This window comes from Cucurbita moschata, unplaced genomic scaffold, assembly GCF_002738365.1.
Source record: "Cucurbita moschata cultivar Rifu unplaced genomic scaffold, Cmos_1.0 Cmo_Scf00023, whole genome shotgun sequence".
Taxonomy (NCBI): domain Eukaryota; kingdom Viridiplantae; phylum Streptophyta; class Magnoliopsida; order Cucurbitales; family Cucurbitaceae; genus Cucurbita; species Cucurbita moschata.
The window spans coordinates 214,020-268,893 of NW_019268539.1; the positions used below are offsets into that span (position 1 = coordinate 214,020).

A 54,874-nucleotide genomic window follows, 5' to 3' on the forward strand; every position below is an offset into this window, starting at 1 on the left:
TGGGGGGGGGGGGGAGAGAGAGAGAATGAAGAGTTATGAAGGAAAACCTACGCTGTCTGTTGAACACCAGCTTGTCGTATCAACTGAGAATAAATATATTCATCAACCCTTTGCTTTGCCAGTGCTACCTAATAACCATCCACATAAAAATTCAAAATGAAGACCCTTAACCAGAAAACAAAAGAAAATAAAAGAAATATATATATATATATATATATAGAAAGAAAGCTTGTTTCCATTGTTTAACGCTCAACTGAAAAAGATGGTAAATTATACTGCTCTTATATCAGTTCGTATCTTTCATCAGTCACTTCAAGGTCAATGTATTCAAAACAAACAATAACAAACACAACATAAGGAAACATAAAGGAGAACAAAAACCGATACACTATCAGTGTTAACTGTTAGTCATTCAATTATTTATTTCTTTCTTATAACAACTATTTATTCCGTATGAACATTCATCTAAGAATACATCCATATACCCATTAGAAAAAGTATGTTTAGGTAATCACTATCAAATATACATCATTATCAAAACTAAATTTTTAGATCTTAAATTTTTAATGAATATGCTTTTGGTAACAGTGATTTTGCCATTACAACTTATCGGTAGAATCTTTTTATTTTTTATGATTATCAAATGTCTTCTTTTTACTTACAATTTATTGCGTGTAAAGAAGAAATATAGGCGTGCTTGACAATATCTTTTTCAGTTTCAAATATTTCAACAGCCCCAGCTTACTTTTCCAAAATCAGAGAAATAAAACCCAAACAGTTATGCCTGTAATATATGATTATCTAAACTCAAGTTTAATTGCATATTTACGAATTAGCGTCAGTTCATGAAACTTAAAATAAGAGATAAAGTCATGCCTGTTCAGCACTTCCACCAAATTGTATTTGCCTGTAATTTTGTTCACCTCTTCCACCACAAACCTGTAAAGAATAATGTAAGGATATAGATAGGAATTGAATTTCAGGATCTTTCATAGTGAAATAAAACTGCTTGGTTTCTGACCTTGATAGTAGCCCCAGATTCATTTCTGATTCTTGATATGTTGAAGCCACCAATCCCGATCAACCCACCCACCAACGTCTCCGATATCAACATCTCGAAGGTTACATAATTAACTGCAAGATTGGTTTTCCTAAAGATGATGTGGTTAGAAGAAAAAATATTAAAACTTCACAGACACAAAAGACAGAACCAGAAATGATTTATTTGATACAGAAAACCACTGAATAACCTGAGGTTGGATCAATATATGACTGTGGCGGGTGCATTGCATTGTAATTATATGTTGGGCTAACAGAAATGACTTGCCGAGGTGGATTTACCCTGAAATTAAATTCAGCCCCAAATCAATACAACATTAGAAAGAAAAAAAGGATGCCAAGATTTGATTGATTTCAAGAGTCATCTTCTGCAATTATATCTTTTACTCCACAAAATGCGTAGTTCATGTACAAGTTTCAGAACTGCGTGTGAATCAAATAAACTCTCAAAAATTGTTCAATATAGGACCTTAGCTGATTGCCTATCTCCTCAAGAGCCTTCAAAACTGCAGGAACATCCCCTGATATCTGAGTTCCAATCAAAACAAAATCAATCCTTAGTGCCATCTTAGATATCTCAAAAAAAGTGATTAGATGGGACGTGATGTGATAACAAGACACCACAAAAAGTAGCCTAGCAATGTGAGAATGAGCATGAAATTTTGCATAAAGTTCAATAGATGATTTGATAAACATTATGCACATTTAGGAACGATTGAACAACTTGAAATTAAAAAAGTATTGGCAAGTAAATTTTAGAAGTTAAATTTCTTAACAAGAACTGTATCTTGAAGAATATGATAGGCAGAAAATTTGAGCAACCTTCTCATTGCTAAGACCAATTTCCATTCCCTTACTACTTCACAGGGTCTTCATTAACAAAGCAAAATCTGAGAAAGCAGCAATGCAGTACCCCAATCTTAAAAGAAATAATGTAACTTAACCAAGCCCCTCTTGGAACTCCTGTTCTCACAAAGAAAGGGCGCTAAAACCTATAAATAGTAGTAGTCTGGTATAGATTTCAGAGTGAAATCACAATATTCCATAAGAAACAAGATCTTCTAGAATGAAGTGTTCAAGAAATATTATCCAGATGTACGAACGACAACAAAACTATTACTTCCATCTCATTATAAGACAACATAGATACAAATCAAACTGGGAAGGAGCAATAGAGACTGCAAAGAAGAATCAGAAATGGCTAAAAACAATGGTGCATACACTTCAGTAAGCTGACTTGCACTGAACTATAAATTTGAGCATTACAAAATTCACCAAGTGTGAATATTGTAGGAAAAAAACTGCAGACGAGAAGAGAACTTGCAAAATTTCTAAATCATGGCACAGAGTCCACTGGTTACAGAAGGTTCTGCACAGTTGACTTGTAATAATAAGTTTGAATTTTGAAGTAGGAAGTCGATTCTGTAAGCAATCCACAATTCACTCTCACTCTCTAGCCAGCAGCCGCCCCATCTCCCACTGGCAGCCATACCTCACCCTTTGTGAAAGGGCCAAATACTTTGTTTTATAAGAAACCGAGTTTTAATTGAGAAAAATGAAAGAATGAATAAGGTCATAAAAATAACAACCCATAAAAAAAAAAGTACAATAAATGATAAGACCTAGATGATAATTACAAAAAACCTTACTCATCATGGCCCAAAGCAAGGTATTAAACGAGGTATTGGACCTAACAACCTCCGATAACTCCCCCAAAGGTCTATCAGAACCTCTAAAAAGCCTTACAATCCTCTCAATCCAAAACCCCTAAAGAATGAAGCAGGCATGCCAAAGAAAAGTATCCTTCGGGGAGAAAACAAAACCTCTGCCATCCAAACCATACAATCCCTACTTCTCCAAACTAATGAGACTCCAAACGCATTCTGAAACTTGGAACATATCAATTGAGCATAATTGCAACCCAAAAGGATATGGTCAAGACTCTCTAATGCACCTTTGTGATGGGAGCACTACTATAATCCCAAAAATAAGGGAAAATGTCTTTGCACATGGTCTAAAGTGTTCGCTCTTCCATGCAAGACTTGTCAGGCAAAGAACTTAACCTTCTTGGAGAACTTAATCTTCCAGAGCAAAGAAAATGAAGGGATGATCGAAGGAGAGAGAATGAATAAGAAAAAAGAGAACTAGAAGAGAAGCCCGAGGAAGGAGAAGGGGGCAAAAGATGAGAAACACTCCTACCCTGAAGAACAAGGATATCCCTCATAAGTAGGAACAAAGGGTTAGCTTCCAACAACAAACTCAAAGGTGACGGCTGAAGAAGAAAAAATCCCTTCTGAAGGCAGCAAACCAAAATAGCTCTAAAATAAGAGTCTGAGCCCTCCCCAGTCAACATTTAAGAAATTGAGAAACAAAAAGGGAAAACTGAGGCAATATCTGTCCAAAGGTTGAGCGCATCCGCCTACTACCAGATACCCATTCAAAAGAACGAGGGTTGTACCTGCTCACAGTAAGTTTGTGCCACAAAGCCCTAGGCTCCCTAACGAAACATGGCAACCATTTGGCCAACAAGGTCATATTAATTAGTCGAAGGCTATCTATACCCAAACCCCCAAACAACAAATGTCTAGAGACCACCACAAAATTGACTTGATGAGATCCTCCCCCCTCCTCAACTTCCTGCTCATGAAATCTATAATAATCTTTTCCAAGCTTTTGTTAATTGGCACAGGGTATCTAAAGAGGGGGGGGGGGGGAAGAAGTCCGAAAGAGACTCCTTAAGTTATGAACATAAGGAAGTGAAAGGTATGATGAAGGCAAAGTACTCACCTCACAGCTCACAAAAGATGCTCATGCATTCAATTTTGACTGGTAGCAACAATTAATGCCAATATTGTTGCTCTTTTCTTTGTTAATATTTAGATTAGACCTTGCTTCAAAGCATGCTAGAAACAAGGGAAGAAACTTCCCAGAATAAAAGAAAAGAGTATCACCTACAAACTTGAGGTGCATAAGGTGAGGCCTCTTCCTTCCCACAAGGAAACCCTTTTCCACCCCAGTAGAGACCAACCTACATAGGACATTGACAACTAGTATAAAGAGAAAAGGGGAGAGAAGGTCTCACATTGCATAAGTCCCTAGAAGAAAAATTTCTCCCTCTGGGCATGTAGGTCATTCCTCACAACTCATCATCCTAGCCCTCGACTTATACTGAAACCCCTTTTTCAAAAAAACCTTGTCCAGAAACACCCAATCCACATGATCATAGACTTTCTCATAATCGATGGTAAAAGTAACACCTTTATGCTTCCTCTTATAATCTACAATGATTTTGTTAGCCACAAAGACTGATCTAAAATTAGTCTTCTTGCAATAAAGGCACCCAAATATTTTAAAATCGTGATAGGAAGGACCTTTCACAAGTGATCAACCAAGGTCCTCGCAATTATCTTATAAAGACATAAGATCATTACGAGGTTGATCGGTCTAAAACCCTTGATCTTGTCTTATTTTTTCTTTTCAAGAATGAAACCGACATAAGTTTCATTCATTGATTTGCCAATCACCCCACTCACAGTATTCTCATTGCTAACAGACAATTCAACAATGCTTCTAGTTTTACTAGTCCCAAGCCCCCAATCTTCATACAACAACTATAGATCTTTTATATTAAATTAAAATTAATAAATGATGGAAGGTACACATGCACGTTTCATATGTCGTTCGAAAAAAAAAAATTACATGCACATGGCCATGTTTATAAAAATTGATTATACTTGAATATATTCAAGCTGTTTTATGTATTATAAGATTAATGATTCCTTAAGAAGCATGATACAATATAAAAGAAAGGCAACACAATCCTATTCCTAACCTGACAACCTTGATTACACAGCACATATTATTAGCCAAAACCAAACATCACAAAACCACAAAAGTAGGAATATGTATTGTGTGATTAATATTCACTATCATCCAATACGAGTTAGCTCACTTTATGGATGAAAGTCAATCTTTTCCGTTGGTAAACATTTAACAAAAGTTAGAAAAGTAGAACCAAAAGATTGTTTTCACCTCATTAGTTGCAAAGTACACTACTCGCAGAAACAAAAAGTGATGAACATGATTGAAAGGCAGAAAGAATGATGCACGAGGTTTCAAATTCTGACAATGTGGAAAAACTCACTTGCACCACTCTGTCAGATTCATGAGCAGATGCACAAAGAGGTAATTGATTTGGGGCGAGAATCGTAATTGTTGCACCAGAAGAATTCCTCAATTTCTCAATATTTTGACCCGAGGCACCAATCAAAGACCCTGCTTGAGATCCTGCTATTAGGAGCCTAATAGTATTAGCAGCCACATGCCCTGTTCCAACTTTTAGTTCCTCAATACTGGTGCCATCCTCCTGTAAAAATATGACTTGAAAGTATAATCAAAAAAATAAATAATTTAAAAGATGTAGCAGATATAAAATTCTCAAAAATGATCTACAATAAATAAGAGGAGCTATCATTCTATCACACGAACATCGGTACTTCAAGAAGGAGACTAATGTAATTGATCAAGTATGGACAGGTCATTCAGGAAAAGAGCACAATCCACACTTGCAGGCTAAAATAGTGATGCGATGGCTGCCTATCTTAGTTATCGAATATCTACAATTCCTAACATCAGATGTTAGAGGGGTAGTTTGATTTGTCAAAGTGCACATTCAAGCTAGTTCAATTGCACATAGTTACTTACAAAAGGGGGAAAAAACACATTATGAACGTGTTGTCTTTTTATATTCATCTATATATTTAACTTCCTGATATGGAAAAAGAACAGAATTTCTAAGGCAGACAAATGTGTACTAGAGATGCCAGCCTTTGATTGAACATTTTTTTTTGTTAAATAAGAAACGGATATGTAACCTTTGATTGAAAACTTTAAATTGCCAATGCTGTCTATAACAATATTTTCTGAAGTACAAAACACCAGTAGCCTCCATCATTACTACCCCATTATACACGTCAATACAGCAAAGAAAAATTCATGAAGTTTCACTTCCAAAGATTGCAGATAAGGAAAATGTTTTCTTTTTATAGATATAAAATTGTAGCTTGTATTAAGGAAAACAAAAGTACAAAAGGAATAGCCTACAGAAATGAACTTCTGAACAGAAGAGCGAACAAAAACAAAACATGAAGCAAAAATTACAGGAGATTGCGTTAATTGTTGAGAACAAAAAATAAAGCATATTGCAGCACTCATTTAAACAAAAATTCCCAGAGAGAGGCATTTAAACTTGTCACAGACCAAACCTCCTCTAAGACTTTTATGTATCCCAACAAGATTCTTGTCTCTATTGAGGCCAATATTCCATAAAATAGAAAAATAAATAAACAAAATAAACAAAATAAAGCCATTGCCAAAGAACCTGACTCCCTAGGGAGAGTCATTGACAAGCACTTCCTCCAGCATATCCTCACCCATGCAACCTCTGTGGAGTAATCTAATGCTCTCAAACAGAAATGTCACTCAATAAATGAAATTTGATTATGAGGACGTGTGAACACAAAGCTGAAAGTCTCAATTTATAGAGAACTAATAACAGTGTATTTAAAAAACTAAAAACTTAAAGGGAAAAAAACATCTAAAACTAACCACACACACTCTGACTGTAGCTAAATCAATCCCAAATGTACCCCAGAAACTATTTCGATGTTTCATGGTAGACCGACCTCAGAATCAATTCTTTGTTACTTTCTTTCTTAGTTCCTTTTTTCTTTTTTTAGTTCAAATTTTCTGTCGTTTTCCTTCACAATATGCATGACTATAGTAGGAATCCAAAACCATGGATGAAGATTCTTGGACAATGTCCAGTATTTAACCTCCCTAAGGAAACCAGTCATACAAAAAACTTAATTTTCTTCGAAATTGGCCTTTCCACAACAAAAACAGAAGAATATTATTGAGACTCAACATCACACAAGAAAATACATAGATCATCACTACGGCACAGTTAACAATTGGCAACGTATGACCTTCAGTATCAGTGCTGCAATATGCTGAAGTGCTTTCTCCGCATCAGTAACCGAATTCTCACAGTCCTTGGAACTTATAATGATAACACGTTCTTCATACCGCTGAAATATCATCGAAAGCACAAATTGTCACCACCAATACAACGACCGTTTGACATGCAACACAACCAGCAAAAGAGTTAAGAGAAAAAAAAAAAATCGCCGCTGAAATTAAACATAGTGAAAAACAAGAAGTTTGTTCTTAGTACTTCCTCCATAGCCAAGCAAAGGAAAAGAGTGACAAAAAGGAAAAGCGAAACGAAAACCCTAACCCAAAGCGCTCAAAATCAAATACAAAAACAATACCGCGACAGCATCGGCAATCTTGATTGTAGCTTTGGTTTCCTCACGAACCTTCTGGATTCGGCAACCAACTTTACCGATAACCTTCCCGATCTGCTTCGAGGGCACAATGATTCTGAAAAGCACGTCATGAGCCTTCGCCTGTCTCTTGGGAGCCGATACATCTACGGCCTCCGAATTGGATACAATCAGGTCGTCCTCACGGCGGCGTTTCCCAGTGACGGTATGTCCGGAGTCGGAAACCAAGAGAGTCCCGGGTAAGGGCATAGAAACAGGCAGGGGAGCCATGGCGGGCATGGAAGGGTATAGAGGAATATCACCTGGTTGCATATTTGGAGGAATCTTCACGTCAGTGGGCTATGAAAGATAGCCGTATCAGGCTGGGAAGGCGTGAATGCAGAAGAGAAATGATGATAATAGCCGATGATACCATAGAGAACCAACAAAGGGCGTGGGAAGGCGAGTGCGCTAGTTCTCTAGCATATAGCCATGTATGCACTATGCCTTTCTTCTAGGTTAAAATTTCTTCATAAATTTCCCAACAAAATATGATAACATCTTATGTTATCTCCACTAAACCTAGTACAATTGGGTGCTTTCTCGAACCATAGATTTGAAACTATTATTCTACCTATCGAGTTTGCAGCAACCAGTAGATTGTTTTTATTCGATATTGTACCTACACGGGGAAAATACATTTTTTTTCTCCAAAGAACAGATACATATAATATCCCCTTTAGGATATCGAGCGCCCTCTCAACAACGTTGTTCATGGAAGAATGTCTCGTGTTAAATAGCTCTTAGGGAGTAACTGATTCATTTCTTTTGTGTCATTCGACGTTAAATAGTATTGTTGTCCTCATAGTACAACGCTAGAAACCCTTCAGTGTTCGGGTACCCATCATTGAATAAACCTTGACAAGATGTTATTTTTTCAATTTCCACGGTAACGTGCAATATGTACACAATGTGTAACAACAAATAGATTCATTGAAATGTCACACTTTCTTGTCTTATATTTTAGGCAATCAACGTACTTACTTGACCAACTAGGGTAAGTAACCATTTAGATTTCCCCTGAGCCCTACTGATATGAATCCAACAACTGATCACTTCCATGTACCTGAACTAGCAATTACAATAAGCAATACAAAGAAGATTCAAGTATCAAATCAAGAAAATAATGGAGTGGCTGACATTGGAAAGTGATTAGAAGACTTGCAATTGGTAGTTGAATTACCGATTAAGACAATTTATGAATGTCTTATTTCTTCGATATGTATTTAATTGCATTTATCAGTGATTTGTGGTTGGTGGCTGAACTTTATTATGTTAGGGTTACCTTTTGGACCTATTTAAAGACATGTAATATTCATATTTGGGATGAATGGTTGAATACAAACAAAACCTTTGTGTTTTCTTGATACCTTTTTGGTGTTATTCTTTTTCAAACCTTGCTTTAGGTTTGATGTTTAAACCAATTCATTGAACTAGTTTTGATCAAGCTACTTCTGGATTGAATTGTCTTGGTATCTAAGAGTGATCATCATAGATTACAAATTCGATCTAAGAGTCATTCATCTTCTAACAAGCTCTTGGTTGGAATCAATCCATTAAGTTAGCTATCATTTGGTATCAGAGCATTTGGTCGACATTCTTTGGCCGCCTAGAGGTGAAATATCTTTATTGTTATTATTTTTTTTTTGTATCAATTTTTTTCTCTCTTAGATTATCAAAAAAAAATAAAATAAGGAAAGAAAGAAGAATCAGTAGTAAAAAAAAAAAGAAAAAAGAAAAAAAAGATATATATATATATATATTCGGTTCTTATCATTTATTTTCAAGCTCTTGATCCTTGAGATACTAGTCTTAGCTTAGTATCTTACCTTGTTAGAATTGATCGTTGAATTAGTTATAAATCAAGCTTAAAGCAAGATTGCAAAAAAAAAAAAAAAAAAGTCCCTGAGTGAAATTTTTTGTGAGAAGTGTGGAGAGACCCCTTGATATCAAAATGTCACATAATAGAGAAGGAGTACCACCAGTACCAGATCTTAATACAACCATTCTTCAAGCAATTCAAGGTAGGATGGAAATGATGATGGAAGATAGACAAGAAAGAAGGGCGCAACAACAAAGACAATAACGAACATTACAACAAGATGAAGGTATTGTAGTACAAGAAAGACAAGTTGAAGGAAGATGGAGAGGAAGAAACAACCATGCAACTATTATGCAACCTAGAAGGATGGAAAGAGTACATGAAGATAGAGATGGAGGAGTTAAACTCAAAATCCCACCATTTTGTGGAACGGCAGATTCTGAGGCATACTTGCAATGGGAAAGAAAGATAGAGCATGTGTTTGATTGCAACACCTATAGTGAAAATAAGAAGATGAGACTTGCTATTGCCGAATTTACCAATCATGCTGGTGATTGGTACCAACATCTCAAATCCGAGAGAAGAAGAAAAAAGGAGGATCCAATAGAGACTTGGGAAGAACTTAAAGAAGCCATGAGAAAAAGGTTTGGGAAGAACTTAAAGAAGCCATGCGAAAAAGGTATGTTTAGAAAATTGAAAATTAAATTGCAAGGTTTGATCTGAGGCAAGGAACAAAAAGTGTGGCAGAATATTATCAAGAGATGGAGACTATGATGGAAAGAGCAAATGTTAGAGAGAAGAAGATACCATGTCTAGATTCCTTGGAGGTTTGAATCGAGAAATTGCTCATCTTGTTGACAGAAATCCACCACCATATCTGGAAGACATGTATCATTATGCTCTCAAAATTGAAGACCAATTGAAGGAAGAAAAAGAGCATTAAAAAATGTACACATCACGAACTAACACCTTTTCAAATTCTAAAACTTGGAACAAGGATAATTTTGTGAATAGAAATGAATCGTTGTCACCAAAAGAAAAGTTTGTGGCTGCTATAAGGGTGGAGGCTGAGAGTTCCAATTGTCAAAAGAATGAAGTTTCAAAGACAGTACCGTTGAAGTCTAGTTCTATTCAATGTTGGAAGTGCAAAAGGTTTGGACACATGAGCAAAGAGTGTGTTAATAAAAAAGTTGTGGTGATAAGGAATGGTATACTTGGTTCAGATGATGAATGTGAGGATCATGATTCATAGCTTGTGGAAGAAACCGCAGCATATGATGATGAGTATGTTGAAGAAGGTAATTCCATATCTTTGATCACAAGAAGGGTACTCAATGTTCAAATCAAGGAAGAGAAATTTGAAGATCAAAGGAAAAACTTGTTCCACACAAGATGTTTGATAAAAGGAAACCCATGCAACTTGGGGATTGATAGTGGAAGTTGCACAAATGTGGTAAGCAGCTTCCTTGTAAAAATACTTCAACTTTCTGTCCATCCTCATCCAAAACCATACAAACTTCATTGGTTAACAAACAAAGAAGAAATTAAGGTGGACTCCCAAACTCTTATTTCTTTTACTCTCGGAAGATATAAAGATGAAGTCATTTATGATGTTGTACCAATGCATGCAGGGGATATCTTGTTCGGCCGACCTTGATAATATGATAGAAAGGTAACATTTGATGGTTTGATGAACAAGTATACTTTTACTTTGTGCGGGATGAAATTTACTTTACTTCAGTTGTTTCCATATGAAGTACGTTGTGACCAATTGAAATTAGAGAAGAAAAGAAAATAATATGAAGAACAACAACAGTGGAGAGAAGAAACTAAGGTAAAGGTGAGGAAAAAAAAACAATATTCAATTCTTGTTCGGAAAGAACGAAGAATTTGATTTGAGGACAAATCCTTTTAAAGAAAGAGGGAATGATATGAATCCAACAACTGATCACTTCCATGTACCCGGACGAGCAATTACAGAGCAATTACAAGAAGCAATACAAGAAGATTCAAGTATCAAATCAAGAAAATAATGGAGTCGCTGACATTGAAAAGTGATTAGAAGACTTGCCATTGGTAATTGAACTACAAATTAAGACAATTTATGAATGCCTTATTTTCTTCAATTTGTATTTAATAGCATTTATTAATAGTGTGTATGAATGCCTTATTTTCTTCCATTTGTATTTAACAGCATTTATTAGTGATTTTTATTAGTGATTTGTATTAGTGAATAACGAAACCTTTGTGTTTTCTTGATACCCTTCTGGTGTTATTCTTTTTCAAACCTTGCTTTAGGTTTGATGTTTAAACCGATTCATTGAATTAGTCTTGATAAAGCTAATTCTGGAGTGAATTGTCTTGGTATCTAAGAGTGACCATCATAGATTCCAAGTTCGATTTAAGAGTCATTCATCTTCTAACCAGCTCTTGGTTGGAATCAATCCGTTAAGTTAGCTTTCTCTGTGAACGTTTTGCAAGGATTCTAGAAGGACCTCTAGATTTGCAAATTCCAGCAGTGTAGGCGCTTATCACCTACTTGTAGGGATGGCTTGGACAAGCATTTATACTTACAAACCCAGCCTTAGGTGGATAGAATCGGCGTGTTTAGAGCATAAAATTAACAGAATAACCTACTTGATGTAGTAATTATAGAACTGCCCCTAGGTTGAGATTACGTATTGCATGCTATTTCCAAGTTTTATGCTTTGCTAGAAAGAAGGATTTTGTGATTTGTGTTCCAGGTGATAGATGAACGTTATCTCCCTATTGAGCATGTTTATTCATTTGCTTGATTTATTGTATGTTAGCTTTAGGTGATTGATTGTGTGTTCTCGCTATAGAGCATAGGTAGCAACAATGAGACAAAACTAGGGTGTTAGAGGCAGGTTGGCTAGATGAAGACCTAGGTCAGGACAGCTGCCTGAGCACTTTAAGATCATGAGCGACAATTAGTGGTTCAAGACCCTAGAGCTCCTAGACTAAGCTAGATTCAAGGAGTTAGTACAAAATATCTTGGAGACGAGAGTCCGTGTCAAAGTCCCCTAGCGACCCTAAGAATCTAGTAGACCACCATGACACTCAAGAATGATTAAGGTAGCTCTCTAGGTCACTAACAGTATGATGGTGTCACCAGAGTCTCCGCCTCCTATCTTCTCCAGTGTACCTTTAATGTTAGTGGCGCCTGCTTAGCGGTAGGTGGTAGGTGTACTAGTACCATCAAGTTAGTTATTAAGATAGTGTAGTGCATTGAGACAACCAAATACTCCACCCTGTGCAGCAGAATTCATCGTGAGAGGGGATGTGAATCATAAAGGTAAACACAGGGTTGCTCTTGATGTTTAAGCTAGCAAACATCATACTTCTCACTAGAGTATGAGGTAGCGCCTTAATTTAGGACACTGAACGTTCACTACATATCCAAAGCAAGCTACCTAAGTCTTAGAACAAAAAGGCATAACACCCTAAACATACCCTTAGGGGTAAGCTACAGAGTAGAAAACCGCTCGATACTTCGAAGCTTCCCCGGTTATTGAGGTAGCATAAGAGCCCAGTAGGTTGCTTACTCAATATTTTCATATTCACCCCTTTCTACATTTTTTTTCTATGCGAATGATGTCACTAGTCGAGGTGAGGGAGTGCTCAAGAGCTCTGCAGCTATAGAGGGGTGTCGACCCGGGACATCTATGTTGTCTGCGTTACAATTGTTTGTCATAGCATTTATTTTGTATCCCAATCTCATTCTCTCTTTGGTAAACAACTTGAAAATCTCATGCTTTGTAAACGTTTTTATGTTAGATTTAGTAATAGTGTTGAATGACTTAAAATCGCGCAAAATTTTACCGTATTTTTATTATCCTCGTTTTCATATATTTACTTGCATAGTCTATTAGTCAGAGTCTGTATTTACGAAGCCTCCAAACGGGTTAAACTCTCTCAAAATTTTCTAGGTTTGATCTTATGCTATAATGCACGTTTGATAGCCCTTATTTTCTATTATATAAATTTTATTATATCTCTGTTCATTTCTATACAAAGGTATAACTTTTTTTTTTCTCAACAATATTATATATATATATATATATATTTAATATAATTTACTCTCCACTAAATTTGAAATTCACATGCATGGAATGATATTTCATAACAAATTAAATACAAAAAATTCCATTCTTAATTGAAATTTCACAATCTACTCACGTTACAAAATAAAGAAGTTATTTGAAGGATACAAGATAAAATATTTTTTGAATGTAAATACAAAAAAACATAAATTAGTTCGGGATTCGGGATTACAAAAAAATTGAATCTCCCACAACTATATTTGGAGTCGTAATCCACAAGAACGACTTTCCATTATCTGCTAATCCTTCCATAAACCTATACTTTTCATTATCTGAGTCCATTCTACTATATTTTCCAAGTCATTTAACCAAGAAATGACCACAATACCCCTCTAAGGTTGAGAATGAACTATTATGAGTTAGATTCACAATAATTACCAAATCTCACAATCCACCTTCCTTCGAGGTTCAATGTCTTCACTGGCACACCACTCGGTGTCCACCCGCTTTCAAGGCTTAGTGTCTTTCACTGACACACTGCCCCGTGTCTGATTCGAATACCATTTGTAACGGCTCAAGCCTGCCGCTATCAGATATTGTCCTCTTTGGGTTTTCTCTTTTGAGCTTCCCTTCAAGATTCTTAAAATGCTTATGTTAGGGAGAGGTTTCCACGCCCTTATAAGAAATGTTTTGTTTTTCTCTCCAACTGATATGAGATCTCACAATCCACTCCATTCGGGACCTAACAGCGTTCCTCTCTTTCAAGATTTTATTTTTATCTCAATTTAATTTTTTTTATTAATATCTTAGAATGTTAAAATTGATTGACGATAAATCTAGTGAATTTAGGGACATTTAAGGGAGAAAAAAGGTTTACCAAATATATTTTAATAATATTTATTATGAATAGGGGTTTTCAAAATTCTAACAATTTAAAGCTTTTTTTTTAAGAGATTGAAAAAAAGATCAACGTAGCCGAGTTTGACTCATTCTTCGACATGTTGGCGACTCACTACAAATTATGCAAACTTACTCATTCCACACTCAGACTAAAGTTGCCCTCTTTACCAAATGCTCATAATCCCGCATTGAATCAAAGCTATCTCTTCTCAATTTGGGTGAATGTTGACTCACTCCAACTAATTTTTATAGTAGATTTTCAATGACGTTCCTCTCTTCATTTCATACCACCTCATGCATAAATTCACCAGACAACGTCTGAAGGCCTCTCTTCATTTCATACCACCCCATGCATAGATTCACCTGACAATGTCTGAAGGCCTCCCATTATGCGTCATGCGTTGTTGAGTGCCGAGAAGCCCCACAACACATCGAGGAACAAAACTGTTGGTAAGGATTGATTTCTTTCTTACTTCCATGTTCTTGTTCTTTTGCTTTAAAATGATTCCAACATGCTCCAAATAACCAACTTAGATGAGTCTAGAATTTTAGAAAGTTAGATTCATTATACTTTTATCCCATAAAGAATTACTCATAAATCTAGTATCCCATAAAGAATTAAGACAAAATGATGAGTAATTACTTTTATCCCATAAAGAATTACTCAAATTATATTGATCATCTCGTGGAGTGGGTACCAAAAAGTAGCCATATCAATCCAAAAAAACCATCGAATAACTTAGAGATGCAAATTCAAATATTTGCTCTTAGAGCATAGTTTCCTCTACGCTGATGGGTAGCTTGTGGTTTTGGAGCTACTAGTGCAATGGGTAGTTGTGCCCGTTCTAAACTAATAATTTTTCGGTCTTTTGAATTGTGTTAGCATATCTAACCATAGGCGTGATATGCGAGTGACAGAAAAGGTTGCTAGTTAAGCCATGGATCAACCTTGAATTCATGTCTGGTGTTTGCTTCACTATCTTATTTTCACCTATTATCCCATCTTCATATCATAATGATTCGTAATGCAACTTAAACATTCAACTTTCATAAATGAACCCGAAAAACTATGTGAATAAAATAATTAATTCAAACAAAAACAACCAAAATGAAAGAACATTAGAAACAAGGACGAAGTGATTCGTGTTTTAGTTCTTTCCTCACGTATATAATGAGGTACGCTCAATTTGACTTTTGCCAATTATCAACTTACCATCCCAAAAGTCAACGGTTCGATCCCTCGTTTGAAACAAACAAGAAAAGAAAATCAAACGAGTTTTTAGAACTCAATTTATGGTGAAACCAAGTTTTGATAGGGCTTCAAACGGAGTGCTAAAAGCTGAAATATCTTGAAAATCAGTCTTATGCATTGGGCATAAAACAAGTGAATGTGTAGCAATAACTATTGCTATCAACCATGACGTTTAAAAAGATTGTACAGAATTATTTTATGGCAGAAGAGAATGATAATTGATCCATCAAGAACAACCTTCTTATGTCACCGATACCAATCATCCTCATTTCTTTCCAGTCATACTCGCAACCACCTACAAATTTGACAATACAGAAATTTACAATGAACATTGTAAGAAAAGTACAAAATTTCCTCCTATCAAAGAAAGGGAAAAACAAGAAATTGTTGGTTTTTTTAGGGTAGATTTATTGATTGTTCCCCACTTAGATACTGGCTGGCATATGTTTTTGGAAAGTGGCAAGGAATCTCACTTACCAGAGGCTGAGAATGATAATAAGTACCAAAGAAACATAAACTTCAAGACATAAGCAAAGAAACTCACGTTTACATTTGGCCCAAATGATCCAACCAAACCACACAATCAGAAAAGAATGAATGTCTAAAACTTGTCAAGATTCCGTACTTACATCACTTAATACAGGCTGAGGAGCTTGCTTAGATGCTTCGTATGAATCCAGAATTGGTCTTACAACGGCAGGAAGGAAAAGACCTACAAGGTTTGTAATATGTAAGAAACCAAAATGTACACATATGTTCCATGTGGTAGCCAATCAAACCGAAAAAGTGCGTAAAAATTGGACTTGATCTCACATATCAGTTTATCATGAAAAATGAAGAAGGTAAGGCGGTAATTCCACCTCTCATTCTCTCTTGCTTCATCAAGATGTTGAAAATGGATATTAATCAATGGAGTTTATTGGTTGTAGGGAAGAAATAAGTCATTTTTCTTTTAGTTCAGTTTTTGGTTATTGTGGTAAGAAACACAAAAAGTCCAAATGTAGTACCTTTTTAAGAAGGATGAACAAAGCTAAGGATACTTATTTGTTGAAGAAAGAAACCTTTGAAACTTTAGGTCAAGGTTGCAGAGATTCATCAAATGCATGTCCACGATTATCAATTTGATTGATTGTTTCCATGCTTGCATTCAAGTTAGAGAAAACCTATGCAGCTTTAACCATGCTATATAAAAATTAAAATTCCAAATACTGGAAGTTTTGGAGTTTGAGCGGTGATGTCATACCTAGTATTTGAAAGTTGAGGTTCCCCTTTGAAGTACAAAAATTTGATTATGTTTTACACTTAGGGAGTGGAAATGCTAGATGAATCAGCGACTTTCACTTTCAACCCGATTCACCGAAGGAAGGTTTCCACATCCTTATAAGGAATATTTCGTTCTCCTCTCTAATCAATCCATCAATGTGGGATCTCACAGTCTACCCTTCTTAGGGGCTAGCATTCTCGCTGACACACCACTCAGCATCGGGCTCTGATACCATTTGTAACCGCCCAAGCCCACCGTTAGCAGATATTGTCCTCTTTGGGCTTTTCTTTTCAGGTTTCCCTCAAGGTTTTCAAAACGCGTATGCTAGAGAGAAGTTTCCACACCCTTATAAGGAATGTTTCATTCTTCTCTCCAATCGATGTTGGATCTAACCGTAAGTGTTCTTTCATATTGCCTTATAGTTCTATTTGTTATTTTCTTGCCGGTGGGGTCCTATCAATTTGCTATTGTGTTTCATTTAACAACCTGTGACTAGTTGGTATAAACATATGCAGGTAAGTGGCTCCAAACTCTGGTAGGTTGCTAATCCTAGGAGTGTTGGGGAGCACAGGGCTAATTGGCTGAAGATGCCCAGTTCTCAGTGATGCTAAATTATCGGTGGAACTTAAATCCAATTCTGGGAACAAATTTCCCGCAATCTATCTTACAAAACATCTCCAAATGGAACAGGACATAGTTTCTCTGTGAAGGATGAACTTATAAAACCTTCTTTCTGAAATTGAAACTGCTAGGAATAGAATAATAACATTGTAAACTTTCCATTAGAATGTTTTCAACTTAGTAAGCACCCTTTTTCCCCACAATTTTCCAACATTTGATCAGCTGAGCAAGAAGCCTCAGAATTATTATGAAATTGATTACCCAATATACAAGCAGTTTTAACTGAAGAAAGACCGCAAGAGTCTAAACTCCATAAAATCTTATCCCTTGCATTGCCACCTATATTAGCAATTATTTCAAACCCTCATTTCAGTGTTGTTTAAAAGTTCCAGATAGTTCACACTTGATGCTAAAGCTAGGTGGAGCATCTAATATTGTTGAGTGATGGGCAACATTTTCTTTTATAACTATAGTTAAATTAGGCAGAGGAAGCACATATGACTAGTTATGGCCAACATAGATATGAGAACCTATTTAGTGAAGACATGTCCCAATTCTTAGGATATTCGTAACGTAATTTGAATTTTATCTGTAAGATTTTGTAGATTCTTAGTATATGAACCATAGTTCGTCTTTAATGGTAAATCCTTAATTTCTCTATTTCATTCTTATACTCTATCGGTTGTACATTTTCAACCGTGCAGTGTTATGATCTTGACACTCTCATGACAAGTCTTAAGGGGAGCTCAAGCCTCATTCATATTTTCACCCGTTTTCGTGGCTTTATCGGACCTTAGGTGAGATTCTCCTTCATCAACTGAACACAACTCGTGCGGAATCTAAGCTTGTTCAACCACATACACTCCTAGTCAACTTGTCTCTACACTAGGCCTAGTCATTTGGCTTGACCTTGCCTCTATTCTACGCCAAGGTCTCTCAAGTGCAACATTGCATCTCAGTGATCATCTTGGTTCCCAACAATGCAACCTATGCATCATGATATCATCCTATGTCTCGGGATAGTTCAGCCATCTTGGCTTGCGTGTACATTTCTATTGAAAAGGTGTGTATGTCTTGGGCTAGCAGCTCACTTCGGTAGCTGGCTCAAGGGTCCAAAACTCCCATCTCGAACATTAATAAGCATTTAAACGAACAAATCCCAACATCTTAACAAATTTACGGTCACTAGAAACACCGAAACAGAATATATATAGGCAAAGCTGAATCCTACAAACAAGGTTGAAATACGAAAATCTATTTAGTCAGATAAAGGAGCTTTCAATCGACATTGTTTTTTCGCATCCGAAACTATATAGAATACCCGAAAAGAAAACATTTAAATATGATCTTCCCAATAGATAGATATAAGCGACAATTTAAAGAAAACATATGGATTCATACCATCGATCAAAAGAAATGAAAAATTGAACGATAATTAGGGCTCTAAAGAGGAAAGAGCAAGTACCAATTCCTCCGATTAGACAAGATGCAACCACTACGGGCTCTTGAACTACGAACATCTTCAGCTTCTCCATGACCGGCATTTTCTTGAAGGTTTCGTCTGATTCGCTTCCTGAACTGAACGTTCGTGGCTTGATTCTTCGAAGTCCAAAGTTTATGAGTGAAAAGATTTGCGATTTTTGGATGGACCGGACCAGCGAGATCTTTTATCATATTTTAGTTATTAATATAATAATAAATAATAATAAAAAATAAACCCAACTACTCAACTCGAAAACAGAGAATTAGGTTGAGTTGTAAACTTTATTTGAGTTGTTCGGATCACTAACCTAACCAACTTAAAATTTAGAATTAATCCATAGGATTTTTCAAGCCCAACTCAATCGAATCCCGTACACCTTTAACCCATCCTATAGATTTGTATTTTATATATTTTTTTAAAATTATATGATATAAAAACTATTAAAACGACGAAAAAAATCTTTATTTTCCCTCCGTTTATATGATGCCTTTAATCATGCCTCAAAGACTACATAATGGATGACGAGATTGTACCACACATATTTAGATTTAGGAAGATTTCACCCTTCATTTTATAATATTATTTTAAAAATTTTAAAATACTATTGACCGGCATAAGAGTTATAAATAATCTATCATGTTATTGTTTTAGTACCAAGATTTTGAATATTAAAATGAAAGTGAGATATTAGGCTAAGTCATGAGATTGTTCCTTTCATCGCTTTGTATTTAGATTTGCATTTTAAAGTCATTCAAGTGAGATTGATCCAAACTCGTGTGGAGTGATTTGAATCAAACATGTTTCATTTTCTTTTGATCTTGATTATCAAGGTAATCCATTCCAAAACTTCCCGTTAATTGATTATTATAATTTGATGGATTCATGAATAGTTTAAATCAAATTTCAAGAGTTTGATAATAAAAAAACGTGCCCGACCATTTATGATACTCGGGTAAGGCATCATGAAAAGCGTAGAATTCAATTATCACTAAACTACGCTCATCCTCAAGGATTGGGAGGCAAGCAAATTCTGTAATGACTTAGCCTTGTTATTTGGAGCCCTTCCAGCCTCTTTTAACAGTTGCTCAAGCCTTCTTCTTTCCTCATCTACCTCTGGATTTGCAGTTCCAAGCATCTCTTCCCTCACTTTAAGGATGTCTTCTAATATCTCAATTGCTTCCTCCACCCTGCATATATAATCAACCAAATTATTTTCAAATTCAATACAAAATCCGAAGTTTAGAACCGAAACAACGTTCATCGATCAAACCGGTATAACGCGATCACTATACTTATAATGTTGCATTACCTCCCCATGGCATCATAAGCAGCAGCAAGATTGCTAGAAACAGCAAGAGTATCAGAATGATACACACCATAGTGCTCCACCAGCACCACCCTGGCCTCTTGAAACACCCTAACCGCCTCCTCAATTTTATAGAGCTGAACACAAGCCAACCCCATCTGGTTCAACACAACTCCAAACAACGCCCCCTTCTTACCCCCTCGCACCCTCCCAATTGCCCTCTCAAACACCCTCCTCGCCTCCCCATACTTCCCCATCACATAAAACATCACCCCCATTTGCGCCTCTATCCCGGCCGCCACCCGCCCCCCGCCGCCTCTCTCCACCACCTTCACCGCCCTCCGCAGTACCCCGAATGCCTCCTCCGCCTCATTCCCCGCTTCGTACACCGCAGCGATCTCCACCAGCCCACTCGACACCTCCTCGTCCGTCGACCCTTCTGGTGGCTTTAGGTAAATCCTCAACGCGTTGTCTGCGTATGATTTCGCTTCCCGGGTCTTGCCGGTGCGGTTGTAGAGCTCGGCGAGACGGATGAAGAGCGAGGCGACGGAGAGATGGGAATCTCCTTTTGTGGAGTTGAAGATTGTGAGGGCTTTTTGGTATGCGAATATGGCTTCGTCGAAACGGCAGAGTGTGGTGTAGATGTCGCCGATGCTTACGTCGATTGCGGCAACCTCTGCGTCGTGACCGTGGGCGATCATGGCCATGCTGGCTAGAACTAGATGCTCTAAAGCAGACTCGGAGTCGCCTAATGCTTCACAAATTAAAGCCATTAGACGGCGGTCGGTTGCTTCTTGTGGGGATGCTGGTGGACTGTGTTGTTTGTGGATGTCTAATGTTTTCTTGCAGTATTTCTTTGCTTCTTCGAATTGCATTGCTTGTACGTGTGCCTCTGCTAAGTACCTATGATAAGTTCCATTGCTGTCTTTTTTAAGGACGGAATTGCTCAAAATTAAGCACGTATCTTTTGATTAATTCAATCCGACCTACAATTTTCTAGTGTTGATAAGTAAGGAACTTTGTGTTGCAGCTACTCATCTATTGCTATCGCTTCTATAACATTCTAAGTCCACCGCTAACAAATATTGTCCACTTTGGCTCATTACGTATTATCGTCAGCCTCACGATTTTAAAGCGCGTTTGCTAGGGAGAGGTTTCCACATCCTTATAAGGAATGCTTTGTTCCCTCTCCAACTGATATGGAATCTCAGAATCCAGCATCCTCGCTGGTACACCGCTTGGTGTCTGGCTCTGATACCATTTGTAACAGCCCAAGTCCACTACTAGCAAATATTGTTCGCTTTGACTCGTTACGTATCACCGTTAGCATTATGGTTTTAAAACACGTCTGCTGGGGAGAGGTTTCCACAGTTTTATAAGGAGTGCTTTGTTCCCCTCTCTAACTGATTTCGGATCTCACAATCCAGCATCCTTGTTGGTACACCACTTGGTGTCTGACTCTGATACCATTTGTAACAGTCCAAGTCTATTACTGGCAAATATTGTTCACTTTGGCTCGTTACGTATCACCGTCAGCCTTATGGTTTTAAATACGTTTGTTGGGGAGAGGTTTCAACACCTTTATAAGAAATGCTTCGTTTCCCTCTCTAACTGATGTAAGATCACGTTTCCATTAGTGTGTATATATATAGTAAGCAAGGTGGTACCTGCAAGTCTCAGCAACTTTAGGGTCAGAGTCAGGTAACGCATGAGTCTGGATCATCAACCCAGCTTCATAACAAGAAATGGACCGATCCAACTGCCCCAACATAGAATAAGTATCCCCAAGCTGCATGTACCCGGAATATTTTGCCAAAGCATGGTCCGGTTCGTTTCTACGTTCCACAACCTCGATGGACCGCTCGAGAACCGGAATGGCCTGGTCGAACTGCCCGAGCCGGCAGTAAATGGCAGCGACCATGTGCAAGCTCATGGGCAGCTCCACGCCGGGACTCGGAAATCTCTCGAACGACTTGGCAGCTCGGAATGCGTAGTCCAAAGCCTTGGTTGGACTCTCGCCCGAAATTATAGTGTCCCGAGCTAGCTTTAGTAGATATGGACCATGGTCCGGGTTGTCGAGCCATCGCGATGTGGTGGTCTTGTGATCGTCGTCTATGGGTGGGACTTGAGTGCGAAGATGGGGTGTTGCCATTTTGATGATACAAATTGGGGAAGTAGGCAATGGAACCATAATAATACCCTATTTATGTGTTCTTTTGGTTTTTTATTTTTTAAAATTAAAAATTGGCTACTTATTATTATTATTATTTTTTTTTGGGTTTAATTTGTATTAATAAATCAAACGTGTGACTTTTGAGATGATAATAGATACCTAGCGGCGTGCTCAAACATAAATGACATTGATTATGAGCTTCCATGACATGTTATAGCGACTGAATTAAAAGAAATTTAGAAAAATAAACAAACCAAGAACATAAAAACGCCAATTTTAGTATTTAGGAACTAAAAACACATAAGGGAGAACTTAAAGATGTCATAAATAAAATTAGAGGGTTGGTTGGGTTGGGTTGGGTTGGTTCGTCGTTTATTTAATTTTGTTTAATAAGAGTAAAATATTAATTTGTAAAATATTTATTTATATTCAAACATTTAATTAAGATTTACCACACAATTTGAATATATATTTTGGGAATTTACCTTCCAAAATAATTAAAAATTATTTTAAAAAATTGTTGGAGAATAAATAATTATAAAAATATTTTTAAAACTAAATAAATATATGTATATATTATTGTATCGTAAGTAAAAATGTATGTCCAAAGCTAACAACAAATTCAGACGGGTTCAAGTCAATCAAATCTAGTTAAACCCTAAACCCATAAAATTTTCTTTTATTTAAACTCAATCCAAATCATAGGGATTGAGTTTGATTGATCGGGTTTTTTGAACACCCTTGAATAAAATCGTAAAAACATTCAAACAAATGAGATAAATGTTAACTAGTTAATTAATATATAGATAAATGAATTACAGATCTAAATATAACCGAGTAGATAATTTCAAAGGACGATATCGTGTCGAGAAAAATGAAAAAGAAGGTAAGGTTGTTGGTGGTAGGCGAAGGTATTAATTGAAGAAGGTTGCGTAGAAGAAACTCTTTCATGATAAGGAAGGAGGAGAAGGTAGGTTTTGTATGAAAAAGAAGAGCAAAAATCATAACGAGTTTTGGAAGTGCAAGCTGGTTTGAGTTTTTATGATACAACATTCTTTGCTTCTTCACCAATTCTTGCTTTTTCGGATTCTCTTTGATTGTTTAGTTTGTTTCTATGAGTGATATGATTTTATTTTTGGGTGGAAAATAATATAATATATTCTTTTAAACATACGAGGGACTTTTGAAGTTCCGAACGGTTCTCGAACATTTCACAACCCTATCAAAGTTTGAAAACGGTTCATCAGGTCATCATACTCTGGATCTACTAGATGGTGTACCTCATCTCTAAGAGACCAAATTTTCTGTTTCGTAAAGGTTCCATTGTCACAATAGTGAACAACCAATATTTTGAGTTGATGCGCGACCTCATCATATCTCATAGGACAATATGTCGTCTCATCTAAACACATTTGTGTAAGGTTGATTAGGAATCCTTCAACAGGAAATACTATACAATTAACGTATAGGTGAGGAAACCTACGTGCCTGCTAACTACTAAGTCTACCCACGTGGTTCATCGCCCCTTCTTAGGGCTAGCTTACAGTACAATGAGCGCCTACACGGGATGTTGGGAATAAACTTAAATGAAAAAGAAAAAGATAGTTTTTAATTTTGTTAATTTTAATAAGGTTTTTGAAATTGAGTCGTAATAAGGAAAAGGCCAAAGAAAAAAAATAGGAGAAAGTGGGTTATGGGATAACCAATTTTAGATTTTAGAAAACCTATCAATTAATTAGTTTTTCATTGCGAGCAAGAGCACAGCAATAGTTAAGTACACTCTAATAGAAAATGGCTTTTCAGAATTTCTTTGTCTCCTTGTCTCTCCCCTTTCGACATCTCCTTCACGGCCTTGTGAATGTTATTTTAACAAGTTAGTTTCAGAGCGAGCGTTTATTTCTACAAATTGATATCGGAGCGGATTGTTATTTACAACCAATTGGTATCAGAGTGAATGTTATTTCAACAAATTGGTATCAGAGCTGATGGCGAACATGATGGGGCAATGTCGCTACCACGATTGACGAAGACGAACTACGAGAATTGGAGCATCCAAATGAAAGCTCTTCTCGGTTCTCAAGACGCATGGGAGGTGGTCGAAGAAGGTTTCGAAGAACTGAAGGATACCACCAATTATACGGCGGCACAAAACAAGGCGCTAAAAGAATTACAATCAAAGGATATGCAGCATTATACATGCTATTCCGGGCTGTTGACGAGTCGGGCTTTGAGAAGATTGCAAGGGAAACTAATTCAAAAGAAGCGTGGGATACTTTAGAAAAAGTGTTCAAAGGAACTGACCGAGTCAAGCAAGTGCGTCTCCAGACTCTGCGTGGCGAGTTGGAGAGCATGAAAATGAAGGAGTCAGAAAATATCTGACTACATTACGGGCATACAAACCGTGGCAAATCAACTAAATCGAAATGAAGAAATGGTACTCGAGACGCGGGTTGTGGAGAAGATTTTGAGGTCGTTAACCAACAACTTCGAGAATGTTGTATGTGCGATAGAAGAGTCAAAGGACCTAGCAAAGTTCACGGTTGATGAGCTCGCCAGTTCTCTCGAGGCACATGAACAATGTAAGAAAAAGAAGGAGGAGACACTCAATCAAGCACTTCAAACCAAAGCATAAAAAAGGATGAAAAGGTACTCTACTCTCAAAATATTCAAGGTAGAGGTTGAGGAAGTCGTGGGAATGGTCGAGGTAGTCAAGGCAACAGTAATGAAGAAATCTATAATGAAAAGAGACTATCGAGCTAAGTAAATTGGCGTGGAAGAGGACACAGTCCAGGAAGAGGCAGCCGATCAAACATTCAGTGTGATAATTGTAAAAAATATGGTCATTATGCAAATGATTGTAACTCCGAAAAATGATTGTGGCAGAATGGGGCACGTTGCGAAAGCTTGTCGAGCTGGAAAAAGGGTGGAAGGAACAACCAACCTAGCCGTGGAAAACGTAACAGATGAAGGTCTTCTCTTGATGGCTCAAGATGAAGAGAACATCTACAACGACACTCTGTGGTACCTCGACTCAGGGGCAATCAACCATATGTGCGGTCACGAGCACCTATTCAAAGAAATTCAAAAGATTGAAGATGGTCATGTGTCATTTGGAGATGCGCAAAGGTGGAGGTCAAAGGTCGAGGTACGATACATTTCTTGCAAAAGGATGGTGTAATGGGGTCAATCTAAGATGTTTATTACGTACCAGACCTCAAGACCAACATATTGAGTATGGGGCAACTCATAGAGAAATGTTACTCGATAGTCCTAAAGGACCGCCTGCTACACCTGAAGGATAAGAAAGGGCGTTTGGTTGCTCGAGTCGAGATAGGAAGAAATCGGATGTACAAATTGAACTTAAGAAGCATACGAGAAAAGTGTTTGCGAGTCGACGTAGAAGACAAGGCATCACTGTGACATCTCCGCTTTGGTCACCTACATCATGGTGGCCTAAAGGAGTTAGCGAAGAAGAATATGGTATATGGGCTACCAAACATGGACTTTGAAGGAAAATTTTGTGAAAAATGCATGCTCCGCAAGAATGCGAGAACCTCAATTCAAAAGAAGGCTGAATTTTGGGCTAAACAACCTCTCAAGTTGATTCATACAGATATATGTGGACCAATTAACCTCGAGTCCTTCAGTGGAAAGAGGTATTTCATTTCCTTTATCGATGATTACTCACGAAAAACTTGGGCTTACTTTCTGAAAGGAAAATCCGAGGCATTCGAGGTGTTCAAAAAGTTCAAAGTAATGGTGGAGAAAGAAATTGGTAGACACGTCAAAGCTGTACGATTTGATAGAGGTGGCGAGTATAGTTCAATGGCTTTCATGGAGTACTGCGAGGAGCAAGGCATAAGTCAATTTCTAACCGCACCCTACACCCCTCAACAAAATGGTGTGTCCGAGAGAAAGAACCGGACCATTCTCGACATGGTTCGTTCAATGCTCAAGAAAAAAAAGATGTCGAAGGAATTTTGGGTAGAAGCCGTGCAATGCGCCATCGACGTACAGAATCGATGTCCACATGTGAAGTTAGATGATCGAACACCACAAGAGGCTTGGAGCAGACAAAAGCCTACAATCTCTCATCTCAAAGTGTTCGGTAGTGTGGCTTATGCTCATGTACCGCATCCACGAAGAATGAAGCTTAAAGACAAAAGCAAAAGGTATATCTTTATTGAATATGATGAGAAGACAAAATGATACAAACTACCTTACCTGTTAGCAAGATGGTGATAGTGAGTCGCGATGTGCGAGTAAATGAAGCAAGCGAATGGGAATGGAACAATTCAATGGAAGTCGATATCGAAGTTGGAGAATTATCAGTCGCTACATTAACAAGTGCACCAACAGACTCAGAAATTTTCGATGATGAAAATGAACCACGACAACCCAAAATGCGAATTTTACGAGATTTGTATGACTCAACAGATGAGGTACATCTTGTATGTCTTCTGGCAGACGCTGAAAATATCATCTTTGAAGAGGTGATGTGCAGTGGATGTGGCAAAATCTTGATAGCGGAGACGAGAAAATCGAAGAAAGATGAACAACCAAATAATAGAGAGCCCAAGCTCGAAGAGAGAGAGCTCCAATGGAAGAAAGAGTATGAAAATGGAAGAAGAAAAGAAAGAGTTAGAAATAAAGGTTGAAAGGTTAGAGAAGAAAATTGGTGAGCTGAGTGAGAGTTTCTCCTATCTCAAACAGGAGAAGGAAGAGAATGATCTGGTAATCTCTGAACTTGTGAAGAAAGTTGAAGAAGATGTGAAGAAAGAGAATGACCTGTTAATGAAGATTGATGCTCTAGTGGACGAGCTAGTGAGAGAGGAGAAAGATATAGAGATGTTGATTCAACAACGAGTACTCGACGTGAACGTGAATCAAGTCCAACAGGAGGCAGTGAACTTACGACACACGATTGAGACACTCACTCATGATAAAGCCGAAATGGATTGGAGGTAGTGAACTTACGACACACGATTGAGACACTCACTCGTGATAAAGCCGAAATGGAGGAAGCAAAATTGGAAGTTGAAAATGTCGTTGTGGACTTGCGAAGGGAATTGTGTAAACTGAACGGAGGTATGACGTCTGAATCGAGTGTGGATGAGAACGGGAGAAATGAGAAGTTGGTATCTCAAATGGGCTGTTCTCGAGAAGCTCCAAATGAAGTCTCATTAGAAAAGGACAATCTCAGTTTGCCGCTCGAGGACAAGGAGAGGAAATTGAAGAAACCACGACTGAGCTCGAGAAAACAAAAGCAGCGCAAGTGGAATCATTGAATAGAGCATTTAAGTTTATGGGGAGTTTTGTTGGGAATAAACTTAAATGAAAAAAAAAAGGGTAGTTTTTAATTTTGTTAATTTTAGTAAGGTTTTTGAAATTGAGTCCTAAGAAGAAAAGACCAAGACAAAAAAAGAAAATAAATAAATAAATTTAGGGCCAATGATGATTTTAGGAGGGTGAGTTATGGGATAGCTAATTTTAGATTTTAGAAGACCTATAAATTAATTCCGTTGTAAAAAGTATAGCAAGAGCAAAGCAAGAGTTAAGTACAGTGTAATAGAAAAAGGGATTTTCAGAATTTCTTTGTCTCCTTGTCTCTCCCCTCTCGACATCTTCTTCACAGCCTCATGAGTGTTATTTTAACAAGTTAGTTTTAGAGCGAGCGTTTATTTCTACAAATTGATATCGGAGCGGATTGTTATTTTCAACAAATTGGTGTCAGAACGAATTTTATTTCAACAGGAGACCCCTGACCATTTCAACACGTGACAGCGACACTTGTCATGAGCTAAACTACATACACTACGAGGTTAAGAAATCACAACCTAGGTTCTTGACCTCTTTCTACAAATAATAGTAACTCCTCAAGTCGCTACGACACGCTATCCTATTTGACCTTGGCAAACTCGACGATACCTGTTCCTAGATGCCTACTGCTTGGTAGGGCAATACTAGGTTTGACCTAGGTCACCAAATAGTACTTTTGAGGTACCAGAGACAATAGGAGGTGGTTGTGCTGTGGTGATACCATTCATGCTACTAGCACCCTCGTAAGCACTCTTTATATTTCTTGGGTGTCGTGGGGGTCTACTAGGATCTTATAGTATCTAGGAAATTTAAACCTCAAACTCCTATTTTTAGGACACTTGGAACTAACACGTCGGGGATAAACTAATTTATGGGACCTTGTGGTGTTGACCACTGATCATCGTTCATAACCCTAAGGTGCTTGGTGTCACAGCCTCCCTGAGGTAAATTAGGTCATGACCCTACACTCAAAGAGAGACTGGGCAACCCTCACATGGCGCCCATCTAGCCACGTAAGGGCCAAGGTAGAATAGTGTCATTAAGTGATCAACGAGGACAGTGCATTGTCCTATACACCAAAAGTGTGCATTAAAGCTAGGTGAGACATAAACTAAGTTGGAGAGAACGAGGGGATATGAGTGTCAAATACAAGCTTGGAGAGGGCTAGGTAGGGCTTCAGGCCATAACCTCAAAAGTTGAAGTTCCACTATGAGTTTTGAAATGTGATTTTAAGTTAACTTCGTCTATATGAAAGATGAAAACTCACCATATTTAGTTCCAATTAGATATTCGATGGACACTCCACATGGTTCTATAATTGCTCGCCAAATTAACGTTTACTCTAAAAAGATTAGAAATGCGACAAAATGTACTATAGGTCTACCACCCCGGGCCATGTTGCCTAAGAAAATTACCCTATGGCACTTATGTGTGTCATAGTGTGGGTGAGCATTGTGAGACGAGCGTCTTAGGTTACTTCCTTTGAAATAGGTGTTTCAAGGATAGTGTCAGATGATACTTATGTGCCGATGTTGCACCCCATCCTATGTGTGAGAGGTCGATATATGTACTCACTATCTAGTAGGATTTTGTAAATGACAGTATTTCTGAACAAGTTCTCAGATAACAACCCTAAGGGTTTTCTTATTGATGATAGTGACGATATGGATAATAGTGACGATATTGATGATAGTGGCGATATTGATGATAGTGACGATATCGACCGTGACCTTGATACAGAGCTGGAGCTTCTAACTATGATGAATGCGCCGCTAATTATGGATACAATGCCGAAAATAAACCAATTTTATATCACCCTTCAATTCGAATTAGCAAAAGCAATGTCTCCTTGCATAATATGGATTCCAAACATTCATAATCTGGATGTGAATGCGTCAAATTACTTATCCCTTGGTCTATTAGTGAACTATCTCTCCAAGGATTGTGAAAGATGTTCCACTAGAGCGTTCACACCTTGATGAGAACCCATATGGATGGATGCTTGGGTTGTCCCAATGAGATGAGCAACAAATGAGTTGGTTTTGATAAACATGATGGAGCAAGCCAAGATGGTCAATCTATCCCGAGATATGGGATGGTCTCACGATGCATGAATTGGTCGATGGGAACCAAGATGGTAATTGAGATGCGATGTTGCACATGAAAAACCTTGGCCTACGGTAGAGACAAGGTCGAGTCGGATGGCTTGGTTTAATGTAAAAGCAAGTTGGTTAGAGTCGTAGACGATTGAACATGCACATACGTATGGCGTGTGTAGTCAAACAAATTTGGATGCTACCTAATCTTAACTCGATTCGCTCTCGCATTCTTGTTATGGAGATAATCTTATCAAGCACTGAAGCATAGATTATAATATCTCATCCTTCTTTCAAAGGTAGGAAAGAACATTTAAAATATCATTCATTTCATCAAAATATCATCCTATGGATGTTTAGTTATTATGCTTGTTAGGGCAAGCTAGCTTTTATGCTTGTTAGGGCAACAAAGGGGACATCATAATTGGGCTTCCTTACCTTGTTGTTTGCAATTTCATAGTTAAGATCTCTCTATGGACCAAAAGTAAGTTCGAAGGACTACAAACGCCTTGTTGTTTCCAATTTCACAGTTAAGATCTCCCTGGAGCACAATCTAGCAAACGTCAAAATGCTGGGAGTCAAACCCGGGTCAATTGCTTGGAAGACAATTATCCTAACTGTTGGACTACAAACGCCTTCAAAAGTAAGTTCGAATTTGAAGATAAATGTATCTCAAAGGAAGAGCACCGTGTAGCAACTGTAAATATCATCATAATGGGTTTCCTTATTCCGTAACACATCATTGCTCTTCGTAGATAAAGTTTGCGTTTGCTGAGAGTCGAATCCAGGTCAATTGCTTGGAAGGCAATTATCCTAACTGTTGGACTACAAACGCCTTCAAAAGTAAGTTCGAATTTGAAGATCTACTATGATGTTCATACCCAAAGATAAATGTATCCAGAGTAAGAGCACTGTCTAATAGACGTCAATATCATCATCATGAGGCATACTCATCATAATCGATTGTCTAGTAGACATTAATATCATCATCATGAGTCATACTCATCATAATCGGTTTCCTTATTGCGTAACACATCATTGCACATCTTAGGCAGGTTTGCGTTTGCCGAAACTTGAAGATCTACTATGATGTTGATACCCAAAGATAAATGTATCCCAGAGGAAGAGCATCGTATAGTATAGTAGTGCATAACACATCATTAAACACATCATTAAACACATCTTAGGTAGGTTTGCGTTTGCCAGAATTTGAAGATCTACTATGATGTTGATACCCAAAGATAAATGTATCACTATATAACAGCAGCCGTCACTCAAAGATAAATGTATCCCAGAGTTAAGAGCATCGTATAGCAGTGCGTAACATATCATTGCACATCTACTATGATGTTGATACCCAAAGATAAATGTATCCCAATGGAAGAGCACCGTCAATATCATCATAATGAGGCATGCTCATCATAATAGGATTCCGTCAATATCATCATAATGAGGCATACTCATCATAATAGGATTCCTTACTTGGAAGGCAATTATCCTAACCGTTGGACTATAAACGTCTTCAATAGTAAGTTTCCTTATTGCATAACACATCATTGCACATCTTAGTCAGGTTTGCGTATGCCGAAATTTGAAGATCTACTATGATGTTGATACCCAAAGACAAATATATCCCAGAGAGATCTACTATGATGTTGATACCCAAAGATAAATGTATCCCAAAGAGATCTACTATGTTGTTGATACCCAAAGATAAATGTATCCCAGAAGAAGAGCACCGTATAGCAGCAGCCAACAGCAGCTGTCAATATCATCATAATGGGTTTCCTTATTGCTTAACACATCAATTGCACATCTTAGGCACGTTGATACCCAAAGATAAATGTATCCCAGCAGAAGAGCACCATCAATATCATCATAATAGGTTTCCTTATTATTTATTATTTATACAATAATATAATAAATTTTTATAATATAAAAAAAAATTTATTTAAATAATCAAAATTATAAACGAACTTCTAACTTCCTCGATTGTGATAGCAAAAAAGCTTTCAACGCTGATCGAAACACATCATTGCAATTCTTAGGTAAGTTTGCGTTTGCCAAGAGTCAAACCCGAGTCTATTGCTTAGAAGGCAATTATCCTAACCGTTGAACTACAAACGCCTTCAAAAGTAAGTTTGAATTTGAAGATCTACTATGATGTTGATGTTAGGTTATAGAGCCTGCTGCTTATTTATAGCTAGCTGAGTCAACGGTTATACATAGTAAAGTTATATTTGGTAAATGATATATAAAGTAAATTGTCATAAATAGTGAATAGCTATGTATGGCAAAAAGCTATATTAAAGCTATACATGATAAATAGTTATATATAGTAGATAGTTATATTTGGTAAAACTAAATATAGTAAGCTAAACCATATATATCCCCTCGCAGATCTTTGAAAATGTACTTTCCGTCTTTTCTGTATTCTCTCTTACTGTACATACTTGAAGTCATCAATATAAATTCTTTAGCCAGAGTTCTCCTTGCATTTTCTCTATCCTGTTCTTTGGTGTTCATCTAGATTGAGTGTGTGCGTTGTTGTGCGATCCTAACAACTGGTATCAGAGCTAGGCGGAAGTCACCACGATCTGTGAAGATGGAAAATTCAAAGATTGGAATTGAGAAGTTCGATGGATCCGATTTCAGTTTCTAGAAGATGCAGATTGAAGACTATCTGTACCAGAAAGATCTTCACGAACCCCTGTTAGGAGTGATGCCGGATACCATGACCACGGAGTAGTGGAAGCTCAAGGATCAAAAAGCCTTAGGGATGATCCAGTTGACGCTATCCAGAAACGTGGCATTTAACATCATCAAGGAGAAGACAACGTCAGATCTGATGAAGGCGCTGTCGAATATGTACGAAAAACCGTTGGCTATGAACAAGGTGTATTTGATGCGGAGATTGTTCAATCTACAGATGTCTGAAGGTGAATCTGTTGTTGATCATATAAATGAATTTAATATGATCGTAAGTCAACTGAGTCCGGTGGAAATTAATTTCGAAGATAAAATTAAAGCATTGATTTTGATGTCATCTTTACCCAAGTCGTGGGATACTGTTGTTGCCGCAATTAGCAGTTCCCGAGGATCTGATAAACTGAGGTTTGATGAAATTCGAGATGTAGTTCTCAGCGAAAGTACTCGCAAACGAGAAATTGAAAATTTATCTGGTAGTGCTCTCAGTCTTGACCAACGGGGAAGAAGTAAACCGAAGGGCCCAACCAAAGGGCGATCAAAATCAAAGAACAGAGAAAAATCTCCAAATAGACCAAACGTAACGTGTTGGAATTGTGGAGAAAAAGGTCACTTTCGGACAAGTTGTACAAGACCAAAGAGAAAGCAGAATCACAAATCTAAAGATGATGATGATTCTATAAATTCAACAGAAGACATTAGGGATACTCTAGTCCTCAGCGTGGACAATTCAATTGAATCCTGGATTTTGGATTTAGGTGCATCTTTTCATTCATCTCCAAATAAAGAGTTGTTCTGAAATTTCAAGTCTGGAAATTTCGAGAAGGTGTATCTTGCCGACAACAAAGATTTGGAGATTAAAGGAAAAGGAGATGTCTGCATAAAAACTCCGGCAGGAAATCAGTGGACATTAAAGGATGTCAGATATATTCCTAGTCTAAAAAAGAACCTGATCTCTATTGGTCAGTTGGACAACACAGATTATGCAACAAAGCTAGGGAAGAGTTCGTGGAAGATTATGAAGGGTGCTACGGTGGTAGCACGTGGCTCAAAGTCTGGAACCTTATACACCACTGCAGGGTGTATGAACATAGCTGCTGTTGCTGAGAGTGCTTCAATTTCAAGTCTATGGCACAATAGACTTGGACATATGAGCGTGAAAGGAATGAAGACGCTGGCTGCGAATGAAGTTTTAGAAGGTCTGAAATCTGCTGATGTGGGTCCTTGTGAAAACTGCGTTATGAGCAAGCAGAAAAGAGTTCGCTTCACAAGGACTGCTAGAGAATTGAAGAAAGTGCGGTTGGAAATGGAACCATATGTGGAGCAAGGTTCGACGAAGCAAATGGGAGTTGAGCTTGAGTTGTAGGAAAACTCACCTAGTGATATTGTAGCAGGTACTCATGAAACTCCTGAGACTACTGCTGAGGAACCAAGTGTGGAGCATGGTTCCAAGACAACGAAGCAAGTGGGAGTTGAGCTTGAGTGGTAGGAAAACTCACCTAGTGATGTTGTAGCAGATACTCATGAAACTCCCGAGACTACTGCTGAGGAGCCAGATGTGGAGTATGGTTCCAAGACAACGAAACAAGTGAGAGTTGAGCTTGAGTTGCAGGAAAACTCACTTAGTGATGTTGTAGTAGATACTCATGAAACTCCTGAGACTACTGCTGAGGAACCAGATGTGGAGCAAGGTTCCAAGACCACAAAGCAAGTAGGAGTTGAGTTTGAGTTGCAAGAAAACTCACCTAGTGATGTTGTCGCAGATACTCATGAAACTCCTAAGACTATTGCAGAGGAATCAGCAGTGGAGCAAGTGACACCTGAACCGGTGTTGAGAAGATCATTCAATACTATCAGAGTACCAGATATGTATGTACCTTCATTACACTATTTGTTGCTGATGAAAGGGAACCACAACCCTTTGAGGAGGCCCTACAGTTGAAGAATACAACCAAGTGGGAGCAAGCCATGGATGATGGGACGTCTGGGCTTCAATAATGCGTTGTATTAAGGCTGAGTATGTGGCAATAGCTGAAGCTAGAAAGAAGACGATATGGATGACTAACTATCTGGAAGAATTGGGCAAGAAGCAGCACGAAAAGATTCTTTATAGAGATAGTCAGGGTGTCATACAGTTGGTGAAGAATCCGATCTATCATTTAAAGATAAAACACAGAAGGCGATACTATTTCATTTGCATGTTAATGGAAGATGGTGATGTGTTTTGAGAAGATAGAGGGTGCAAAGAATCCAGCAAACATGTTGACAAAATGTGTTGACGTTGGAATATTGAGGTTGTGCAAAACCTCAATTGATATGTATAGTAAATAGCTGAGTCAACGGTTATACATAGTAAAGCTATATTTGGTAAATGACATATAAAGTAAATAGTCATAAATAGTAAATAGCTATGTATAGTAAAAAACTATATCGAGTAAAGCTATATATGATAAATAGTTATATATAGTAGATGGTTATATCTGGTAAAGCTAAATATAGTAAGCTAAACCATATATATATCCCTCCTATAATAAATTCTCATGAGAAGGTACTCTCTTGTATTCTCTCCATAAGTATTGATAAATCTTTGAGAATGTACTTTTTTGTATTCTCTAAATCCTTAAAAATGTACTTTTCTATCAATATAAATCCTTTAGGGTTCATCTAGATCGCCTTTAGCTAGAGTTCTCCGGGCCTAATCGTTGGACTACAAACGCCTTCAAAAGTAAGTTCGAATTTGAAGATCTACTATGATGTTGATACCCAAAGATAAATGTATCCGGAGGAAGAGCACGAGCACTGTCTAGTACCTCCTTATTGGGTTGGAAGGCAATTATCCTAACCGTTTTGGACTACAAACGCCTTCAAAATTAAGTTTGAATTTGAAGATCTACTATAATGTTGATACCCAAAAGATAAATGTATCTAGAGGAAGAGCACTGTTTTATTGGGTAACACATTGCACTGTTTTAGGTAAGTTTGCGTTTGCGTTTATCGGGAGTCGATCCCAATTATCTTAACCGTTGGACTACAAACGCCTTCAAAAGTAAGTTCAAATTTGAAGATCTACTATGATGTTGATACCCAAAAATAAATGTATCCCAGAGGAAGAGCACCGTCTAGCAAAGCACTTCTTAGGTAATAAGTTTGCGTTTGCCGGGAGTCAAAACCGAGTCTATTGCTTGGAAGACAATTATCCTAATCGTTGGACTACAAATGCGTTCAAAAGTAAGTTCGAATTTGAAGATCACAATGATGTTGGTACCCAAAGATAAATGTATCCAGAGGGAAGAGCACATGCTGGGGCACATGTAATCATACATAAACAATTTTTCTGACCAAACTGATAGTTGAGCCACTTACTTGGTTAGCCTAGACGGAAGTGACTACGAAACATTGATGCTAGCTTAACGTTTCCCTCAAGAGTTCGAGAATCATAAATTAGAATTCCACTATGAAAATTGGTTCACCTAATTACCTAATTTTATATAAAATAATTTAAACTTTGCTATAAATAATTTAAAGTAACTATAAAGTAGTCATATTAGACTTAAATGCTTATGAGTGTTGAAACTAATAGGAAAATATCTGAGTATATTAGACTCAAGTTGAATCAGACAAAAAGCTTGAAACCGTCAGAAATGTATTCTCTGATTGGCTTTAGATCGCTCTCAATTGGGATGAAAGGGAGCAATTGTTCTAACTTAGAAAAGGAAGGGGTCTCTTTTCTCAACCTAACTAGTATGGACAACTTTACTACACATAATGGAAACATTCTTTTGAACCGTTGATTGCCCACGTGTAACCACTAGTTTTATAACTCGCCCCCATTTCACATTGTCGTTTTTATTTTAACCTAATCGTTATAACCAAACAATTTCAATGATAAAAGGTTAATATAAAACTTTAGAAATAATAAATACTATGTAAAAAAAAAATGAAACTTACCTCAAAGTCGTGAACATTTTAGGTATCATTTAACCTAAAATTTAATACCTATTTTGTGTTTCAAACAGTTATATGAAGCAGTAAAGATGATGGAAAATGGTTAAAAACATGAATTCATAAAACTGTACAGGCAGATACAGTTTATGAATTATTATGACTCATACTTTTTAACCCCAACAGAGGATCAAAGCTTAAAAGGAAAATATAAGCACAGTGAAAAAAGAAGAAGAAGAATAGGGTGAGTATTCATGGGGTAATTATGAGGTTACAGAGCGGTCAGCTACAGACAGGGGGAACTATTTTCACCTGGCAGTCAATTTCACATTTGACCTAATTTTGAGGCCTCTGAACCACCAAATTAACCTATGTCAAAACCCTTATTCTTTTAATTTAATCTTTTGAAAATGATTAACTTTGAGAGTTTGAGGGGGAAAAAATAACTTCAAGTAATTAAGAGTAATTGTTAATTTTAACGGATTATTTCTAGAAACCAATCTAAGTCTAAGAAAATAAATACAACCATCTTATGCATATGTCATATCGAATTGCAATGCCGTCGTCAACTGTATATGGATACTTTGCCTTTACTTGAAAAATAAGAGTAGCACATGAATTGAGTATTACTCAGTAAGTGGCCTTCTATATCGAGGTTAAATGCAAGTTCATGCAATCGTGAGTAGAACCTATCATGTTAGTCTATTTGTCTACGGCGGCTATTTTAAGCTGGTAATTAGATGTGTATTTACTTTTTTGCACACTGTCCACACGTTCGAGTATGGACCCACCAGTCGATTCGCACAATTCTTGGGCTCCTTTCTCATTGGGCGAGCATTCTCTGATAGCTGTTGATGTCGAATACTTGTTAGGAATAGCAACCGTCATAGCAATATTATGGTAAACATAATGATCATTTTCCTGTCTCGTAACGTATGCGTCCCTACTATCGTAAAAAAAGAAGGGGTATCCCCCGTGCATGAACACACAATAATGCATAGGTCACAACATTTTTACTTTTTCATTATCATATATGACAACCCCTTCATTTATATAATAATCTTCATGTGTATATCGGGGTTGTACATTATGCCAATTTATCATTTGCATGTCAATCATATCATATATCATTCATGTCGCACATATGTCAGATCATAAACTTATCATGCCTTCAAATGTATCAATTCATATCATAGCATATAATATATCATAACATTCACATAACATAACCCGAGCTTGCCTTCAAACATATCATATCATATCATAAAATATATATATCATTCACATATCATATCTCAAACATAACATCAAACACATCATACCATTACATATATCATATCATTCACATAACATATCACAGTCATATCATTTCGTAAACATATCATAGTCATATCGTTTCATAAACACATCATACATATTAAACATATAACACGTGCAGAACCACGGGTAAGTGTCATCATACAAACATCAAATTTTAACCAAACCGAAAGTAAGGTCACTTACTTGGTTGGCTTAGGCTGAAGGTACTACGACCCCTTGATGCTAGCTTAACGCTGCTCTCTAAAATTCAATTTTACCTAGAGGAGTTCTAATCCTACCTAAACGAGACCTAATAATTTAAACTTGCTCCTAATAATTTAAACTTGCTAAGGCTAATTATGCATAAATACTCTAAACTTGACTTAAAAAATTTAAACTAGCTAAAAGGTAGTCGTACTAATCTTAAACATTTCCAAAGAATTGAATCTAAGAGAAAAGAGTCCAAATATCATACCCAAACCGATCAGTTAAAATGCTAACCTAGAGCCGTCAAAAAATGTACTCTTGAATTGGCTTCAAAACGTTCAAGTGGGATGAAATATGAAGTGAGGGAGTGTCTTCAACCCCCACTTCTTAGTTTTAACCAATGTGTTCCCTTCCTTTCTTTTTTTCCTTTTTTTTTTATTTAAAAAATTTTGGTTATTATATCATACCTATCAAAAAGAAACTTTCGTTCTCGAAAGTGTCTTAATCTTGATATTGCTCGGGTATTTCTCCCTCATCACTTCCTCATGTTTTCACATAGTGTCTTCCGCTTTACGGTTTTGTAAAGAACATTTTCCTCGTACAAGAGACCTCCACTTTATGGGCTAAAATTCTTCTTGGTCTTTTTTCGTAACTTGGGTAATCGCCTCTACCTATAAGGAATCGTAATCAATGATGTGAGTCAAGACATCCAAATTAAGGACGAGGCAAACAATCTTATGTTCATTCGTAAATATGAGGTAGGATGCTTACTTTTTGAGTTACCTTAGTACTCTAATTAGTTATCTCTTCATAACATCATTAAACTTTATTAACCTTCGTATATTATCCCGCACATCTTTGTACTACGGTTTAGATTAGCAAATTCCTTAACTTTTGAAAGTTATTCTCACATACTCATTGTAAGTGCAAGCCTCACAAACTCATTCTAAAGCTATTCCAAAAGCTATTTCCTCTAATTTCTTTGTAACGTAAAGAAAAGACTTAACAAAACTCTCCTCTAAGACGGATATTCTTGTATATAGTAGAACTCAAGATATTTATAAATTAGTTTCCTATATACATCTTATCACTTGCTATTCATAATAAATCTTGATTTCTTATAAAGGGTCTTTAGGGGTAGTTACGTCTCATAATTCCCTTAAGATCTTTCTTACTTAGTCTCATACATTTTTGTTGTTTTAAGGTCTTGAAAACATCTTAGAATTCTCATGCGGGTATCTTGTTCATTTACCACCTAAATCTTGGTTTAAATCCTCAACTTATTCCAATGGCCTTGTAGCTTTGTATAATACCTTTAAACCATGACATAAGACTTCTCATTAAATTTCATGCCATTTTCGTTTGGAACTACTTACTCGCTAGTATACGTTGGTAAATTTCTTTGAAGCAACTATGAAGTAGTTACGGACTTTGGTCAAGGCCAACCAAGTAAATGACTTTACCGTTGGAGTTGGAGGAATTGTATGATATATGATGATGCATGCCTTGTGGCCCCTGCATACGCCATAATATTATACTATGTAATGACGTATGATGCTATGTCATGTATGTATATGATATCCATTATCCCATGATATAAGTGAAAGGAAGTTAGTTACGTTTTGCCATGTAAAGCTACGCAATAAATTATGTGACGATATAAGGTGAAAGTCATGATGCTTACCATGCATACACGAACGCATATATGTACATTTTGCCATGTAAAGCTATGCAATGGTATTTGAATTTAACTTGTAGGAGGGAGAGAGAGATTAAAAAATATATAGTGGAGGGTAGATAGATGATAGAATTATATGATAATTGAGTAATGGAGAAGGTGGGCTGCAAAATGGCAGAGCTGGGGAAGGGATTTGACATTTACGTGTTGTTGCTTTCTCTGTGTTTGTTTTTGTTTTTTGTGTTTTACATAAAGTAAAACACAATTTTCAAGACACATTCAAATGTCGACTCTCTCTTCTCCCTCTCGGTCAGATTTTGATTATTAATATAATATGTATCGTGGATAATTAAGTTTTTTTAAAATAATTACACATAAAAAAATAACCCGACAACTTAACTCAATTCAACCTAAAAATAAATGACTGAGTTAAGTTAGATTGTGAATTCTGTGGGGACTGCTAGGATTACGAACCCACGGATTAATCCAAAAGATTTTTCACTCCATATCTCTTCAAACTTGTAAATTTTTTAAAAAAATTTAAAAATTAAATAATAAATAGAAAAGTATAAAAAAGAAAATAAAATTAGAAAGTGTAAATATTTAAAAATGAAATAATAAATTTAATATAACAATAATAATAATAATGATGATGAAACGACATTGGGAAATCAAGGGAATTGAATGCTTACATTGAGAGATATTATTGCTCATATAATGCCTAGTCTCTATCAATATATTAATTTAATTATAAATATATTTTTATTCATTTCTTTTCCAATTGAATGCCTATATTAATTATTGACTGTCATGGAATTGCAAATAATTTTAAATATAATACCCACTTGAATAACAAATAATAATAATAATTGATAAAAGAATTAAATTATACAAAATACTTGGTCTATTCCAATTTTGCAACTAGACTTTGAAAAAGGTCAGTTTTACCCTTTCGAACAAAGTAGAAGTAGTACATGAATAAATCGAGACTTCTTGAACGAGTAATCTTAAAGATAAGATGGTTAAAAAAGACTTAAAAAATTAAAATTTATTATATATATATATATATAACTCAATTATACAAATTTTAAAATTAAACATTTTTTTTTTTACTTCGGGTAGAAAAGGGGTGAATTTTGGAGCTAAGGGCTTGATTTCTGTTTCACCTCCAACTTTTTTACTGCCATGAGAAAAACAATGAAGCAGAGTGGGGAAGTAAAACCATGTGATTTTGACTTACCCATTCAGCAGGAAACCCTAAAATAATAATAATAATAATAATAAATAAATAAATAAATAAATATTCTAATCAGGAAATAGGGAAGTGGAGTAGGAACTAAGTAGGGACAAACAATAATTATTAATAATGTTAATTACAAATTTATTATATCATTCTTTTCAAAATTCTATATTTAAAAAATTCAAAAATTTAATACTATATTAATTATTTTTTAAACAATTTTCGTATTTAATAAGAGTGTATAATAATATTTCTTTAATTATTTAAAAAAAAAATTATTTATGTACTAAATATTTTAATTTTTTAAAAATTTGGTTAATTCAATTAATAATAATAATAATAATAATAATAATAATAATAAAAAGGGGAAAAGTTGATATTATAAAGAAAGAAGCAGACGTGGAGCCCAAAGACCCATGTGTCGGTCGTGGCCTCGTATTCCTCGCTCTGTCCAAAAGTGACACGCCAGCCGAGGGCCCCTATTTTTCTATTTGAAGACCCAACAAATCCTCCCCCCCTTTTTATTTTCTTCATTAAAATTCTTTTTTTTTATGCAGAAAATTTAAAAAAAAAAAAAAAAAGTACAAAAATATTAAATGGGTTTTCTGTTATCGGGCAGCTCAATGACTCAACCACTCCTCTGACCCATTTCTTCTTGTAACCTTCTTTCATTTTGAATGATTCCTCTTTCAATTCTATTTTATTTATTTATTTATTTTCAATTTCAATCTCATAAATATTTTATATTATTATTTTGGGGAAAAAAAAGTTAATTTTTAAGCAATAAAATGGAAATTGTAGGCAGTAAAAGGAAAAATTCACCATTGGAATTTTAACTTTCACTTTTTTAATTAACTCACATGCATAGCTTTGTAAATGAATGGTTGACAGAGAAATTTATATCATTATTTTATGTTTGGGAGGAAACCCTTTTTTACTCCCTTCATAGAAACAACCCTTTATTCAAATCTTATGAATCTTATTTTCTTTTCCATTAATAACGAGTTAGTCACTCGTTAGATTGTGTGTCAGTCGCTCAGTCACTCTTGACTTGATATGATCGATTGTTCGTATAAGTTATAACCATGTAAGGACCAACTTATTCCATGATCATGAACAAGAACTTTTTGGAAGTAGAAACATCCTAGTTTTCACAACCTATAGAACAAGCATCCATGGAATAGGTTATAATGATCCATATCAATGATTCAGTATCTAATTGCCTTGACATGGTCACTGTATTTATTCCTCACTTCTAAAATTAAAGACTATTCCCACATATTAATACAAGTTCTTTCCGGGTATTTTGTATTCATTCATATGCTTCTTAGAAAATTTCTATGAGTTTACTGAAGGTAGAATTACCCAAACAAAACACCCTTAACTTTTGGAGTTCTTATAATTGAGCCACTGTAAATTAAAATGCATCTTGTTGGTATATGTAGTAACTTTCTTTTTTTAAAGTCTGTCTTAATCATCCTATCCTCTAGCTTGCTTTCATTTGGATATGGTTTCGGTTCATTCATGTACCCCTCATTTAATCTTGTGTCACAGGTTATTCTACCAAGACCAAAAGGATTCACCCCTTCAATACCCCACCTACATCAGAATCATATAATCATATTCCTCGAACATACAAATTGATTATGTAAAACACGCCAAATCCAAAGCAACACAACCTTAAGAGAAAGCAATAAACTCGAAATCTTAAAGTTTCAACGACCTATTCAACATGTTTGTGAAAATTAAAAAGAAGCTTTAAAAAATCAACGATTTAAAGATCTATCCGACACATTAGAATTGATGAAGTTGAATCCGTTTTAGGTTCGGGATAAGTAAATAATGAGAGTGAAAATTAAGAAAAGGGGTAAATGATGAAGACATTAGTGCGGTAAAATTTGAATTACAATGGTTATTGTCCACATCTCATATACATGTACGAGGTGTTCACATCAAGGTCATCTGTTAAATCCAACGGTGTTGATGTGCAGAGTTCACATAGAGAGAGAGAGAGAGAGAGAGAGAGAAGAAAAACAAAAATAGGGTTTTGTGAAAGAAAGTTTGTGGAAGTGAAAAAAAACCCTCTTCTTTTATAGACCCATCTCCATTCCCATTTCATTCTCACTCGTTTTCCTCCTTTCCTCTCTAAAAAAAGTTTGATTTTTTAGGGTTCCGGAGACGAAGAGCTCGTTTTGTTTTGAGGGGAATGTTGTCTGGCTCGAGGACACTTTTCGTTAGCGTTTGATTTTTGTGTATATATTCAGTGTCGTCGGACCAGGCTTCATTCCCCCCAATTAATTCTACGGCCTCCAACATCGACACCGACACCAACACCAACACCGACCCCGACACCGGTTTGTGTTTTTGGTTTTTAATTCTATTTTTGGTAAAGGGCTTATGAGAATATGATGTTGTGTTGTGTTTGGAAGTGAATTAATGAAGATGGAGTGGTGCAGATTGGTATAATGATGAAGCTTTTTGACTTCAGTTGTTTCTTTTTCTTCATCATGATTGGTTCTTTTCCCTTCTTCACTTAGATCTTGTAATGATTTCATTTTTTTTCTGACTTTTTTGCTTCATCATTAGCTCTTCATTCTTTTATTTTTGGCTCATCTTCTTTCTTCGCTCCCCATTTTGTGCCCATTTTAGATCTCTTCTTCTTCTTCTTCAAACTTTTGCTCAAATTTCTCTCTCTCTTGCATGTCTTGATATTGATGAGTTGATTAGGTCAATCAAATCAAAAACTTGATGGAACTCGATATCAATTACATTATAATAATGGTATCAAATTGAAGAGCTGCTACGACCTACGAAAAACGCTATACAAAGTTTATTGTAGTGAGATCTCTTCTGTTCTTGACCCATATATTTCTTAGATTCTACAATTTTCAAGCATCGTAAAGATCAGGGTTTCGTGATCTAAATCTATGTGAGATAAGAAAACCCTCTCTCTAATTGTTGTTTTTCTTCCCGAAGTTGATGTCGAAGCTAATTATGGCGACCCGACTTGACTCGAGTTGTCAAATATTTGAGTTTTTGATTTCATAGTTCAAGTTGGGAGTCGTATTTCTAAATTTTGTTTTATTCAACTCTAGATTCTCAAGACTATGCTTAGGTATTAGCTTGTGATTTAGCATGTAACATGAAATGGAGAGAAAATAATATTTATTGGGGTTTGTACCCCAAATCTTTTCTTCAATTAAGTTAATTAATTATATTGTCTTTGAATGGACCTCGAGGTAATTGCTTAATATAAAATTGTCATCGATGCTTAAATTCGTTTCTTTTAGAATCAAATGATTCTAAATTCTTTCTTTAAATAAAGGGTTTTGTTTTGGTAATTCAAAATTTGGAAGAATAAAAGTTTTATTTTTCTTAAAGAAATTTATAACGTTTTCACATGCTATGCTATACTAAGTTCATTCTAAACCGAGTCATGGAGGAACACTAATTCACCGAGGAAGGGATTTTGGTCGACGACTTGAACAAGAGGACAATTAGAGAATTGTTGTATTTTCATGTGTTGATATTTTATTTTCAGTTGTTTATTAATCTGGAGTAAAATTTAATCACAGGTTTCTGTTGTATCAATTTAAATATAGTTTAATTAGTTAAGATCGAGAGATGAATTTGTATATGTATGCCAAACCCTACTTTTACAAATAAACATATTTTGCGATTTTCTAAATTATATGATGGGTGAGATATGATACGATCACGACACACCAAGATTTAGCCTATGACGAAATGTCGAGGGAAAAGTTTGACAAACCGCCAAAGAAGTGAAAGGAAGGCGATTGCATGTGCTACCTATTAACTAGAAGCCCCGCCGGGCCAAAAGCATCCTTAAGGACTCTTAAGAGGTTCCATTAACCAGAGGCCTTGTCGGGCCAAAAGCATTCGTAAGGACTCTTAAGAGATTCCCTTATCTTGCTAACGTCATTAAACGATTCATTTTGTAATTGTTACAAATGATTTGATCCAAATCATTCCCTTATTTTCATGATCTAAATCTGTGTCAAATAAGAGTAAGCGGGAAGAATCAGCGGAATATAATCAAAATAAAATATAAAAAAAACTCAAAGTAATAAAAAAGGAATAGTGGAATATAATAATAATAAAAAAAAAAAATCAAAGTAACAAAAATGGTATGATCTAATCTAAAGGCTACAATTTAAACATAAGTGCAACTATCATAGCTTTAGTCTCATGGTCTCCACTGTGATGTCATCATTCGTATAAAGAGTATCTTACCTTTACCTGAAAAAAATAATAGCACGTGACTTGAGTATTTTAAGAAATAATCAGTAAGTAACCCCACTATTGGAGTTAGAAATGCATACACAAGCTATCGTGGTGTGACTTATTCTTTTATGAAAATATCTTATGGCCTTAAACTCTACTTTCCAATTTGGATAAATGTAGTATTTCTTTACACACAGTCTACGTACGTGCTCATCCTAATGGGAAGTATCCCGATACACGTGACATACAAAAATACATGAGGTCCCCAGAGCTTTAAATCATGACGTAAACGTATGATGTAGGGTGCACATTCGTTCTTTCAAAACATAACTTCAAGAATACATACGACGTAACAATATCTCATAATTCAGAAGTACTCAAGTTAACATAGTGTGCATGACATATCTTATAGAAGTACTATGCATCATACGACATGGAAGTCACAACTAGATCCATAATATAACATAAACATCTCATAGCATAACTTACAATATAACATAACATAAGATAGGTCATAGCATCACACAACATAATACATAGAGATTAAACAATCACAACAATCACAAGGTATGACACGTGCAAGGGTAAAAAAGGCATGCACCATTCATACTTCAAGCAGTTCATTCGACCAAGCCAATAGTAAAATCACTTACTTGGTTGACCTATGCCACGGTTGCTAATCCACCATTGTGCTAGTCCAAATATGTCATTTATAATCCAATTCCACCTAGTTTGACCCATGACATTAGGTTAGAATATATAAACGAGCTTAAATCACCTAAAAATATCGAATAATCCCAACTTTCTATTCAAAATAATTTAAATTGAGCAAACAAAAGTCATACCGATCTCAAATGCTTCTAATAACCTCAAAATCGCTTTGAAATGGTGCAAAATGGGATGAAGGGGTCCAAGAGTGAAACTCGAAACATTCGAATAAACCTTTTACACCATCAAAGTGAGAAAATTTACAACTTTGTTTCTGTACAAGTCTAGACCAACTACCAATTGTTTCTCATTTAAAGTGTCCGCTAGACCACATTCTTCAACATTCGGTGTCCAAGAAATACATTTATGCTCTTCCAAAACTCATATTTTGAGACCATGGTATAACACTTCCTATATAGAAACACCAAGTTGGCTTAAGGGTTCATTCTGCTACTCCTTTTAGACATAGACTAATCTACTATGTTCAGGATACACTTTAGAACTAGTCTCAGAACCTCTTCGAAGATTTAGTTCATAAAAAAGTATACAAGTCATAGACATTAGTGAGTCAAAAGACTTTACAGTCACTCAAGTTGAAACTTAGAGGAAATCTTTGAAACATTGTCCTTCTTTGCTCATATACTTGAGAGAACCTTTATTTCTGGAAGCACACCTCTTCTTCATTACTACTTTGATCAGTTTCTGATATTCAAAAAATCACCGCATGGGTTAATCATTTCCTATTAACGATCAAAACTAACACGTTGAACAAAAAATGTGGAGTTGTTTGAAGTCCTAGTGATGACTCTTTAAAAGTAGAGTTATATCAAGTCTTTTTGTATTTAATATGACACTCGTATTCACAATTTTCTCATTATTTACCCCATTTATTCTACTTAGTGAGCATAAAATCGTTTATTGCGGTCCAACATGAAAAAAAATATGATTTTGCATAAATCGATTTTAATTATACATTTAATTGAGTTATGTGGTAAAATTTCAAACATTTATGTTGAACCACGAGGGAGTAGCAAATCTAGAAATAAATGGGGGATGACATGAAAATTTTAAATTCACATCATCAGTACATGTGGGTCATTGATTACCCAATGAGGAACATCTGCGTGGACAACTTATTCCTTTTAGGGCCCAATGAGTAAGTGGACAACTTATTCATTTCCGGCCCTAAAGGGGAACTCATGCTCAATATAAAAGGAAAAGGAAGACCAAGAAGGGAGAGCCACACTTTGGGGAGAAAACGGAATTAGAAACCAGAGAAGAAGAAGAAAACCCTAATCCAGTAGCTGTTGACAGCAGAAGAAAAAGGAGACCAACAAGGATTGATTAGGGCAAAGATGTGGACGTGAGAGCTCAAGAGAAGGGAACTTCCATTGACAAACGGCAACAAACCGGGATAACTCTCTATTTCCTTATTCTCTTTCTTTATTCTATTAATTTTGCATGACAAGACGTGGATTCCTCTGTTTAATTCAGTTTGTATGGAGAGCTAAACTTAACAGGGGAGGCGAGAGAGTTTTATATAGTTTAAGTATGTTGACGGTATGATTTTAGTTTATTAAAGAGTGGTTGTTAATGATTTACATGTATGTTTAATTAGCTACTTTACATACATAGTTGTTCTCTTATTCGGGAGAAGAGAGGGAGCAATGAATCCTCCTTAATACTCTAGTTCCATAGCAAGGAGACTTGAAGGGTAATAGAAGGGTTATGAATAATTCTTCTCCTAGAGCCTTGTTAATAGAAATACAACGATTATGGAAATAATCACCATTCATGACCCTCGGAAGTGGGCTTGAGAATCTATTAAAAGGAACTAAAATCTACCACAAAACTCAACAACTTATCTATTTAATCTCTCTTAGCCGAACCTTTCTCATTATAGTTGATTTTCTCATCATTTTCTGTTTTTTGTACCGCAGTGTCACTCTGTTTTAGTTTTGTTTAAATAGTTAAAATCTCCGACCCCATTTAAATGTTACCCAAAAATTCACTTAATTTTCAGCTATAAAATTAACCAAAAAGATAGGTTCCCTATTGATAATTTACTTATTACTTGCTACTTGTGATAGTGCACATTTGCACTTATTCTTGTGAATTTTACATCATTTTATTATATACATTCACAAGCGATCACCTAACTTAGTAGCTCTAGTATCTATAACTCGATTTATATTAACTTTACTCAATCGTTCTATCTAGAATCATAATAATTTGAAGTGGGTTCATGACTTAGGCTTTTTATTGAAATTCACATCTCGTATTGATGCTAATACTAGAAAACCTAAAATACTTATTCAACCTTAATTCCCAACTTTCCCATTTCCTTCAAGATGACTGGCTCTCTTCTTTTAACGTCGTCTTTCTTGAGGGATAGCCCCCTTTAGTGCATAATTTTTGTACTGAGAACCTGGGTCTAAGGTTTTTAGATCTTAAGTTCTTGTACTTTGATTATTATCCCTTATACATTCCCCTAAGAAAACCTATGGGTCGTATGGTCAGTGAACAACTCAATCTTGAACTATGCCTAAAGCTTCATGCGCTCCCTACGATATAGTATAATCTTATATCTAAGGTTTCATATGTTTCCTACAATGAGATCTACATACCTATGTCTAGGGCTTCATACGTTTCATATGACATGGTCTGAATACTTAAGTCTAGGGTTTCATGCGTTCTCTACTACATAGTCTATGTCACAGGATCATGTTGCAATGTACATCAAGAGGTCTTCAAGATATCTCACATTCCAACTTTTACAAATAAGGCTTCTTATAAAATATCATGTCATTTAAAGATCACTTGGATCATAGGCCAGTGATACTTAACTACGGAATATTTTGATCATTTTACTCTTATTCTTAGTTTAGCCCTTAACATAATCAAATGGCCACCAAATTTCATGGATAACCTTATTCTCTCACGTTAAGTTTTCTATTAAAATTCCATGGGCAATAGAGTTTATTTATTGGGTCATTCTAAAGGAATACATCTCTATTGGTACGAGGTCTTTTAGTTAAGCCCAAAATAAAGCCATGAGAGCTTATATCAAAGTGGACAAAATCGTACCATTGTGGAGAGTCGTGATTCCTAACAACTCCTCTATCAGGTCATGCCCTTAACAATATCTATCAACTATTTTTTATTACCAAAATAGATGTTCATACTAAAAGCTAACAACGATAGACGAGAAAAAAATAAGCCTTAAGCGTAACTCAAGTTTCATTAACATTTTTCACTAGCCTTTGTGACTTTGTCAAACCTTAGGCGAGGTTTTCCTTCGCCAACCAAATACAAATCATGTAGATTTCAAGCTTGTTTGGCCATACATACTGCTCGTTTGTACATGTTCAATCGTCTGTGATCTAGCCAACTTACCTCTCCATTAGGCTAAGTCATCTGGGTCGACCTTGCCTCTAATCCAGGCTAAAGTCATTGATATGCAACGTTGCATCTCGATATTCATTTTGATTCCCAATAACGTGGTCCACACATCATGATGTCATCTCAAGTTCTAAGACGGCTCGAGCATCGTAGCTTGTTCAAACATGTCTATCGAGAATTGATCCATGTATCAATCACATCGTTGGGCATCCCAAACATCAATTCTTCTGAGTTCTATCGAGGCATGAACCCTCTGATATCCATGCAAAGTCATTTATGGGCTTTGTACTGGATAACGGATACGTGTTCCAACCTCCGACACATGGGTTGGGGCACAATGTCGACACATCCGTCCTGACCAACACCGTCCTAAAAAAACTCATTCAAAAGAAGTTGCCTGAGATGCTCGTTCACACTGTGATACACGTATGTACCAGTTCACTTAAGCCACATGATCTAGGGTGGTCGAGAGATGATACCATGCCTCCCTTTGTAGTACATTTTTAGGCATATCTGATCTGTTTAGAGAAAAAGTGATTTTGGAGAGTGGTCATATAGCCCCGTAGAACGTCCATTGGGTGTTTGATTGATACCAAAATTGGTGAACTTTCATTTTTTATAGACAGGACCTAACTCCAGAGCCACATGCGAAGACTCATATCGAAATCTCAACTTTTGAGGTTCTGACCCCTGGACCCTACCCAACCCTCCTTGAGCTTGTTTTTGACACGGATGTTCCTATCATTCCCTCCAATCTCGCTTATACTTCAACTTGACTTTAATACACACTCTTTTTTGTGTTGGATAATGCACCGTTCTCCTTTGTTGCATCAACACACTTATCTGTCTCAGCTCTCACGTAGCAAGATGGGCGTCTCTTGAGGGTCGTTGCTTCTTGTCTCTCTGAAATATGGGGGTCACAACTTACTATCTTCATAATATGGTTATGACACTCAACAATCATAGTTGACTTCAACAACCACTTTCCATCAATGTCAACTTGTGATGGGATCGATTCCTCGCCGCTTCTTTTAGTTGGCTTGGGCAACTCAACCCGCTTCGTTCCAACTCCAATTCGACTTGGATTGGTTGTTTTGCGCCATTTTGGTCTGGACCATTCTAGAAGTGTTTTCTTAACTTTCCTAAAGCTAAAAAATATCACTTTGGCTAATGTTATAGTCAATTAAGACTTTCTCAATTTTTAGGATTATTTTAGGATAAGTGGGTTATATTAGCCCATAAATAAGCTATACCTTTCATATTTTGAACACATAAAATGACATAGGTGAAATTGAATCATGTTAAGGATGAATTTAGGTGACGATCAACTTATAGAACTCAAAAACATCTATTTAAGCAAAACCCCCAAGTGAACTTACTATTTAAACACCTACAAACTAGTTAATTTTATTGAGTAAAACTAGATGAATCCAATAACCACAATACATGTTCCTCTCTAACTATAAATACAATTGGAAAATAACAAACAAAACAAGTTGGAGTGATGCAATTAATAATCCACCAAGTAAAATTACTAGAAGATCCCTTCTATAACATGACCCAGAGGGATACAATTGGAAAGACATAAAATAATATCAAAAGTTCATAGCTTGAAGAATTTTAGAGTGATGAACAGCTCCACCCCCTTATTTAAGCATTTACCAAATACTGGGCCCTCATCTCTCCATTTTAGGCAATGGTATGGTATTGCTCACGGTTTACGCACAATTCCTTATGATTTCGCTATTCGTTTTACTCGTGTTGTTTATTTATTTTAATTATAACTATAAATGTAATGTTAGTACTAAACTCATCTACATTTATTAGATATAAAAGACGTTGAGCCTAGTTGTGCATATAAAAAAAGAGTTGTAATGGTGATGAAAATAAGGAAGGTAAGGACAACATGAAATAAAGATTTGATTGACAACCATAAAAGTTGAAGGACACATCTTGATATGAGTATAGACATGTTCACGATATGCTATTGGTTGTCCCCCGCATTTCCTCTTCCTATTGACACCTACAAATTCCTACAACTTCCTTCCTATCCTTCAAAACTTTAGAACTTGTACATAAGTTTTGATCTGTCATAGTCAAGTCATATTCATCTAATTTTTGTGTTTTGAATTCTAAGAAAAATAAAAAGTTTTCGAGTAAATAGAAAAATCTAATATTTATAATGAATGTTGTGAGATCCCACATCGATCGGAGAGGAGAACGAAACATTTCTTATAAGAGTGTGGAAACCTATTCCTAACAGACCTAATGGGCCAAAAAGAACAATATTGGTTAGCGGTAAGCTTGAGCGGTTACAAATAGTATCAGAGCTAGATATTGGGCAGTGTGCCAACGAAGACAGTAGGCTCCCAAGAAGGTGGATTGTTAAATATTATTTTTTCTCTTACACGTGACACCCCTATTACATTTACGGCTCATTTTGTCATGCTATAAGTTAAAATTCTACTTTTGCCACGCCCAACTACTTTGATTGCTACTAGCTTCAAGTGGTTTCGTGGAAGGTTGAAATCAAGAATTTTGAGTCGGATGAGATTTTAGTCATTAACATGACATATATTGTGGATATGTTGGAATATTTAAATGAATTCTACCGGTATAATAGGCTTACATGCCATCTCCTCGAGGTGTATTTTAATCCCACGAGGATCTTCTTAGTACTATTTGGCCATATATTTAACTATTCCTTGCCTTGGTTTGATCTTCTTGCATTCATCACGAATCTTGGAGGCCCGACATCATTTGACATATATGGCCATTGTCAGTCGAGATAAAACTAATAATAGTAGTTCGTTGGTTGTCTCACTATTAGGAACCATATGTCACCAAGTCAAAATGGAACCGACCCTTGTGAACTTAATGTCCCTAAAGACATCTCCGGACATTTAGATCTCAATAATCTTAGCCTACCTAAGGTTGTCCTAAGACATCTAAGATTTCAATCATCTTTGAAAACGACACTCTACCAACTCATCTCATCAGAAGTAACAATGTGGACCCATACCTATCTAGTTCACCGTCGAGCGCAATTTTGCTTCCTTAGTAATCCTTACATTATTACTCAAGTCTTAGGTAGTGACCTTAAATCTACACTACGCAGACCCTCATCGATTAGAATGAGTTCGCAATTAACACTTATTTGGGGTTCTACTCGTCAATGCATAGTATACAAACAATCATATCTCTATAAGAGTACTCATAGTCATTTGTAACGGCATGGTAAAGTTTCATGGCTATGCAATTTTAATCCTAAACATACATGATATCTAGCTTTATTTATTTAGGTTCTAAGTACATATTTATCCATCAATTCATGTTTTCAAGAAAATTCAACATAGATATCATTGTAAAACAGCCCTACATATCAAATATAGTGCAATTAGAGTCCCGTGCACTTAAATGAGTTCATCAAAATTCATATCGATCAATCAAGTGACTCTCCAATGACTCCCTTTAGATTATATTTTGTTGTTTAATTTGTTTTATAAATAGTGTCATGAACTTAAATGTTTGCCGAATCCATTTAAAAGAAGAGTAAACATCAATGAAAAAAAACGAATACGGAATAACAATAAGTTCAGAGTAATGAAAATGCTCTAATCTAACTTAAGGACTACAACTTAAATAGAAATGCAACTACCTTGGCTTCAATTCCATGGCCTTCACAACAACGTCATCATATGTACATGGATGTCTTACCTTTACATGAAAAAAAAGTAGCATGTAGCTCAATTATTTAAAAATATTAAGTAAGTAGCTGCACCATTGGGGTCATGAAATACAATCACATATAATCATGCTAGGGCCTATCCTTTCATCATTATCATGACCTTGGCCTCACTTTCTAGTCCGGCCCGATTGGATGTGCATTACTTCTATACACATGACCCACGTACGTACACATGGACCCCCAAGCGGGCTCATATATGTACTCCCTAGACCTGGCCTTCAACAAACGTACACTCACGTTGCTGAAAAAACCATAGAGGGAAAGGAGAGCACATTATATCACAGTATACATAATATCATAGTGTACATATACATACTTATCATAATGGAGAAGTATCTTAATGCACATAACACACCAGATATATGAGGTCCCCGTGGATTTAAATCATGGTGTATAGGTATGATGCAAGTCATTCCTCCGTTCTTTTATAAATATAACTTTCCTGAATAACATGTGGTTTAAATGTATTTTATAAACTTGAAGTGAACATGCTAACATAGCGTGCATAACATATCTATAAAGGCATCACGTATCACAACATAACATAATATATCACAAGCGTCTCATAGTCTAACTCACAACATAACATATCATCTATCACATTTCATAGCATAACATAACATAATACATGTCAATTATTAAAATTTTTTAAAAAGTTTAAAAAATATCTCTACCATTAGTTTTAGATGGGAACGATTAGCATTTTGTTCAAAAAATACCTTTAAAACTTTTAATAATGTATAAAAAATGCCTTTGAATTTTAAAAAATTTGAGTTCAATAATACCAGTGCAGTTAGTACCATATTTAAAAATATTATCAAATTTTGAAAGTAATATTAACCCTTTTTTCCTTTATAAAAAAAGTTTAAAATTTTTTAATGTCAATATGGGAGGAAAACTGTCTATCCAATCTAAACATTTTAATATTACTTTTAATACGGATGGACCTAAAAATTCCATCCATATGTCAACCAATTTAAAGGTGTTTTTGAGATTTTTTTTTTTAATATTATTAAAAGTTTTGAAAATTAAAAGGTATTTTTGAGACCGTTTCAAAAGTTAAAAAAGTATATATTTTTTTTAAACTATTTTGAAAGTTGGTATTTTTGAAACAATGTATAAATTGTTATTAATATATATTTTTTTATTTTTTAAAGTTATTTTTGAACTATTTTTTAAAATTTAAGGGTAGGATGGGAATTTCTTAAAGTTAAAAATATATATATTTAAAGAAAATGGGATTTTTTAAAATTAATTTAGGCTAAAATTAGAAAAAAAATAAAAACAAAAATTGAATTAGTTTATATTGTTTTAACGTTTGAGGTTGAGAAAATGAAGAGGGATTAGAAGAAAACGCACCAACAACTTGGTGTGTACACCCACTGATGCCTCTAATTATTGTCCTCCTCTTTCCCACATTGTTTCCTTTTGTAAAATCTCACAATAATCTTCTTCCCAAATCAACAAACAAGCTTTAAATTCAAATGGGTAGTGGGGAGAGAAGCCAAGGGAGCTTCAAGAGCGTCCCAAAGGGCTGTTTGGCTATCAAAGTTGGGCATGAACATGAAGAGAAGCAGCGATTTATAGTGCCTCTCTTCTATTTCAATCACCCTTTGTTCTTGCAGCTACTCAAGGAAGCCGAAGACGAATATGGGTTTCACCAAAAGGGAACCATCACTCTTCCTTGTCATGTCCACCAATTTAGGTTTGTTCAAGCCTTGATTGATCAAGAAACCTCCTTTCACCACCACCATCTCTACGGTCCTTGCTTTAGGGTTTGACCCGCAAAATTATTCAACGACACCGTCACGTTATAATTCTTCTCTCTCTAAACACGTCTGGTTACTATCTCCGTTTTGTTTCAATCAATCTTTCGGAATAATTTCTCGTGTTTTTTTTTTTTTTTTTTTTTTTTTTTTTTTTTTTTTTTTTTTTTTTTTTTTTTTGTTTGTTT

The 54,874-nt window shown here is 36.0% G+C and overlaps 3 protein-coding genes across 3 annotated transcripts in view; all 3 read right to left on the bottom strand.

Moving 5' to 3' along the window:
• Positions 1-7,989, bottom strand: part of LOC111460387 (flowering locus K homology domain-like) — a 9,516-nt gene extending 1,527 nt beyond the window's left edge. Inside the window, exons 1-8 of the mRNA XM_023103634.1 lie at positions 7,392-7,989; positions 7,047-7,148; positions 5,204-5,425; positions 1,529-1,587; positions 1,251-1,342; positions 1,022-1,134; positions 877-939; positions 52-128 (exon numbers count right to left, since the gene is read on the bottom strand). Of these exons, the coding sequence (XP_022959402.1) occupies positions 52-128; positions 877-939; positions 1,022-1,134; positions 1,251-1,342; positions 1,529-1,587; positions 5,204-5,425; positions 7,047-7,148; positions 7,392-7,718 (1,055 nt within the window). The 5' untranslated portion in view covers positions 7,719-7,989. The remainder of the gene's footprint in view (positions 1-51; positions 129-876; positions 940-1,021; positions 1,135-1,250; positions 1,343-1,528; positions 1,588-5,203; positions 5,426-7,046; positions 7,149-7,391) is intronic.
• A 7,365-nt stretch (positions 7,990-15,354) lies between these two features.
• On the bottom strand, positions 15,355-19,016 carry LOC111459960. Its single transcript, XM_023103027.1, has 3 exons — positions 18,834-19,016; positions 16,113-16,195; positions 15,355-15,778 (listed from the first exon to the last, which is right to left on the bottom strand). Exons 1-3 carry the CDS (start codon positions 18,910-18,912, stop codon positions 15,749-15,751), a joined length of 192 nt encoding a protein of 63 aa, XP_022958795.1. The 5' UTR covers positions 18,913-19,016; the 3' UTR covers positions 15,355-15,748.
• A 770-nt stretch (positions 19,017-19,786) lies between these two features.
• LOC111460337 (protein KINESIN LIGHT CHAIN-RELATED 1-like) lies at positions 19,787-22,355 on the bottom strand. The gene is made up of 3 exons (XM_023103566.1): positions 21,825-22,355; positions 20,161-21,060; positions 19,787-20,038 (listed from the first exon to the last, which is right to left on the bottom strand). The coding sequence occupies exons 1-3, from the start codon at positions 22,346-22,348 to the stop codon at positions 19,840-19,842; spliced, it is 1,623 nt and encodes a 540-aa protein (XP_022959334.1). The 5' UTR covers positions 22,349-22,355; the 3' UTR covers positions 19,787-19,839.
• Between the last annotated feature and the right edge of the window lie 32,519 nt (positions 22,356-54,874).

Bases quoted from the DNA above. Each gene is read 5' to 3' on its own strand.
- LOC111459960 (XM_023103027.1), bottom strand. From the start codon at position 18,912: ATGCCGGTCATGGAGAAGCTGAAGATGTTCGTAGTTCAAGAGCCCGTA. The intron at 16,196-18,833 runs GTACTTGCTCTT...CAAACCTTGTAG, and splicing joins TTGTCTAATCGGAGGAATTG to GTCTTTTCCTTCCTGCCGTT. The intron at 15,779-16,112 runs GTAAGTACGGAA...TCAAATTTGTAG, and splicing joins CTCAGCCTGTATTAAGTGAT to GTGGTTGCGAGTATGACTGG.
- LOC111460337 (XM_023103566.1), bottom strand. From the start codon at position 22,348: ATGGTTCCATTGCCTACTTCCCCAATTTGTATCATCAAAATGGCAACA. The intron at 21,061-21,824 runs GTACCACCTTGC...AACTTATCATAG, and splicing joins AAAGTTGCTGAGACTTGCAG to GTACTTAGCAGAGGCACACG. The intron at 20,039-20,160 runs GTAATGCAACAT...TTATATATGCAG, and splicing joins GCTTATGATGCCATGGGGAG to GGTGGAGGAAGCAATTGAGA.